Raw genomic sequence first — 52,649 nt, 5'->3', positions numbered from 1 at the left:
TATTGAGAGAGGCGCGAAGGTCTTCTTTACAAATTAAGGTTACTGGCTTCCTGAGATAAGTTCATAATGAACAAAGACAATGAATAGTGATATTAATATTACTGCAGGATGTGACATTTCCATAATTATCATCAAAGTCCGTTATTCAGACAGATATTCTCACGAGCAACCACAGCCAGAATCATGTTGATGTGTGTGTGAAGAGCAGTGTGATTGGCCGGCGAGATTCAGATTCCGACACTGTGGTAGAAGGTTGCTGATGATGTCAGAGGAACCTGGTTCGAACCACATGGTGGCGTCATTCATCTTGTAGTAGCGACCTTCTTGGAAGAAGTAGACGAAGCCGTCGGCGAACGAACAAGCTTGCTGCTTCGATACCGCTCCATAGTGCCACGGGTACATTGCCGAACATAAAATATTCGTAATGCGAGCCCGTCGTAGTAAGCTGTTGGTTTTGCTAAACTTGTAGGCTCCCTGTTCGTGCAGACATTGGAATGGAAAATAAGAATGAATATATTGAATATGTAATTACCTTGGGCCTGATTAAATCATGAACTTCGATTTAAATTGTTATGGTCAGGTAGGAAGTGCCTATACAACATCGATTAAATGATTATTAGATTATAATGTAGTATTCACAAAGATGAAAATGGTAGTAATCAAAATATCAGTAATAAAGACTGACGACATCTAGTTTATCAATTTCATAATACAGAACATTACACGTGGGTCAAGAGGAAAACCATGGGCAATAACATCTTGTCTAAGCACATAAGTATTCGAACCGGGACCTCTGTTCGAAAGTAAAAGAGTTTAGAATCTTATCCATCACTCCACAGTTCTCCAACCTTTGTGCCCCCAGACTGTCAGAGTCGTAAAGGCGTTCTCTCTCTGGTTCCACGTAATCAAATCCCAGTGACCAAGTGTTTTAGTTAAACCCGTTGAGGACGGACTGATTTTGCCACAAAACGCATTTCCTATAGACACTGTCTTGCCCGAGTATACTCGGGACTCGTCCCCAATCATGATAAAGCTATGCAACATTAAGTTTTTAACTGAACTTTTAGCGATAACAGGAGTAGGCAGTCAATTGAAATATCATTCACCTTTGAAGAAGTATCTATCGCCATTTCCTGACTGGTAGGCGGCATCGATGTTGCAAGGAAGACCGACCCATCTTCGGTTAGTCGGGAAAGGCGGCTGGTTATGATTGGCGACCGTCTGGCGATACACGAAGCAGTCCTGCCAACAAAATCGGAAGTCAAATACTATAACTAACATATGTGCATTTGGCGCCAAGAATACATATTCAATTCCATATTCAATTAGCTTAATGATATTCTGTGTTCAAATCATGCACCATAAAACGAAATAGGCATGGTCTATAATCCTGATGAAAAGATAACACTAAAAATGGCTACAATACAATGAAGGTAAGATAAGTTAAGTAGGCGTATCCGCACAAACACAGTGATACAGGCACACGCAAATGCACATACTAGGTGTTACAAAAAAAAATCCCACTTTTGATGCTTAATTTAAAAACTATACATCAGATAACACTGTCATTGATATGAGTAATAGCTGAATAGTGCACAATTTAGTTCAAGGTGATTTGAATATGAGAGCATGAATAAGTTTCATTAAATCCATGATTAATTTTAAAGAAAAGTTCCAGATTTTGGTCAAATTTGAACCATCTGTACAAAACTTAACTTTACATTGGAACCAATGATGTGTATGTGAGGGTGTGCTTACAATGACCCTGAACAATAGGCATAAATACCACAAATAAGCCAGTTCGTAATTATCTCATGTACACATTGGTACAAATGACCTTCCTTTTTTCTCAGTTGGTTAGGCACTTGATTCGTTTTCAAAGCGGCATAATGCATAAGCTTGCCTGACGTAACAATCTATGGAATTCATGTTCAAACAAAGAATTAACTTGCGTTTTGATCAGGTGATCAGAATATTCCATCAGTTGACAATTTAGCAGGCATCCATTTCATTGTTTTGTATTGAATGCAATAACAGCCTATTTCCTTTTATATTGCGAAATACCATGCTCATGCGCAAAGTGGTCTATACCACCTTTTCAGAGCTCTGCAGACTAGGCTTCTGGTCTCTTGCTCAAAAGCACATGAATGCTTTACTAATGATTCACGATGGATTGCCTTGGGCACTATAATCTGAAAACATGGTAGACGGTACTAGTAAAATGCGTGCACGTGAAAAAGTAAGCACGTGTTCTCATGTGCTTGCATACACTGCATTTCCGAATAAATAAAGACTAGCTGTGATAGTGGAATTTCTCATGCATATGTGATAGAGCATTCAAACCCTGGCCATTGTTCAGGACCATTGTCTGGGTGTTAACCACACACTCCTATACACACCAGCTGACCCATGTGCAAAATTAAAGTTTCGGACAGAGGGTTGAAAACAGAGCAAAATCTGAAACTTAGCTTAAAAATAAATCTTGGATCTAATAAAACTGATTTATGCTTTCATGTTTAGATTACCTCCGACAAAACTGTACACTATTCAGCTATTGCTCGTATCAATGAAACCAAAAACATTGAAAAAGGAACCAAAAAAAAAATACAATCAAGTCCGGGAGAGATAGAAAATAACGGAAAGAAAAGACCTCACGTACACACACACACACACACCAACACGAATACACACACACACACACACACACACACACACACACACACACTTTCACCTCCACACCAGTACACCGGCAACCACCCAAACCAGCACACGCACATATACATGCACGCACAATCATGCACACACACACACACATGCACACATACCTACACACAAACACACCCATGCTTACAAAACAGTGTCTAAGTCTGTGGGGTTTTTTTTTTACTCAAATTGTATTTTGTATGTGATGCAGGGCCCCTTGGCAGAGCAGTTCCGAGTGAGCTGAAAGAGCTACCCTGCTAAAAGAAAACTAAATAAACTAATAAATGAATAAATGAATAAATAAATAAAATAGATAAATAAATGAAATAAATAAATAAGTAAAATGAAAATAAATACATAAGTAGATAAATAAATAGATGAATAAATAAATAAATAAATAAATATCTAGGTTTGTATATTGATAAGTCACTAGACTGGAGCCATCATATTGAACATTTGGGTAACTACATATCCTTTGTGTAACTACATAGCCTGTACATGAGCTCCTGACGCTTGTACGTGAGCTCTTCGTTGATGAAGATTGATGTTCCCTTCAGCTTCGATCTGATACACTTTTTCACGTGCGTTGTACGTGGAAAACTTGATGATGCTTTTCTCCTTCACCGCCCCGTTGGGTACGGTATCTTTGTATCTCGGCATGATTCTGTGGCTGCCGTCGATGTCAACGGGGGAAAGGCTGATGCCCAGACGATCATGGACGATGTCGCTCACCAATGTGTCTGTGTTTTCTCCTTGATCGTCCTTTATGCCATGGAACCTCAAACAGTTTCGACGACTGTATTGCTCCTGATCATCTATGTTTCTGCTGATGTCTGACAAGTCTTTCCTGAGTTGACTCACTTGCTTTCCTAGTTCTCTCACTTTGCTGTCATTTTGCTGAGCGTCCATCTTGATTGCTTCGTACACTTGTTGCGTCACACGTTCGTTGAGTAGGCCTACCTCCCCAACGGGTCGCGCTTGCTTCTTACCAGATTTTTTTAAACCATATTTTTCCTGGTGTTAACAATTTCGGAAAGCTTTCAAAAGTAGTCGAAATGTCACAAAAACGATTTTCAGCAGAGTCTGTCAATACTTTTCTGAATACGCAGGTTCGGCTTTAGTAGGGAATATATGTCCATCCGTACTCATTCAAAACTACAAATTTTATTCAGAGTACGAAATGACGTCAAGTTTTGTCACATATGCACCTTGGAAGCTCTACTCTAAAAATGGTTTCTAGTCTTCTGATTTCGCATTCGCGAATGATGGTGACACTTCAAAACATGTTACTGTTGAGACGTTATCCGATTTCTATAAGTTGTTATCATCGTAATTTGTTACTACAGGGAAGTGCTATACAGTTGTTGAATTGCATGATGACAAACAAGTAAACTTAGCTATTCAAGGCAAAAGAGAATTAAAAAAAATCGATTTGACTAAATGTCTTAAATGAAAGATCAGTAATTATCAATGACAACGTCGACTTCCTATAGTATAGTGAAAATGGACATGAACAATAATGATAAAGATGATAGTAATGATAAGAAGAAAAGCGGAAGTACAAGAAATTAAGAAGGGAATACAAAGGCACAAATTGAACGACTTTATGTAGCAAATATTGCGAACGGGAGAAGCTGCTAAAGAACACATTGTTATGACGACTGTCTAGCTGACCTGCTAAGATGGGGTGTGGAGTCATTCAGATTTCAAATAACTACACCATCCAAACCATTCTTTTCCTTCCGCTTATTGTCGATTCATTCATCTCTTCAAGGACATGCCTCGCCGAACGGACACAATAAGTTTTTTTTTTGTACCTTCTGATGTATGCTGTCGATTTCTGAATGGCATTCTACATCATAGTCCAATGTTAAGAAGTCATTATATGTAAGTATGAATCAGACAAATCGCTTGACTTGGCATTGATGAAAAAATCATAGTGTATAGACATTGTGGTATAGAGTTTGTCAGGTATGAAAGGATTCTAACAGCATTCCTCTCTTCTGCGAGACCTGCCCCTCATTAAAGGTAAGCATAGGACACAGGTTCAAACCTTGACAATGTAGACCAGGTCCTTGTCAATAAGCTGTAAAGTATCGTTAGTTTTTCGTAATACATTCACCTATTGACTTCCAGTCAAAGAAAAATGCTTTGTTATGACGACTGTTTGGCTGATCTGCTGAGAGGGGGTGTGGAGTCATTCAGGTTTCAAATAACTACACCATCCATACCACTCTTTTACCATCTGCTTATTGTTTCTCTATCTCTTCAAGGACATGCCTCGCCGAACGGATACAATGATTTTTTTTTTGCACCCTCTGATGCTGCCGATGTCTGAAAGAAATTATCCATTATAGTCCAATGTTAAGAAGCCATTATGTAAACATGAATCAGACAAATCGCTTGACTTGGCATTGATGAAAGAATCATAGTGTAGACATTGTGGTATAGAGCGTGGCAGCCGTGGCAGGTATGAAACGATTCTAATAGCATTCCTCTCTTCTGCGAGACCTGCATGCCCTGTATACGCATAGGACACTGATTCAAACCTTGGCAATGTAGACCAGGTCCTTGTCAATAAGCTGTAAAGTATCGTTAGTTTTTCGTAATACATTCACCTATTGACTTCCAGTCAAAGAAAAATGCTACTAATACTGCAACTCCTATCACGAAAGGGCCTGTCGTGGGATTGTAGCATGCAGGCCAGTCTGTCTGCAGTGAAACTCTTTCCGACTCATTACTTTTTCATCTCTTGAATATTGTTGGATATTTTTTAATGATATCTCGTCATGTGATGGAGTCAATCACATTCGCTGCAGTAGTGGGTACTAGTATTGCTGAATAAGAGTTGTTGCAAGAAAAGTCATTTCAAAAGAGAGAAGACGATCACTTCCCGCAGCATTTCGGGCAACACTGATACATCCACACCTATATATAGGTGTCTGTATGGTCTTCACATTGCTATTGATGATTGAAATGTCAATGCTGTGACTTGACATTTTCTTGTTTTAATCATTTTAGTCTCCAGTGGTGTTTTTTTTTTCTCAGTTTCATAGTGCAGCCAAAAGTTTTACTTTAAACAAGAGAGGCCTTATCTACGCACATATCATGTTAGTTCTGCTTCGAGAGCGTAACACGGCCCACAAAAAAAAAAGTTAAAGAAAAATATTAATTACCGACCGGTTCTCTAGTGCCATTTGAATCTTATTGTTGCCCTATTGCAGCCATATCATAACAGATATCATTGCGATATATATTGAGTTTGATATACATTAGCATTCAAGTTGATATGTAAAATGAAACAGGTGTTACGGTCAAGTTCACACAAATGAATACAAGGCGGTCTCAGTGAATTGAAATGAACAAATCTTCCGGGTTTTTATTAGGAAATTATTTAACAATCAGTCTCCAACCGGGATCACAGAATTGTTGTTCAACACATTACAGTGAAATCAACCATAACAATGAAAGATAGACGGGATCGTTTCAACTAAGAAAACATAAGTTCAGATTGTATAATACCTGGCCAGGGTTTCACCCTAAGAGAGTCAACGTCGGGGCCCAACACATCGGCGACGTGGCGGGGAGGCGACGTCAGACGCTATCACGTGGAGGACACGTCAATACACGGGACGTCGTCGGGTCAGCGGGCGACGCTATCTCAGCACAGTTTGCAGCGCTGTGACTGTGCCAGACAGAAGGGCGTTGGCCGCTGGGTGCGCGTGGTCCCTCACAGCGTCTCGGCGCCCTGTATCGACCTCGGCGCGGCTCCTACTAGTCACCGTGCAGCAACCACAGGTGGGCGTTGGCTCAAAACCATCTGGTGGTTCACCTGGAAATCGACGAAAACTTAATGTCGCCGTCGTCGTCGAAAGAAAACGGGCTAGAGGGAAATAGGCATATCCTGGTTTATCTCGCCTCTTAGCACCTAAAATTCACTTAGCAGAGCACGTTCCTTGGGGAAAGCAATTCCTCCCAAGATTGTAGACAAGAACGCCGAGAAAGTGATAACGGTCCTCTCTAACCGGAGTCCGATAGTCGACTGACGCGACCAATGTATTTTTAACATGAACATTATTACATACATGGAAAATTCCGTCAGGCACGCCCAGCTTAATATATTCATAACATTAAACTCAACCTGGGCGAAGTGTGTAAGGCTGTGTAAAGGAGATTACGTAACCGGTGGTGTTTACAAACATTCGCGATCATGCACGTGTGATCGCACACACATGATCCTAAAACCTGAAACTATATTCTAAAAATGATTACATGGGCAAATTCGTAACACCCCCACCCCTAAGAGAGAAAATATTACTCTGAAGTAATATTTTCGTTATATATCAAAACACGTTACAAATTTCAACTTCATCATCCTGCATAATTTGTAACAAATAACAAACATCGGCTATTTCTGAACTTCTTAGGGTATCCACTCACTATATAAGGCAACTGCTCACAGAATGGCTCAAATGCACACTAAATACACATTATTTAACCAGTTCAGATTATAATAACACGGGAACATTATCGCATGTGTTTCACAACATCATCTCTTCGCTTTGCTGTAAGTTTGGCATTCTGTCTGTATTGTGACAGACCTGTATTATAATCTTCTTTCATGTTTGCACATAATGTTTTCATACAAATACCGGTAACAGTTTGGGGGGGGGGGTAATTACTGTAAACGTTTCCTGTCAAAAGGAAATACCATACTATTTCGAAAGGAGCCATTTTATGTCTCCTTTACAAAATACTCTCGTTGATATCATGTCCTGTCAAAAAAAACAACTTTTGAACATTGTCTTTCTATTCTTTCAGATTCATTTCAACCCCTCCAGCTATAGAGATATAACACAGCCTAATATCTCTTATGGTTTCAACTGTCGTATGCAATCTTACAAAAGAGAGAAGCTAACATCTCGTCTTAAGACGTTATACAAAATCTAGAAAGAACACTCCCTACTTACTTTTCGGGTAAACAAAACTACACCCTCGACAGTGCATCTGGGATAATGTTAGCTCTGCCAGAGATGTGGGATATTTTGAGTGAGAAAGGTTGCAAGAGGAGACTCCACCGAAAAAGCCTGCCATTCTTGCTCTTGAACTTCTCCAGAAAGGAGAGTGGGTTGTGGTCTGTGTACACCTGTATATCGCCACCACCACTCCCTGTGTACACACTAAAGTGCTGTAGGGCTAGTACGAGGCCAAGTGTTTCTTTTTCTACTGTGGAATACTTCTGCTGATGCCCATTTAGCTTCCTAGAAAAGTAACTCACGGGTCTATCCACCTGATTTCCATCACTCTGAAACAAGACGGCCCCTACACCTACGTCACTAGCGTCCACGGCTAACTTGAATGGTTTCCCAAAGTCGGGGGCAACCAGCACTGGGTCACGTGTCAAAATAGCCTTCAAACTTTCAAACGCAGTTTGACAGTCAGAGGACCAAACGAACTTCGTTCCTTTCTTTAGCAGGTTCGTCAGAGGGGCAGCTATTGTACTGAAATTGTGTACAAATCTGCGATAGAACCCGCACATGCCTAGAAAGCGCAGTATCTCTCGTTTCGTTCTTGGCGGGGGAAAGGCCAGTATGGCCTCGATTTTTGCTTCCCGCGGGGAGACATGACCTTGACCTACTACGTGACCTAGATATGTGACCTGAGCCTTCGTGAACTCACTTTTCTGGAGGTTAATGACCAGATTGGCTTCTGACAATTTATCAAAAAGCGCCCTCAGCTGTCTGATGTGGGACTCCCAGGTGTCGCTATAGACTACCACGTCGTCTATGTATACAACACAACCGTCAACATCCCGTGTCACATCATTCATTAACCGTTGAAAGGTGGCTGGGGCGTTTTTAAGCCCAAATGGCATCACCTTACTCTGAAAAAGTCCGTCTGGTGTCACAAATGCCGACATCTCTCGCGCTTCGTCAGACAGGGGCACCTGCCAGTACCCCTTGAGTAGATCAATTTTCGTCACAAATTTCGCATTCCCTATTTGGTCTATGCAGTCCTCAAGTCGGGGCAGTGGGTACGAGTCAGTTTTGGTCACCTTGTTTACTTTACGGTAATCGATGCAAAATCGGTTACTACCATCAGGCTTGGGTACCATGACTATGGGAGAACTCCATGCACTGTTACTGGGTTCAATAATGTCATCATCGAGCATTTTTCTGACCTCTTCTCGAACCTGATGTCTCTTTTCTGGGCTCAACCTATAAGGGTGTTGTTTAATTGGGTCGGCACCCTCAACGTTAACATGGTGAGTAACTAAAGTCGTCCTACCTGGTTTGTCAGTACAGATCTGTGGGTATTCTCTAAGGAGATTGCCTATCTCACGACTTTGTTCCTCCGTAAGGTGACCTAGTTTCGACTGCAAGTTTTCTAGCACCAGTGAATTCGACAACTTTGGGGTCAAGGGTTCAGTGATAGGAGGTGTCATGTCTTCTGGTTCTGAATCTCCCATTCCCGGACAAGCCCCCACTTTGTTACGGTCAAGTTCACACAAATGAATACAAGGCGGTCTCAGTGAATTGAAATGAACAAATCTTCCGGGTTTTTATTAGGAAATTATTTAACAATCAGTCTCCAACCGGGATCACAGAATTGTTGTTCAACACATTACAGTGAAATCAACCATAACAATGAAAGATAGACGGTATCGTTTCAACTAAGAAAACATAAGTTCAGATTGTATAATACCTGGCCAGGGTTTCACCCTAAGAGAGTCAACGTCGGGGCCCAACACATCGGCGACGTGGCGGGGAGGCGACGTCAGACGCTATCACGTGGAGGACACGTCAATACACGGGACGTCGTCGGGTTAGCGGGCGACGCTATCTCAGCACAGTTTGCAGCGCTGTGACTGTGCCAGACAGAAGGGCGTTGGCCGCTGGGTGCGCGTGGTCCCTCACAGCGTCTCGGCGCCCTGTATCGACCTCGGCGCGGCTCCCACTAGTCACCGTGCAGCAACCACAGGTGGGCGTTGGCTCAAAACCATCTGGTGGTTCACCTGGAAATCGACGAAAACTTAATGTCGCCGTCGTCGTCGAAAGAAAACGGGCTAGAGGGAAATAGGCATATCCTGGTTTATCTCGCCTCTTAGCACCTAAAATTCACTTAGCAGAGCACGTTCCTTGGGGAAAGCAATTCCCCTCAAGATTGTAGACAAGAACGCCGAGAAAGTGATAACGGTCCTCTCTAACCGGAGTCCGATAGTCGACTGACGCGACCAATGTATTTTTAACATGAACATTATTACATACATGGAAAATTCCGTCAGGCACGCCCAGCTTAATATATTCATAACATTAAACTCAACCTGGGCGAAGTGTGTAAGGCTGTGTAAAGGAGATTACGTAACCGGTGGTGTTTACAAACATTCGCGATCATGCACGTGTGATCGCACACACATGATCCTAAAACCTGAAACTATATTCTAAAAATGATTACATGGGCAAATTCGTAACACAGGATTTAGATAGATTTGATTTTAAAGAAAAGAGAAACGACGCTCCAAACTGTGCTGTAGTTCTGATTGAGCAACAGTTGTTTGCACAAAAATTAAAAAAACAAAGTCCCTAGGTTTAACCCTATGAAGACAAAAAAAAGTAAATTATTATGTAGACGAGATATATATTCATTCTGTATCGGGTACTCTCAACAAGTTAAGTTTATAGTGGCAGTCACTCCAACATTTGTTTGTGTGAATGTTAACGAGAGAAATGTTAAGAAAAAACGAGATTATAGTTGATTTTTTTTTTAGTTGTATTATGTTGACATTGAGACAAGAAAATAGTCCATGGAGGGCTAAAAATTCCCCCCCCCCCCCAAAAAAAAGGACTTATATAGAGGAAGGTTGCCGATATATACTTTTGGGTATTGACTACCAACACATGTTTCATAGACACGGTGCACACACACACTCACAACACACACACACATGCACACAATGGACGACGTACGATGAATGATCGCAATAGCTCGATCGCTCAAGAGTTAATAAAGAAAACAAGTTTGATTGCTTGCATTTATTCTGCTACTCAAATTAAAACAGAGCAAAATTATGTTGTTATAAAGAGTTGCAAAAAACAAAGCATGATGATATAATGCTGATAATATATATTATGTCCAATGTAATGAACAGTTCTTCTTCGCAGCAGATCACACTTAGGTGGGTTTAGTTGAGTCCATGCTTGCTCAGCCTGTCAAGAAGAGGCTAAAACGGGCCATTTTTTATTTTCTTGAGTGGCCTATAGATAAGAAAAAATTATGTCGTCCAGGTATAGGTTATAGGACTGACTTGAAGTTTTGATTGCCCACGCAAATGGTCGTGAGCCGCTAAAATGTCGCCACTCAAAAGGCATGCATCTATAGCAGACTTTAGTTACGCTCTCGAGGTTTTGCTTAACAGTAGCAAATATTAAGGGACGTTGGTCATTGACTAAAAAATTGTTTTAAAAAAAGCTTTAAATTCTAGCAAATTCAACCCTAGCAATGATTGCTTTTGCTATGAGAAGCACTCTCTGTAAAAAATATTAAAAAAAGGAACTCCAATAGTTTATTAATCAATGTAACAATTGTATACAACCGCATTATTTTGCAAACAGTAGCAAATTAAAAATACACAACCTACTAATAAACATGTCTAACTCTCGTTCAAAAGGAACTATTAGCAAAGCAAAAAATTATACAAATTTAGATGGATTAACGCTAAAACTTATATTGGCGTACAATAGTCCAAACCGTACTTCAGTTTGCAAAAAGGCACGTAGCTCCTGTTATGACCGATAATTATTTACGTCGGGTAGCAATTCTAATGACTACGCGACGTATTCTATTCATGTTTTTGACGGGCTCCTGCTTCCATAGACATGGAAGGATAGTTTTAAACAATACGTACATGTCGTACATATACTTATGCATAAATGTGTTTGTACGTGTTGGTGGTGTACAGTAAGTGGTGGTATCAACCTAGGTCCTACTTATAGTCGATCTTGGGTTTGCCTTTCTGCAATCGAAATTTCGCTACATCAGTGAGCAACTCGAACGCCGGAGGGAGGTGGCTTTAAACATTTGAAGTTTGTTATTTCAACAACTAGCGAAGCTGCGATCGAGCACCGGAATTATGGAGGTAGAATGATTGAGCTTATTTTCACATTCGTATTGCAGATTTGTATTTTTAGAAAGTGTCTATGTCTTGTTCATTATCAATAATTTTCGGAGGTGGTTGGAACGTGTGATAACTTGTTGGCTTCTGGGAAAGTTACTGGGAAAGATTTCGTCTCCTAAATTGATCAAATCAATTTAGAATATGATATTTTACGATTAAAGTTGTTCACGAATTGTAGGTCCTATATTGTATGCAGCAAATAAAAGTTGCAAGCTATTCTAGTAGTGCTAAACACCTCCTTTACTCATGTTGCAGAATATAAGGATAGTCAAATGTGGCTAAACATGAGCTAAAGAAACAGGTAATTATTACAGTAATTTCAAGAGTCTTTCTTTCTTTCTTTCTTTCTTTCTTTCTTTTTTTCTTTCTTTCTGTTAGAGCATCTTTATACTGCCGGCCAGTATTCTTACAACTAAGGAATTTATTTCTGATTCATCTCACAAACTGGCGCCATGGTTTAGATAATTTAAGGTACTTTTACTAATTTCATTGATCGAAATGCTGAACTGAACGCACAAGATGCAATTTTGAAAGACAGACTGTGCGATAACGAGGGTTTTGCTAAATGGAATGAACCTTCTCTCTAATGGAGTGACAAAAGTGCGAAATTGGCCGTGAAAACCTATATTGGGAGTATTAACAAACATTCTGAAGAACTGCGATTACTTTTAAATTATCCCATCATGCAAAAATTATCGGCAGTACAGGTCTAACTGAAGCCTGGCTTTCCCTTGACTCAAGTCTTCTAGTCGCTCTCGACGGATATGATCTTGTAGTTAACAACAGACATATAGGTGGGGGCGTTGCCTTACATGTTTCATAAACTTATGATCATGTAGTTCGCGATGAGCTTAACAGCATGATTGATTCGTTTGAATCTCTTTTCACTGAAATTACAGTTTCTGGCAGCAAAAATGTAATCAAAGGTGTAGTATACAGACCTCCGAGCGAGAACATTAAATCATTCTTAGATTATCTCTTGTATTTGGTTAAAAACCCACTTTTTATTAATAAAAATTGTTTCATATGAGTGATTTTCATATACACTTACTAAAACAAAATAATATGTCACAAGATATTTTAGAAATGTTTCTATCTGCTTTTTTATTGCCCTTAATATCTGAACCCACACGTGTAGCCAATGAATCTGCTTCCCTTACTGATGATATATATATATATATATATATATATATATATATATATATATATATTAATATTTTTCCTCCTCCCGATTCCCTTATATTGCTCTCGGTTATTACAGACCATTTCCCCCATCTTGACTAGTTTCTCTTTAAATGATGAAACAAATCATGCGCACACAAATTATAGTATAGAAATAATCTTCCAAATATATTTGAAACAATGTTTCGAAGAAATCAAATCAATCCATTCACAGTTATCCAACAAGGCCTAAATGAATTCCATTTGCCATTTTTGAGAACTTTGCTGGGTCAGAACACCTTCATTTTCGATTGGACAAAGTGTTGGAACTCACCTCATAACAATATATTAAATAACAGCTAAAATTTTGAATTCTTTTAAGAATAAATTAAAATTATTTTTATTGAAATCTTATAATATACAACCGAATTAGGATCGTTTCATCATCTCTATCAAGACAGTCATCATTTCTTTTAACATTAAACGATTATAAGATACATGTATTTTTCTTATTAGAGAAAAATAATCTCAAACACAAGTGCTCCTCAGATGTTCCTGTTATTGTACCGTATATACCATTGTGTCTATATTCTCTCCTTTTATATCCGCTTTTCTGCATTCTTACCGGTATATGTAAACAATTCTTTGCAATATATTCAATCCAGGTTGTATTTTATCATTACTGTTACTTCATGGATGCCATTTTGCTTGTGTCCACGATAGCACGTGTTGCAGCTTTATTTGGTTCCCCCCCTTTTTTTTTTCCTTCCTCATTAATTTTGGTCTCGTGTCAGTTGACATTGCTTCCTTTGATTTTGTTTTATGATTGTTTCTGGTTTCATTGATTCATTATTAATTCTCTCATGTATTTTCTGAGGGTCCCATAATGTACAAGCTTTGCTTTTTAGTGGGACCGTCCATTTTCATTCCCATCCTTATCTAATTTGTATTTTGCATATGAAGATAAGAAATACAATTATGTTTTCTTCATTTTGTTTGTCGTTATCACATGTATTTTGTTAATTTACGTTTTTGCAATTATTACAAATATGTTCTGCTTATACATTGTATATAATTTTCTCTGTTTATTTGATGGAAATGAAAATAAATTTGAACTTTGAACTTTGGGTCATCAAATGATAAGTTAAATTCCTGTTATAGTTTACTAAACCTGGTCTGAAAATTCCTGAGCTGGACAAACTAAAATCAACGCATTCACCATTGTATGTGGGGAGTCTCTTTCATTCAGTAATTAATTACTTTCCACAAATTATATTCATGACAAAAAGGCCTACACTACGCAAGTATGTTTATTGGTTTAGTCCTGGACCATCGCAGCGTGCTCAGATCTCATTTTATTTTCGAATCCTAGAGTCGAAAATTATTATTATTAACATTATTATTATCATTATCATTATTTCTTGAAAGAATATATTCTCGAAATTTATTAAAATGATATCCTTTTCATTGGCAATTGGTTAAATATAATCTACATCTAAATATTGCTTCCTTACTTAAACCATTTTTAAGTCCATAAAACACTCAAAAACTTGCATCAAATTACACTACTTACAACATCAAAATGCAAACAGTTCTCATCCCCTCCCAGCCCACGAGTTTGACATTACAACACGGGGCTTAATGTGTCGGTCTCGTCGGCCTTGTCTTGCTTTGATAGAGTCGAACGCATGGGCAGTATGACTCGTGGGTTGTATCAGTCATGGGCTGTATATGACTCGTGGGCTGTTTGATTTCTCCATGTTCCCCATGTGTAAAACAACCAATGCACTTTTGCTTTTGCATTTTTGGGCCCAGATAACGCTCGAATCGCCACATGGATATGCTGCACTCGGTCCTGCAGACCTCGTGCTTGTACCATCTGTCACATATCGTGCATCACTTGGACCACCCGTGCATTATCTCAGGGAAATGACTATAATTATCATCCTTATCCTCATCATGCTTATGATGATGGTCCCCTAGCTGTATTGATTTTCTCTTTTTTCCACATTCGACTACAGTATGCATTATAAGGTTGATTCTAATTTACATGTATACTAGGGACGATGTTGCTATGAAATTCACAATTCCTGTGTTAATTTGTATGATTTTACCCTTTTGGGCATAAATACTATGTATCAATTTGTATCGATTTGTCTGTGTACTCGGAGAAACATAATGCAGAAATAAATGCAGAAACGGTAGATTAGGATCTACTGTGTCCACATAATGATTCATGGCCGCACGTATTGATGAGCGGTAACTGAGGTTATAGGCCTACGTTCTTCTTCTTTCGTTTAAGTAGTAGATCTAGTTGTAGTTGGTACTGTTTGTTTGTTTGCTTTTATTTCTGCATTCAATCAGATGCAATTTGAATGCAAACTTCAAAAAGTACAAAGACAAAGAATAACAAGTGCAGTGAAATAAATCGATAACAGTACATAAATAGATTCACATAGGTGATTGCATTGAGCAACGTAGATACACAGAAACATAAAATAAAATATACAGTATTTTTCAGTAAACAACAGAGATAATTGAATGCAGGAGACCACCAGTAACAGATGGTACTGTTAGTGTACCCTGACGCTGTGTACGTGAGCCAGTTGAACAGGACAACTTTTGGGGCATCCTTCGGATCAGATAGGTCGATCAGTCATGCTATCAGGGGTAAAGTGTTGAGCACGTAAAGATGACTTGGTCCGCGTCTGCTCAGCCGCATCACAGACGTATACTGGCGATTCCCGTAGTCCCCAAAGACCCCAACCGTACGTGTTGGCATTGAATCTTCCAACCCCTGTGCGTAGACGATTGAGCGTTAACAAAACCTTCCGTGGTAACTTGGAGCCAGTTTGAGCTTTGACGCCAGGGGGAACAGTGAATTGCTGTGGGTGTGTCGTCCTTTCCCCATCTCTTTTCCCAGTCTTGCGTTATTGAGCTGAAAACTGCGGTAGTTGCTCTAGGGCAGCTGTATGACGAGAGAAAGGGTGATGTGATCTGTGAGGCGTTGACGATCTTTGGCTTCTGTCACTATTTTGTGTAGTGGATGAGTGTCATCAGTGAGGGACTTCTGCGTAAGCTTGCCCATAAGATTCTCCTGGCGTAGCGTAAGGATAGGTTGCAAAATCCCTGCTAGGACTGGCGGAGACATCCAGAGGGTGTCATTAAGTGGACAGTCCAACTTTTTTTTTTGCATGGGTATACTCAAGCCATGCTCGCGCAGCATATATCGCCAGTGCTGAACACCAGAGCTAGTGCTTCTGTCCGGAGAATTGATGCTGATGCACCCCATGATAAACCGTGCCCAGGCGACGTAACAGGTTGTTCCGGCCGGACACTTTCCCACGTAGAGCTACAAGGTGATGTTTTCAGGTCAACTGTCTGTCAAGTTTTACTCCAAGATCTGTTGGGTGAAGGTTGCATGGAAGAGGCTTCCCACTGTGTGAAGAATAGTCAGTTGCCGGTCTGCTTCTTAGGTGTTCATGTAAAAAGCAGTTGTAGTAAATTTTGCAGCACTCGCCTTTTGAATTGAGTCCTAGCTTCTATAGATAGTCTGCAATAAGCTCCATGTTAGCAGTATGCACATTTTTTCTTCGCTCAGGTCCTTGTCCTTATACACAGTAAGTCTAGGGTATCTACATGCCCATACCGTCTTGAAGCAAGACGTACGTGGTGGGCACTTTTGTGGATATTGAACAGCGTGGAAAACAAAACCGAGCCCACAGGCACCCCCAGACGACTTAGATGACTAGTGTGTCCATCGCTGGTCTTGGTTATGAAGCTGCGATTTACAAGCTCGAATTTCCTATGTTTTCTCAGATTTTTCATGGTCTTGTTTATCAAAGTGCGATTTGCAAGCTCGAATTTCCTATATTTTCTCAGATTCTTCATGGTCTTGGTTATAAAGCTGCGATTTGCAAGCTCAAATTTCCTATATTTTCTCAGATTTTTCATGAAAAGAAGGATAATGTTTCAAGTCAATTTTCCAAATGGGCATCACCATGGACAATTAGTAACTTCAGATTTCCCAGTACCCTCCACATTTTGATATTCTACCTGCGATACCAACCTCACATTGTTAAGTTGAGTGCAGTCGCTCATTGGTTTAACCGTTTTGAAGGTTTAGATTTGTTATTGAATTGTAATTTTTCAAGTGTATAATATTACGTCCATTTTTGTTAAAAACATGCCTCCGTTTTATATTGAAATGATGTGCGCCTGGGACAAAGAGGTATTGGAAAAGAAGCCCCCTGTAGAAAAGAACGTTTTGTGGCACAACCAAAATGTCGTTTTCAAAAAGAAGCCTCTGTTTTACAAAGAATGGTTTGAGAGTGGTATTATCCGGTTAGAAGACATCTTATTGGCATGGAGATACAAAACGGTGGAAAAACTCATGTCATTACTGAAATTTAGAAATAGTAATTAAGAAGGGCATTTTTTTTTTATTATTCGAAACTGAGGGAGGCTATACCAAAAATCTGGTTGACGCAAACATCTATTGACAGAGAGCAGAATATTTCATCAATATGTACCCCACATTTAGAAATTGGAAAAAAAAATGTAAAGAGACTATGTGATGTAACATCGAAGTATTTTTGTAATCAATTGATCAAGCAAGATGGAGCATATACCAGGTGAGGTTTTATTTTTTTTCTGGAAAAGCGTATTGGGGATGAAGATAATTTGGAATTATTCTTTTGTACGTAATTTGTAAAGTAAAAGATAATAAGTTGAAGGAATTCAATTTATAGTCTTATATGATTTATTACCAGTGAAGATGAATTTGATCAAGTGGAAAATAAGTGCCAATTTTAAGTGTGATGTTTGTCAGTAAATGTTAGATGAGGGTATAGCACATGCTTTTATTCCAATTAAACTGAATGGGAGTTTCTGGAATTATATTTCTTGGTTAATTCAGCAAGTTTTTCATATTTCTGTGGACATTAATGTTGCATTTTTGTTAAAGAGCAATGAAGAAGAGAAAGTAGATGATTTTATGAATAAGCTTTTTGGTGTATTCATCAATTTATAGTCTTGCGTAATTACAAAGGTGTTGATTATATAGAGAACGTAGATTGCGATGTATGTTTCTATCAGAATTACGGAAAAGACTTGAAGTTAACAAAACACGTTGTGGCAGACCTTTGTTTAATCTTCTAAATGATTTATTTGATTATGTTTGAATTTCTCTCTAATTTATGTATGTAAATGAAAGTTGAGTGCAGTTATTTCAAATGTACCCTCATTAACCAATTTGGCTGCCCACAGAGAAAGATATGTTATGAATGGACAAACTTGAATTAAAATTGACGAATACCTTTGCTCATAGTGCTCTAATTGTTAAATCGCTTACACATATTCTTTAATTCACCTGGAAATCCGCTATTCTTTCCATAGCTCACCTGAACCAAAGGCTCAGGGAATGTATTGCTATCAGTAAATATCGCCTGGCGTCTGTATACTTGCAGTTGCTTGTCGTCCGTAAAATCGCATGTAGTGTAGGAGTGTATAGGTACTTACTTATTTCGTAGTCCAATGTAAGTACCCTATGATGACACGAGTATATGATTTGTGCGTGTGTGTTTGTGATTTATTCCTCCGCCCCCCCCCCCCCCAGAAATGTTCAGGAAACGTTTTTGATAACCCAGAACTAGTCTCCAAACTGGGGGCCCTGGCCAAGCGGTCATCAGAATATGAAAAATGGCTTTTACATCAGCTCAAGTCCGGAGAATGCAAGAAGGTTCTCGATGTAGCTTGTGGAAGAGGGTAGGTATCAGGAGTACGTGTACTCTTGATCGTTGTCTTTCATATTTTGCGTTACCACGATTCGTTAGAGCCATGTAGGCATAACAGTCATGCTTATCTAAAAATTGTGAAGTTGAATAATTTCAAAGAGAATTGATTAAAGATTAAAGACTTTTTTTTACTGGTGGTTAAGTCCTTTCTTCTCAAAGGGTTGTAGGCCTTTGACTTTTATTACTGACAATTACAGATTTACCGGATGATTCATACAATTATTATATGAACCGAAGGACCAGGCCCTAGATTATCAGCATCTTGTCTATGTACGTTCCCACACTCCATTTCTTTCCCTTTTCATCTCCAGGGAGGGTTACGCATCTTGAATGAATGCATATTTTCAGGCTTTGGGTACTCTTCTTTGTTCAGTTCGTGTTTATGTGTCATTCTTTTGGTCTCCACAGAATAAGTGAGTGTATTGTTCACAGAGAGTGTATTGTCACATTCTTATTACATGGGCAATAATATGTTTTGACTTAACTAATACCCCCATTCCACAGAGACTTTTTTTTCTCATCGGTCGTTTGTCGGAAGCAAAGTTCGTTGCTTCCGGCCATTACTATAGTTGTGGTGTGGCACGAGGATCGATTTAAGGCCCTCCTCCTTTTTGAATATTTATAAATGATTTGCTGTTATCAACTCAATACTTAGGCTATAGTTTATTTGCTATTTATTTGCTATTTATAGTTTAATGCTCATAAAGGTCACTAGTTCGAATCATGCCAGAGGCTTTTATCTTTAGACATTTTTTTTGTCCAACCAAAGATGTCCGTCTTTGCTAAAGTATGTTAATAGGACCTGGATATATGAACATTGCGTTGCGTTGTTTTGTTTTCAGGAATGATTAGTATTACAAAATACTTTAGTTTGAAAAATATTCCTAACGGAAAGATTCCATAAAGGCCAAGGTGGCGAAAGTCAATGATCATTGACACTATGTCCTAAACAAGCAATAAATATACTAATGCCTTCATTTTGATGATTAATACGATACGTACGCAGGGTGGATTCCATTATTCTTCTCAACCACGGAATGGATGTTGTGAGCTGCGACGACGCAGAAGCAATGCTAGCTCATGCCAGAAAGGAACGAGCTCGCATGAAAGACGATTTGCGGTTCAACCGATGGGGTAAAGTGGGAAAGCCCTGTACGAGCTATTAATACTTAAGCCGCCTTCCTGGTTTTGCCACAAGATCCAGAAACTATATAGACGAGAATTGCGTTAAAGATTGTAACAGAATGTCAGCGTTGTTAACGCAACTTTAGGAAGCCAAAGGCTCGAGGGAGATACTGTAATCATACATGTCCGTCATGCGCCATACTCGTGCGCATTTTTTGACTTCTTGATAACAACTGGAAGGATTTTGACTGAATTTAGCAGGAATATCATTTATAAGGTAATTTGATCTAACTTTGCTCAAATGGGAGTTCCTCCCAGAGGCCCCGAAGACCCAACAGGCCCCAAATCAAGATATCTTTAAAACATCTCACTCTCTAAACCAGCGGATGCAGGAAATTTTAGCACTATGCGTAAGTATTTCATTCCATTTATTTCATTTCCAACAACATTTTCATACACAAAATAACACAACATCAATACAATGTGATAACAAAGAAAAATACGTGAAGTTGAGAATACTACGCATCACAAAAGCAAAATAAACAATGAAAATTGAATTAAAATTAAAGTTGCAGGAAATGGAGGAGACATGCTAAAAAGCTAAGCTTGTATTTTGCAGTCTCCTCGTGGACAAAAAGACTAAATAACATCAAAACGCAATAAGCTAGACATAATATAAAAGGTGTACAACACATACAGACCTATACATACAAACAAACAGAAAGACAAACAAACACAAAAAGTAACCTCTCTTGTAAAGAGAAAGAAACAGAGAGAAAAACAAAATACAGTGAAGGAAAAGAGGAATAGAATTTTGAAAGAAGAAACAGAAAGAGACAAGTGGACAGGAAAAGGCGAGAAAGGAGAAGAGATGAAGGGTCTATACCAGCACACGCGAGGCACATGGTGCGATGGATCACCGAGGTATATGTAGCCCTACATAATGTATGAAAGGAATAGAAAAAAGAAAAGAATGAGTATAACGAATATAAAAGAAAGCTCAAAATTGTGGCTAATTAAAATATAACTCATTCAACTATATAAGAATTTATGAACAACTTCTTCAGTTTGACTGTGAATGTGTTTAAACTTAAAACTTGTTTCATACTATTATCGAGAGAGTTCCAAAATTTGGGGCCAGTAAAAGAAAATATAGATTTAGCAAACATAGTCCTAGTTCATGGCAAATGAAATGAGTTGGATTGCCGGGTAGGATAAAAATGAACAGATCTATTTTCAGTGAACATGGACTCAAACACAAATGGGAGAGAATTATTGGTAAGTTTGTACATTAATTGTCCTAAATGTAAAAAATACAAATCGTTAACTTTTAAGATTTTGCTTTCATGAAATAACTCATCAGGATATGACTTCTCCACGATTCATTGCAAATAATACGAAGAGCTTTTTTCTGTAACAAAAGTAGTCTTTCCAAATGAGAAGAATGTGTGTTTCCCCAGGCGAGTATACCATAATTCAAATAAGGTAAAATCAAAGATGAATATAACGTTAAAAGAACGTTTTTGGGTAAACAAAATTCAACTTTATTTATAACACCTATATTTCTTGAAATAATACGGCTTATGGAATCAATATGTAAATTCCAAGTGAGTTTACGGTCAATAATCAAACCTAAGAATTTGATTGAAGAAACTTCTTCGATAACTGTGTCATTCAGATATACATTCCTACGTAGATTTTCCAAAGAGTTACTAAAAATCATACATTTAGTTTTTTTAATATTTACGGACAATTTATTTGCTCTTATCCATTGAAGTAATTTATCCAATATCTTCGACTATCAGTTAAAATTTGTTCCGAGCGGATCCAGGGGGTCCCTCCGGGCGGGGTGGGGGGGGGGGGGGGTGAGGGCGATGGAGGGAACCAGATTGGGTCTTAACTTTTACATTTTACTTTTTTTTTTAAATATGACTAGGATAAGATGGGGGCCATACCGAGGAAGGAAAGGGAGGACCCCAGAACCCCAAATGAGAGAATCCGAAAAAAAAAAGTAAATGAATATAGAAACTTCTTCTCTAGAACCTGAATGATAGATCAAAGTTTGCAGGTTTGTGGTTTGGGTAGGAGCATTGATGTCTATGTGCTTCCAATTTTTGTTACGGGAGGGGGAGGGCTTACAATACTACTAAAGGCTTCTGTTAACAAGTGAGTAGCAATTACAATTTTTTAACCCACATCTAGTCCATCTCGCTATAACAAGTAAAAGTAGCATATTTCATGGCGAATATCCACATTTCAGACGCAATAATCTTCAAAATATCGATCACGGTGTCACTTCACAGATATTCGCCGTGCAAACTGGTTCACCTTACAGGAAGACCTTCCTGGTTACGGTAACTTCGACGCTGTGCTCTGTCCCGGTAACTCGATTTTCTGTGAGACTGACACGATTCCCAAGTTGCCCCTGTACCGTCAGTGCGTGACTAACTTCATGAGCATGCTAAAGCCGGGCGGATTACTGCTGATAGACCATAGGAACATGGACTCAATTCTTGACCGCGGCCTTGCGGTGAACAAAAATGTTTATTTTGAGGTAACAGAATCACATTCGTTATCGTAGAGCCTACTGTCAGTACAGTTGCTCTCATCATTACATCAACACTGTCTGCACCTGCACACCCTATATATATATATATATATATATATATATATATATATACAATTGAAAGAAATTGGACTGAGGCGGGACGTTGCTCTCGATCTTAGTCTCCCTTTTATTTGTCAAGCTTTCGACCCGTCATTAGGCCTTCCTCAGGATCTGCGTGGGACTCGTATCGTTATCGTGCATCACAGCACCGTGTGCTCATCTTCTGTATGTTGGGCTATATTTGGTCCTGTCTGGTCATGGCCACTGTCAGCACACACTCATATATACACATCATTGGTTCCTGTACAAAGTTCAATTTTTGTACGGAGGGTTAAAATTTGACCAAAATCTGAAACCTTACTTCAAAATCAATCTTAGATTTAATGAAACTGATTTATGCTTTCACATTCAAATTACCTCCACAAAATTGTACACTATTCAGCTATTACTGATATCAATGACAGTTTTATCGGAGGAATAGTTTTTGAACTATTAATGATCAAAAGTGGAAAATGTTTTTTGAAACACCTAGTATATATAATATATGATAACGTTTACACAAGAAGATGACTAAAGGTTCGTCAGTATTATCATTTCAACGCCTCTCGGTTATGCTATACCGACGGCTTCACGCTCCCTGCGTTCTTCGAGCAAATACTGTTTGTTTCGTTTTTATTTTTCAGGAAGAACGAAAGAGGAATAATCATTCCCTTGAGAGGCATTCAGTCTAGAATTTGGCTTGACTGAGCATATACCCATTTGCTAATTAAGTCTGTTTAGTGTCAATTACATAATGATTGAATCATATTCAAGCGGAACGATGAAGTGGGTGTCAATTCACTTGGTCATATCCCTGTTCTTAAAAACTCTTCATTTTTAAGGTATGCATTCTTCTTTATTAAGACATTGATCGAATTTATGACTCACTGATACAGTGTATGCACTTTATTACATTGCAGATTAACACCGTGAAAAGCCTGACTGCAAATGTCGTCGAAAAAGATGGTTCACCGTCTTTTGTGGAGATGACGGTCGATATGATCGTTAGCACCCAGGACGGTCCCATGGGCGAAAATGATGGAAAAGTAGTTCCGTACGTACTTTCATTGAAAAGAAAGTATAATTATGAATATAAGAAATGCCTTTCAAAATGCAAGTATATAGCAATGAAACAAAGTTTACGGCCTGGTAGAAAAGACCAATCGCCGACTACCGTGTATTATACCACCTGTGAAATCACTGGTAGCCAATAGGTTGTCACAAGTTGTAAAAAGGTTTTTGTTTAGAAGTTGGCAACATTTTTTACTGGTTGTCAGTGGTTGTCGGCGACCAGTTCACGGTGTAGGTGGTGAAAAAGGTCGGTAACCGGTTGCCGACTGCAGGTCACTAACCTCTTTAGTATGGTCTTTGGGAATATTTTCCCTTTGTATGAAGATGTTTGGTAGGTCTATGGAACCAGTTGCGGACTAAAAGTCGACCCCATGAAGCCGACCGATTAAAAATTGAATGTCGACCAGATTATAAGATGATTACTACGAAAGACTGTTTTTTTCCTAGAGTGTCTGCGCCCACGTGCCAAGTACTGTCCATATCTACTGCAATCCACATTCATTCATGCGTCGTTTCCCGACCACACAATTAAAGCTTTCCAGGCAGAGGCCGCGGAGAATGTGTGTGTGTGTGTGTGTGTGTGTGTGTGTGTGTGTGTGTGTGTGTGTGTGTGTGTGTGTGTGTGGAGGGAGTGTGGGTTGTGGGCCGATCCCTGAGGAGATTGTCAAGGGTCAATGAATGGTTCAAAGCTCCATCCCCACTCTTTTCTTGTTTCGACTGGAAGAATCTCTAGGCTGAACCCCCTGCAGAGCCATAGGTTTTTTTTTTGTATTTTTTAAATGGATTTTACCCGTTTTTTTCAGGGTTTTGAAGTGTTGGGGCTACAGCCTCCCCCCCCCCCCCCTTCCGCTGCATTAGTTTCATTTTACGTTTTGAGTGATTCATGTTTTACAAGCCCTGCTTTTCAGTGGACCACTTCTTTTTATCCCATCGTTGCACCTGCTTTTCTGTCAACCTGGCAAAGTAGAGCATATGCATTACTGTTCTTGGTTATTTTACTTAATTGCATATATTATTATTGTATCATATATGTCTACGTTAGGATACACACTGTATTGTGTATTTCTTACAAATTGATAAAACAGTACGCCTATGGTTTAAGAAATGTATATGCTTTGTTTACTGTTTCACTCATTTGTTGGATGAAAATAAATGACAACTGAATTGAAGTACATATCATGTGACGATAAAGATAGGCACTGACATGCAAAAACCAACACGTTTCGCACACACTTTATGAAAACAAATGTATTTTCGAAAGTTATAACGATGTAATTTTAAGTTGAGATGCTTAAAAAGATGTTAAAGATAACATTGACATTACGGAATAGGAGAAGAGAAAGCGATAGAAATGCAGTTGTACAACTTATTCTCTATATAATGCGTTACTTGAATTGCATGCTAAAGGTTTGAGATGCAAGAGAAAATAGTTTTAAACTAGATATTTTTGGATGATATGAAGTCAAATACACGGCAAGGCTATCATCATTGAGACCAAATCACTACTAATTATAAACTCAAGACTCATCAAAGAAAGAGAAATAAAAAACCCGAATTCCAGCCTTTGCTTAATATATTTGTGCTTTTTTGTGCTTGTATAATTTTGTGTTTGTGCTCCCGCTTGGTAACCAAGTTTGATGTGTGTTTGTATTACCTGTTAAAAGATTTTTCTTTTTTGAGAGAGAGAGAGAGAGAGAGAGAGATAGAGAATATTTCTGGCCATGAGGTCAAAGGTCAGACGTCAAGTGAAAGTGTTCAAATTCCATATTTTCCTCATATCTCAGAAATGGTTCAAGATACATTCATGGAACTTAGTGAATATGCATGTACTGATTGGCAGTGATTGTCTTGGATACCTTAGGGTCAAAGGTCAAGGTCAACCGAAACTTTCATTATTTCGATAGTATGCAGTGTCTGCGGGTTTTTTTATTGTTCTTGTTTTGTATGAGCCTGCATGTTATCTTGATTATGTAATATTACATTTTCATGTTTTTGTCATACTGCAGAAGTGTATTTTTCATTTTTGTAAAATCATTTGTAATTCAGCCTCTGGCTGCCATCAATGATTTGTTGAATAAAGATACCATTATTACTACTGCTAATAATAATTTCTGTAAGTGTTTCAGGCAAGACCCTTGGCAGAGCAGTTCGGAGTTATCTGAAAGGGATACCCTTCTAAAAGGAAACGGAATACATGAATACATAAATCAATCAATAAATCAATCAACAGCATATTGTGTGTCTGCTGGAAACTCCGGGCATGTAGGCCTATACACAATTCCCTAATTATACGTAACACAGCAGCATGTACACATTGTATTTTTGGGCCTTTCTCATGATTACCGATCCCGGCTTCGAGCTGCCAGAACTTTTGTGCATATGTGTGTGTGTGTGTGTGTGTGTGTGTGTGTGTGTGTTTGTGTTTTTGTGTCCGTATACTTTAGAAATGCTGCTGCTACCTTTCAACAACACGCACGAACACGTCACATTTAAAAACGCCTGAAATATGAAAACGAGAACCCAGATTTCTACTTAAATATCTTTAATGACATCACATCAATTATGCAAATGAAATGCATCAAACTCCTGATTCTTCATCCTCCATGAGAAACCTTATCATTGTTATTAACACAACAATATTAGGTTTGCTTTACTGTATTAGTATCAAACAAAGTTTATCCATGCTTAATATCCATCGCATTGAATATTTTAGCACTTTTTAGCAACAATGTTCTGCAAATTATTTTACCTTTCTTTGTGGTAGTTCAATGCAATAACATATACAGTTACGTTGATGTTGCAAAAACAAAATGCTACAAGTGTATCAATCATGTATCACAACATGTGACTTATTAGCATTCAGATGGATGCACACATTCGTCCTGTTTTATATGTATATAAACTGGACGAGATATAAGTACCTTTAGGCATACATCAGAGGAAAACACTTATACTCGTCATCATTTCAAAGTCCTTCCTATATTGATTTGATTTTTCATTGACAGAGACGTAAAACGTCTTCTTTACAAATTGAGTCTACTGCCTTCCTAATGCACAAAGATGATATGAGATCAATTGCTGCAAGACGCAAAAGTCCGTTATTCAGACTGGAATTCTCACGAACAACCACAGCCAGAATCATGCTGATGTGTGTGCGAAGAGCAGTCTGATTGGCTGTTGAGATTCAGATTCCGACACTGAGGCAGAAGGTTGCTGATGACGTCAGAGGAACCTGGTTCGAACGACATGGTGGCGTCGTTCATCCTGTAGTAGCGACCTTCTTGGAAGAAGTAGACGAAGCCGTCGGCGAACAAGCTTGCTGCTTCGACGCCGCTCCGTAGTGCCACGGGTACATTTTCGAACATATTCGTAATGCGAGCCCGTCGTAGTAAGCTGTTGGTATTGCTAAACTTGTAGGCAAAACTCCCTGTTCATGCAGACATTGGAAAGGGAAAATACGAATGAATTAATATTGAATATAGTAAATTACATTGGGCCTGATTAAATCATGAACTTTGATTCAAATTGATACAATTAGGTAGGAAGTGCCTGTACAACATTGATTAAATGATATTCCCATTATAACGCAGTATTCACAAAGATAAAGATGGTATTGAGCAAAATATCAGTAATAAAGTCAGACGAAACTACCATAAATTGAGTTTATCAATTTTGATACATATCATTATACGTGGGTCTGGACTCTAGAGGAACACCATCCAAGGAAGAACTTATCCAAGCACGTAAGCTTATCCAAGCACCTCAGTTTGAAAGTCTAGTCTTATCCACCATTCCACAGTTCTCCAAAAGTCGTGCCCTAAGAGTCGTAAGAGTATTTTTGGTTCCACGTAGATTCCAGTGACCAGAATGAAAAAGACTTTTTAAACTTGTATGTGATTGGTTATTTGTCAGGGGAACCGTACGATAATGTGAGAAGAGCAGTACACTAAAACGCAGCTCACCTTTGAAGAAGTATTTTTCGCCATTTCCTGACTGGTAGGCGGCATCGATGTTGCAAGGAAGACCGACCCATCTTCGGTTAGTCGGGAAAGGCGGCTGGTTATGATTGGCGATCGTCTGACGATACACGAAACAATCCTGTTAACGAGATTAGAAGGCACTACGAGAATTAATATCAGGTAGCGGGAATCTGGCGGCAAGAACACCTATTCAATGGCATTAAGTTTAATAATGCTTTTTATTCAAATTACGCACCATAAAACAAATTAGGAATGGCCTTGATATAATCATGATAAAAGATATAACATTAGACCTGGTTATCGATACAGAGCAAGTTATGAGATCTTACATCGACGTATCCGCACAAACACACACACACACACACACACACACACACATACATAAAGCCACCAGCAAACACATGTATATGCATACATTCTCTTCAAGTTACTTCACAGTTACACATAATGTGGATTAGCATATGTAGGTTTACCACAAAGCAAATCAAAATATTGCTCACATTTCTTTTTTTTTTAATTGTTGGAAACGCGCAAAACGAAGCCGTCAAGAGTAGTGCAGCAATAATAATTTATGGTTGCAACTGCTCACAAATACAACAGAGTCAAGCAACTTACGGTGAAGAAATATGAGAAGATGCCATCTTGGAAGCTAGCGTCAAGAGCTGAGGGGAAATTGGTGCCAAATCTGGCGTCGACTCTTCCCCACGTTGCAGTCGATTCGTCGAGTCGCCAGTAGTAGGGTCCTAGTAAAGGAAACAGACACAAAACAAAATGGTTCATCAGATTATAGAACACTTTCTCGTCACAAATCTCCAAGTTTACTGGAAGTCAGATTTGATAAAAGTGAAATTGACACATGTACCGCTTTGTATCAAGTATTTATATGGAAACAAATCAACTATCGAATTGAACTATTGACACACTTGGTATTAGCAGGAAAAAAAAAAAAACTCGTACCACTGTACCGGCATGCACTGCTTGATCATGACACTCGTTAGATCAGGCAAGGTCATGACAAGATTACTAGTGAAGAAGATACAAGCATATAAAATCATGACAAGTTTACTCAAAGAGGGCGTGCTTTTATACTCACCGCTGATGGCAAAGACTCGGCCCCTGACATCTCGAATGACAGATTGAAAAGAACCGCTGCAAGCTGTCCTGGGAGGGGGCGGGCTAGTGGGTGGTTGGCGTGTCGTGGTGGTCGATACCGTGGTCGTCGGTTGACGGGTTGTGGTGGTTGTTGGTCGCTTAGTGGCTGGTACCGTGTTCGTCGGTCGACGGGTTGTCGTGGTTGTTGTTCGTCCAGACCCAGTGTTCGCTGATGATTAAACAGAAAGAAGAAGAATGTAAGCACCGTAGGAATGCATGGCCACAACTAAGCACTAATAGATTAACAGCCAGAAAAAAGGTAAGAACAAAAATCTTCTTTACTTGATACTGATAAACTCGTTTGCCTTGTGCAAGGGTCCATAGGTTGATTTGTGTATTCATACATACTATCATTCATACATACGGGGTAAAAAGATTTAGATTAAGATACTCACGTCCATACAGACTTTGAATTCCGAGGATGTCATCCCGATCGAGACGAAAATTGGGCTGGTAACCACGATAGTAGGGGTACATGAGGGCAGACGACACGTCCGAATGATACAAACCAAGACTGTGTCCAAACTCGTGGGCGGCAACTTGAAACAGGTTGGTACCTGATTGATAGAGAAAACATCAGTTAACACTTGAGGATTTGAAGGTAGAAGAGCAAATTGCATCAATGTACTTTTGAGGTTATGTCTTAAAGTCTTCACCGGAATAAACAAGGGAGTACGAAGATAAAACTTAAGCTTGGCCAAAAAGCCGCTCAGAGAAAACAAGTGAGTTCATATTATTGAAAAAAAAACATTCATCACGACATTTTACTTGCTGGGTGACTCACCTGAGTATGTATTCATAGTCCATGTCTCAGACTCGTCGAAATGGGCGTCTCCGTTTCGGGGAAGGAAGGCGTGAGCGAGTACACCACCAGGACCGTCAAACCGGATACCATCGCCGTGCTCGTAGCTGCCGAACAAGATCTGGATATCGACTGAACCAGGACCGATGACTTCCTGGAAGCTTAAGCCTGACACATCTTCCCAGACCTGTGAAACAAACAACGATTCAGTCGATTTTAAACAGACGTGCACACATTCGACACTGAAATGATATCGTACAAACTCACTCAGTAACTGTTTCTTGATTACGTGATACTTTATCAAGACACAATAAGGGACCAAGGAGGAGTGATTTTTGCTTTGTTGTTTCACAAGCATGAAAGGGCGATTTAAATACACAGTCTGACTTTAAATGGCGTCTACGAGATCATTAATCATCGTAAGCTTGAAAAACGTATCGCACATGTTAGCAGACCATTTTCATCTAAATTAAAGAAACTGAAGTTTTGAGAAAGTTTATTCCGATTTGAGGTCGAAAAGTGAAATGGAAGAACGTGCTAATGCCCAAACGTAATGACATCGTCTTACCTGGAAAGCTCGTCTGATCTCGCTCTTCACCTGGGATGACGATGGGATATCGGCGGTGAGGGCGCCAAAGCGGTATGTCACACGACTGTTGAGCCACTTGGTTCTAGCAGCCACAAAGGGAAGCACGTCAGGCACTCCGCAACGAGTTGTGTTCAGAATCTCGACGGTTGCATTGTCAAGAATACCTGTCAACGACAAAGAAGAAAAAAAGATGAAGTAAAAAGTTTTAATACCAACTTATTGTGTACAGCGCACGGCGTTTAAAGAGTAATGACACCTGCATACATGTAGGTGGAATATAAAATGAGGAGATGATGTACATTTTCGGGGGGGGGGGGGGGGGGGGGGGACTCCAGACAGATGGGTCATTATTTTTAGTTTTGTACAGATACTTCGAAATCGAATCCTTTTTGCACTAATTCTAAGGTACAAACACTTTCCCTTGTCCCCAGAACGAATGTGCGATATAATATAAAAACGAAAAATGTGTAAACTCTCTTTGGATTAAAACAAAAAGGAAGAAAAAATGTGTGTGGCTTGGTTTTCCAAGTGCCAACTGTAATATACCAAAAGCCATCCTTGTTTAAGACGAGATAATAGTGAGTGACCTCACCTGTTTGAGGAATACTAGCGTTCCTCTGGAAGTCCATTAGAACCTTAGTCAGATTGACTTCGGTATTTGGGTTGAAGGAGGAGCCTGGTGGCAGATAGCCGAACTGCTCAAGTTGACCCTTTGTGGAGAGAAGGAAACAAGAAAATGACAGAACAATGAAAACAGATCATCTAAAATTGTGTGTACTCTAGCTTCGATTACTCTTAACATGTACATTGATGGATTGTGGGTTGATTGCCCATTTGCAACCTCTATTCTTTGATAGTAATGTCATGATATCGACAGTATATCCTGATAACCAAGACTTAAGAAAACGACACTTGATTAACATTCTCATGGAATGATAATATAGGTTTTCAGGACAAATGTCATTGCCTTGTCATATACAGTTACAATTAAGAATCATGAATTTTAGTCAAATGAGCACAGGAAATGAATCATCATCATTCAAAATCGTTTTTCGTCGTTCAAATGTAATTATGTCGCAGCAGATTTCGCATTTGTGCATTCTGATGCATGATTGCGCTTACTAAGTACGTTTTCGGCAATGGTTATTCAACTTCGTCTCAACCTGTCTCCAGCTCATTTCCAAGATTCAAATTCGCATAAATACAGGGAAACAAGCTCTTAAAAGGGACATCCAGAATAAACCAGTACGATATCCATTTTCAAAGTACATGACTTTGATATTGATATTTCCCTAACAACGACTATGAAAGCTCTAAACGAGATGGACCAAAGTCTTTCGATCGCTTAATCAAACATACGAATTAGAATGTACATAAAATGAAAAGGGATAACAACTTTACGAAGTCTATGATTCCATACAAAGGAGTTCAGTATAACTAGCTACGTTGGTTTTTGAACGCATTATAGGAGTTGACTCTACATGTATATAAATCAATGGATCATCATTCAAAATCAAGCTTTTGTAGCAAGTTGTGAGGCTTACTTTGAGTTTCGTCACTTCTGACAGTTCGATGCCATCTTCAACAACTACCATGGGTGATCCGGATGGCTGTGCCGTCGTCGTGAGAAAATCTTGGATGTCAACGTCGCTCTGGATTGAATCAGTTGAAGCTTTCGCCACGGTAATTGATGTCAACAACCTACACAGGGTAAGCAAGGTGATCAGAAAGACTGGTTTGTCCATCGTGGATGTGAAGCTCCTAATGTGTTGATTCGATAAGGACTGCTAATTATTCTCTAAAGTTTCCCTTGGTTAGAATGTGATTAGAACCCTCCTTCTCGGTCCCATTTATATTAGGTCTCTCCGAGAGTGGCGACATAAAGAAAACTCTGCTCTTCGCTGATTGGCTAGCCAATCAGCAGGTGCCCTCTGAGAAGCGAGCGTGTATTGGACGTTCAGTGTCGCTTTGGTTTAATACAAAAGAAGGGCAGCCAGGCCTTGCAGTATTGTTGCTGCTGCTGTATCCGGGTTATGCTTTCAATTTGTCTATGAGTGTTAAGGTGTAGGTGTATTAAGGGATTAGATAACTGACACCTAGCTCACCTGAAACCATCTTCTATTCTTCCTCCCTTCTCTTACTAAGTAGCATTAAATCATCCAATTTCGAATGTGTTTCTGTCTGGATTTTTCATGTACACACGTCTCCATGTCAACGATAAACAGATCAGCCCGTATTTTCGTTACTCATACATGGCGATAGAGTTAAAATTGTGACAAAACTCGATAACATTTTTCAGTATAGGTATATTGCACAACTTCTCAAATTTTGAATCTCCCGTTTATTTCCCAAGAAAATATTTCCGGGGAAATGGCTTAATTACAACAAATAAAAAACACCCTCACACGTACAATTATTGCGGAAGAAGAAAAGGAAATAATTTGAATCGATTGAATGTTGCCAAACGAAATTGGGTGCTCTATAAACGCATAACAGAGTGATCTATTGCACACTGTCAATATGTTTATATACAAGTTAATAGACAGGTAGTTGCTTGATAAAAGATTTTTGAGACGAAATTCTCCAAGAGCTATACGTGTATATCACTACAGATCACATTAGATCACAGTGCTAGGAAGCAGACAGCTTCCAAATAGTAATTCTTCGAGACTATATTCATGACTTCCAGAATTGAATATTAAGAACTTCTAGAGATGAATGTTTTTATTTTGAGTAAGTGATAGCTGCAAAATAATGATTTACAATTCTTTCATGAGTAAAAATCAGAATAGTTAAGTATCTGATTTCCTCGTGATAAACAAGTCATGTTGTTTCATTTAGTTTAATACATTCTTTCATACTTGCATGTTATTGTCTTCAACTAATCGTGGTAGAAACTGTAACAGTAATTGCAATCATGATTCAACACTGCGTGTGGGTGGTATGCGATGCACAGCTTCGTAATAGCATCGTATGACATTTTGTAGTCAAAACTATCACCATCATAAAATATCAGTATCAGTCATGTCGGTAGTTGTTCCCTGATTTGACCATTTCCTGTTATTTTTCACCTCATATAAAATAATTCTATATGCCAACCTCAAAGAGCAAAAGGTTTACATGTTTGGAACAAACAAACAAACAAACAAAAGAGTTATTTGTTGTCGTTGTTGTTATAGTTCTGTTGTTTCCCACATTTGGGTTCGACAGCCGTTTCAGCAACGTATAACCGTTTTAAATAGAGTCCAACCATCACGTGAAAGAGAATACATTCTCGTTATACGTAGCATCAGCACTTGAGACAAAGTTTGAAGACGAAATAAGAAGTACAGATGAAAGAAAGAAAAAGGAAGAGAATACGGGCCATGCTGTTTTAATGTATGTCTCTAACACAGGACTGTATGGTCGGTGAGTCGAACGCTAATTGCTCTATCACTTTGATGAAATAGACATCACACAGAAGTTATGGGTCAGTTGTCAACTGGGCATGGTCCAAGTTACGTGATGAAATTATCGTCATCAAGAACCAGTTCTCATTCTCATAATCTACGGAGCTATAATGATGAACTACTTTGAAAGTTCCCTCTTTGAGAACAAGGGATACGCCAGGTGACAGGGCATTCATAAAACATGTGCATCAAACAGATAAGTAAACGGCAAATTCACCATTGTAAGGTGAACATTAAGATGACCCAGGGCCGAGGAGGTCCTGCTAGATCGTGGCTGTTTTCGCCTGGCAACTGAAGTATACTTTTGATCAACTGTGAAATTTATCCCAGTTGCCCACCATTTTTTTGTCATAGAATGTCATATTTTTATGAAGCTGTGTACTTATCTTGGATATTTCGACAGAAGTAGCAGAAGGCGTAAGTCTGAGTGGCATAATTCGCGTGATCATGGTACAACTAATAAGGAGTTGCCCGTTAACTGCCAAATATTTTCTTTCAGCATTAATGAAGAGCTCTTCCAGGTGTGGTCCTTAATTTCGATTAATTATTCCTACCTGTAAAGCCTTGCTGTGGATTATACAAGGGGGGGGGGGGTGGGGGTAACGTGGAATATAGGCCATTCACCCTTCAGAATGTCTAAGCTGACTTAGTGGTATATGAAGACGTGTCCGTTGATTGGATCCCGGTGTATTGTCTGTGTTGAACAATTGGGATTCCTTTCATATGCCTTTGGACAGTACTGCGTTCATGTCCTAAACAACTGACAGTTTAAGGAGCATTGTGAGGCAATTAACCATGTCTGATTAGGGTAATCAACAGCAAACTATTTGGCTAGCCATTGTCTATCATCTGCCCAGGTGTGGCATGCTGGTATACAATTAGTTTTGTATGTAGCGCGTATTGCAGACATGTCTTAATCAATCAACACAAGCTAATGAACCCCGAAAGAAGAGTTCTTTCCAATGGGTGATATCAAGTTCCTGCTTCTCCATTTTTGTTGCGAGAATTGGCAAACTTTTCAAACTACCCTGTACAGCATAATATATCCACATTGCAGACAGGACGCAGGCGATTCCTGGGCTCTGTGTTATTCGTACACAATATGAACACTAACTCATTGGTCTTATTGTAATGCACTTTTTCCGGTGCAAGCAGCAAAAGAGTCATAACTACCCTTGCCTGACATATTGTTAGTTTGTGTGTTTGCTTGCTTGTTTGTTTGTTTGTTTGTTTGTTTGTTTGTTTGTTTGTTTGTTTGTTTGTTTGTTTGTTTTACAAGATATAAGACCAGCAAGTACGGAGAGGGTTCACAACCAGGCGCGTATTGTTTTCATCAATTTTACGTTTTGGTATCAATTTTGATTTAATTCATCAATGAACAAACAATTCAAAAAAATACAAAATGTGTAGTTTCAATTTAAAAATGACACAAAAGAAATAATGATACCAATGTGAAACGTTACACATAATATCGAGTACAACAGATCTGGAAGTGTGATACAATCATTTCATCATTGTGTTCACTTTATCGTTCCATCCCGCTACGCTCATACTTTATGGTGATGGGTGGGGATTGCATTGATTTTACTTGCTATCGCGCATTACCACAATGGCATCAAGAAATAAGATTACAACACCAAATAGCTGTTTCTCAAAAAGCGATGAAGGTGAAAGAAGTTTTAACTCGAATATACAAATAAATGTCAGCTCAAACAATCAAACCGGAACAGCGCACATGAAAAAGGAAAAGGCACAACAAAAATCAAAACGACACCTAATAACGCATCATATTCGCCTACAGATCGATGCACACTGTTACAAAGAACGATTGGTGCACTTTGCAAGCTTGTCATGTCACACAGGAAGCATAGACACGACTTGTAGTGCAGCAGTGTATCATCGGTAACGCTATTGTAGCTTACACGACTTAGAGCAAAATATCTAGTAAGACAATGCATATACTGCATCGCTCCACAGACGACGTAATTATTAACTTCAGAACATAACCTCTCTGCGGAGATGCTAGGAAAATCACCTCTGTGAAATCCGAATGGGACCAGAAGGATGTCACTTCGCGTCTTTAATTTTTTTTTTGCTTGTTTTTGTTTCTTTTATTTGTAAATGAATTGCATGAAAAGATTTTTTTCCATGCTTCGGAACCGATACTTTTCAAACAAAAACAAATTAAGTGCTTGAGGTGATGGGGGTAAGGAATCTTATGCCTTGTGATCATACGATACTTCCTGGCTTTCTTCGCCTCACAATCAACGCAATTGAGTCAATTTCGTGATGATCTCTCTGTATATGTTTTTCATTTTACCCGGCAGTTCTCAGGCTACAGCGGACTACTGAGTATTAATAAAACAGATTGATAGAAATAACACATAATTATACAAACAGACAATTAAACACAAACACACTCAAAACACACACACACACATACGCAGTATTATATTTCGTTACATAACTTTCCTCTCATACCATAGGACGTAGACATGTACATTCTTTCAAAGTACCATACTCTTAATCATTGAGAATGGCATAACATGCAATTTATAAAGTTTGAACATGCCATTTAATCTTACACCCTCTAAAGTGGGAATATGTTTCCCACTTTTAGCTCCCTGTTTTATATGAGCTTTCTAATTAATCATACTAGCTGGGCCCAGTGGCTGGGCCTATATGATATAGTACAATTTTATGTCTCTGCACTACTTATAAATGCTACATGGAATCAATATGTTCAATTAACCCGAGAAACTCGATACTCTCAGGGAGGTGGAAAGAGATCTCTTTCCATATCCCAGTATTCCTAATTGATGTCTTGCGCGTGTACTTCGTTGCTTCATTGCCTCGACCAGTGAAAGTTTCCCCTCTTCTGTTTGCGCCTCAACGCAACCATACTTGCCCCATTGACTTATGTGATAAATCAAGCCCCAAGTCCTACACCCCCACTACGAGCAGCTAGCTGCTGCAGTATCAGCAGTGTCGAGCCGCTTCGCCCGCGCCCGGCAGTTAACGGCTTGATGATGCTTCATAGACGGCCTTGCCCTTGGGCCGGGATAGACGTGCCCTACACCAAAGTCTGAGACAGAGTCGATCCGTGGTAAGCCTTCCATATCGCTATAGCTGAAGAATTGTGTACAAATAACAATAATCAGGTAATATGCATCCTAGACGGAAAAATCAGTGGCGCTAGTGTACGTACTTTCTCAACTTTTTTTACACTTGTCTTGTCGGAATAATTTATGTCGATCGCAGAGCTAACGTCAGACAGTAGACTCTAACATCATCAGTTTGCTCATGCTTTTGCCCTTGGTCAATACGCAGCCAGAAGTACGTGTGAATATGATGATCCACGACCCGGGTCCATGACTCGGTACTCACACAGGACGTAGGACGATGTTGTGTTTGTCGAGGCGACTAGGATCTAGCTCTTTATCGTGCAATGAATTTTGCTTGTAGCAATAGCATTTTATATTGTCATATTGCCATATTGAGTACGGTATGTATGCCTGTACATCAAATGCTAATGCCTGTAGGAAAATTGAAATGCTGTTCATTCTCTGGCTCTGGATAGTGGAAGTCACTTCTTATTTTTGGTAGCTAGTGATACTGTAAACAAAATTTAATTTAGTTCTTTTTCAGTGTATGTTTCTGTTATCATTTCCATAGTAATGCAGAACTCTGCTGTTGTTGTGCCTCCAGACTGGGGAAGGAGAACGGAGAGGGCCAAAGAGAGGATCGATGAATTGGCCCAGGATCTGGACAAGCTCAGCCAGGAGATCTGGTCTCATCCTGAGCTGTGCTATGAGGAGCACCATGCCCACCAGGTCCTCACAGATCTCCTGGAGAGGGAAGGATTTGAGGTAACATTACTTAACAAGTCCTGAATTCAGTGATGTAACAATTTAATCCCTTTTTCAGGCCATGGCTTGGACAATCTAGGAACATTCCCCTTGGACTCGGTGGAAGCAAGGAGATGCAAGTTTGATTGATCCCTGATCCAGTTCAACTATAGAGGGCCATGGACTGATAAAGAAGGGTTTCTTTTTTTTTTGTGGGGAGGGGGAGGAGGGAGGTTGTTTCTTACTGTAGCACATGTAAGCAGAGGCTTGTGTAACATCACCATTTTATCCTAAGAGTAAGAAATGTGATACATGTGTACATATGAATGCAATGAAAGTCAGCAAATGGTCTAACCACCTGTTCATTTGCGTATGCACGATAGTAGTAGTTTACTTACAGGGATATTTTTATAATGTTTTGTGTAAGAAAGGTATGGACAAAGTGGAGTCACCAAGAGATAAAAGACAATCTGTGTGTTTTCATATCATATTCTACTCAGAACTATTTGTGTGACAATCGTGTCTTGTCTGAGATCAGCTTAGGCTTGTATGATATGTGCATCCTGCGTTCTACATGAAAAAAAAAGAAAAAAACCAACACAAAAACATTATTGCTCACACTTTAGTTCATTGGATGACTTGTTGGTGAGTGACAAGGGGAGATACGGGCATGAAAATCATAATACCAGCTTGTTTTCAAACACTGTTCCCATGTGAAATTTGATATGGCCATTCTTTTCATTCAGGTCACCAGACACTATATTCTTGAGACCGCTTTCAGAGCGACCTACGGCAGGGACGGCGGCGCTCACGTCTGCGTGATCTGCGAATATGATGCGCTTCCCCAGATCGGCCACGCCTGTGGACACAATCTCATCGCAGAGTGTGGAGCGGGGGCAGGGTTGGGGATTAAAGCAGCAATGGAGATGGATGAGCTACCAGTAGGAAGGGTAAATGTCTTGTTTTATGTGCATCAAGAATGTACACCAATATAGGTGAATGTGCCATGCATTTTTTCAAGGCAACCGATGTGCTGCCTTTCTGTGCATCACTCATTCTGTACTACCAGAAACGATGTCAGACTTTGTTCTCATTAGTCCAACTAGATATGAGTGGGAATTATTTTCAGTGATGCCAAATTCAGATAGCAACTAGGCATGATCACTCAAGGGAGCGAAGTGACCAAGCAGGGGAGGTTGTGAGCTTATTAAGCATTTTTAATTTGTAAAGCATTTTTTGTAGTGAATGTTAATAATAACATTTTGATCTATTCTTCTTCTTTTTAAAGTCCCAAAATATCATTGTGTGTGTGTGTGTGTGTGTGTGTGTGTGTGTGTGTGTGTGGTTTGAAATCCATTTTTTTTTTTGGGGGGGGGGATGGAGGTGTGAGAGATGTGAGAAAAAGCTTGTCAGGTGTGTGAGAATAAGAAAGACCCCTGAGATGTTAGACTTATGCCTAATGTCTGAGACTTGGTAGGTTTGCATTTTTCATCTTCATTAAAATCAGAGAATGACTCCCACATTGTCTGCATCAATGAGTTTCCAAATTCAGAGCACAATTCATTCTTGATATTTTGGGAAGTGGCATCATGCTCATGGTATACAAGCTGTCTTCTGTACCAAAACGTTCAACTGAAATGAGCAGAATGGCTCATATGCCGTGAAAAGATGTCTGATTAAAGGTTTGCAAACGAGGATCCCTACTGTACCTTTCAAGTAACAAAGTACCAGAAGTCAACCTGACTGGAATTTGAAGGGTTCTTGTTTCTGTTACATCATACAGGTGACTGTGATAGGAACTCCTGCTGAAGAAGGTGGAGGGGGCAAGAAACACCTCATTGCCGGCGGAGCTTTCAAGGAGATGGACATCGCAATGATGGCTCACCCATACGCTCACAACGTCTCGAGGCCAACAGCGTTGTCAATGCAGGTGTGAGTATCTCACAACTCCTCCCATCACCCCATCCCATCCCATCCCCTACAGAAAAGAAAAAAATCATGCATCATATTGCTGCTTGCTGATATCTGTTATTAAATATAAATTACATCAAGGGAAGTAAATACCTTATGAGTCATGTTTTGCCCATTTCTTTTTGTGGTGTAGATTTTTTTTCTTTGTGTTGCTTGCCCCACAAAGTATTCATACCTTTGTTCTAATCCTTGAGCTTCTTATCTCCTTACCCCCCAAGTTATTGTATGAAACCAACTGAAACTGCTCCAGTTATCAGTGGTATCACTTTAAATTGTCAATCTGACATTTAACATGCACCATCTATGGTGATTAATTGCCAAATAATGAGATTTATCACAATCATGGTATTATCATGAAATTTGTGTGTTTGTCTTTGATTAATGTATTATTCAAATAAAAGGAGACAGACGTACTCATCTAACAACTGTTTCAGTATTTCTACTTGTGCCGCATGTGCATGAAAGTCCTCTGGTTATGCTGAATGAATGTTCTGTAAAGCGCATGAATGTGCAATAGGTTTTGTCAAAATGTTACAAGAGATTTTCCTGTACATACCTTTCAATGCCATTCCCTCAGAATGACGATACATTTTACGGGTCATGCAGCCCACGCTTCAGCCACCCCCTGGCAGGGCGTCAATGCACTCGATGCGGCCGTCATGTGCTACACTAGCATCTCTGTCATGAGGCAACAGTTCAAACCAAATTGGAGGGTGCATGGTATGTGACATCACAGCTTCCCAATAGTCTTGCTTCCAGTCATTTTTGTTTTCTTTTGCCCCCAACCATATTACCGAGAACCACATGTACCATTTTGAAGTGATGACTGAAATACGTCATTTGACCGTCCAACTGGCAGAGTCATCCTATCAGAAACAAAATACATTGTTGACCTGGCAGGCACAGATGTGGACCTTTAAACATCCTATATCCATTGCCTCTGAACAGTGGTAATGCCCCATGAAGTGGATACATTGTAGACTCAGAACCTGTAGGCAGTGGGTTGAAGGACAAGCTTGACACAAATGACTAAAATAGTATAACAAGCACCATCATCTCACAAAGACAAAGTCAAAGTCTGCCAAAATATATTCGTGTGTTTTATAAGGAGTTATGCAATAAGTTTCTTCTTTCATATTGAACTGTGGATGCATATACCAGTAGAGGTGGGCTGTTTTTTTTTGTGTGTGTGTGTATGTGTGTGTTTTGTTTTGTTTTGTTTTGTTTTGTTTTTGAGGGGGGAGGGGGTTGTATTCATATTTCTTAAATAAATACAGAGGTAGATATGATAAAATCCAGACTGATGCTGGAGATGATTACGCTTTTTATTTGAATTCAAAAAGGTAGTTTGAATTTAGCTCATGGATCATGCAAAGTTTATTGGCTTTAATGTGCGTGACAGATCATGTGTGCCCAGAGACATTCTTCATAACATTTCACCTTCTGGTACAAATCAAGCTACTTTGCAATAATTTTGTATTATTTAGATATGGAAACAAATAAATTAGATCAAATGAAATAATGAACACAAGCTGATATAGATGTGTTTTGTATGTGCATGGATTTGATTTAAACTACATGTTTGTACTCATGTGAATTCAGGCCATAATGTCTAAATGCACTGGTACTGTTATTAGTCATTTGTTTAATTTCTCCAATGTGGTACAGCCATCTTCACAAAGGGCGGAGTCCAACCCAACATCATCCCTGAAGAGGCGGAGCTGCTGTACTATCTCAGGACACCTGACGAGGAACAGATGCAAGTGCTCAAGAAGAAGGTAGAGGAGTGTGCCAGAGGGGCTGCCATGGCAACAGGATGCGCCGTAAGAGAACAAAAATCTTGTGTCAAAATGATGTCAACAGATATTGACAGACATGTATCTTTCCCAACCACAAGTGCAGTTAGCACCCACTCTGTGATATGCACAGTTCATGTACTGTATACCTCAATTGCATTATATTCATAATGAAGATAATGATATACGTAATGATTCCTGTCCAAAATTACTTGTCATCTCATCAGGTTACAAGATCAAGGTTTAGTGAAAGCTTTCTGAGCATTTGTAAGAAGAGATGAGCTAGTCCAAGAGTATTAGTTTTAACCTGGACATTTTTGGTAACAAGCTGATTTTTTCAGGATAAGTCCAGAAAAATGTCTAGAATAACATACTAAAAGTCCTCATAAATCCTCCTTGAGCGTTTTCCGCAATCCAAGATGGCGTCCAAAATGGCCGCCATTTCCAGAAATTCTTGTAACTTTTCAACCAGAGAACCCAAATACAAAATTTAAATGTCCAAATATATGTTTTAAAGCATGAAGAACTCAATAAAATACATATCAAGAGATGTTGATGCACGCAAGTACCGAAATCCAAGATGGCGTCCAAAATGGCCGCCATTTTCTGAAATTCTTATAACTTTTCAGCCAGGTAGCCTAAATACAAAATTTAAATGTCTACATATATGTTCTGAAGGATGAAGAACTCAATAAAGTACGTATTAAGAGTTGTTGAAGCTCACAAGTACCGTAATCCAAGATGGCGTCCAAAATGGCCGCCATTTCCTGATTTTTTTTTTCATAATTTTGCAAGTAGATGTCAACTGTACACACTTGGAATGTCGAAATTTGAAGCATGAAGAACTCATTGAAACACATATCAAGAGATTTTGATGCATGCACGCAAGTACCGTAATCCAAGATGGCGTCCAAAATGGCTGCCATTTTCTGAAATTCTTATAACTTTTCAGCCAGGTAGCCTAAATACAAAATTTAAATGTCTACATATATGTTCTGAAGGATGAAGAACTCAATAAAGTACGTATTAAGAGTTGTTGAAGCTCACAAGTACCGTAATCCAAGATGGCGTCCAAAATGGCCGCCATTTCCTGATTTTTTTTTTTCATAATTTTGCAAGTAGATGTCAACTGTACACACTTGGAATGTCGAAATATACGTTTTGAGTCTCAAGGAACCAAATACTTATTCAGAGATTTTGAAACACAAATAAAGCACTTGAGCACTTCCAGAAATCCAAAGTGGTGTCCAAAATGGCTGCCATTTCCTGTTTTTCTCATAACCCTGCAACTACGTAATTGCGATACGCACTTAAATGTATAAATATATATTTTAAGACATAAGGAACCCAACGAAATACTTATTTAGAGATCATGAAGCACATAAGTACAAATAAAATCACGTGAGTTCTTCCCGAAAACCAAATGTTGCCCAAAATGGCCGCCATTTGTTCATCAAAATTTGCTGTTTTTAGCCTGTTTCAAGAGACAAAGAAATTCAACATAATGTTCGAGATTCAACAACTCAGAAGGTCCAGTGGAATCTTTCCTGTAAATGTGCACAAAATGGGTATAGGTTGGGTTGGATGCATCCCCCCCCCCCCCCCTCCTCCTTGGGGAAGGTGGTGGCCTGTACAATCATTATTTTCCAAATATTCAACCTGAAGTATTTGCACTTTGTCATTCATAAAAATGCTAAATGTCCCTCGCTCGGCCCCTTTTTATAGACTTTGTACACTTTTGAGATTAACAAATTTCCGAATCTGTCATCAAAAAGTGTGCACTAGATCTTTCACTTACAAAATGCAAATGTTAGTTCCCTCATATTGAAGGGTAATTTGCCCTAACTCTTCAACCGCTCACTTCCCCCAATATATATTAAATTTCCCTTTTGATTAACAATTCCTAAATATTCCATCAAATGTGTGTAAATGATATAATTATTTCATTTCTATTCAAGTGTAAAAGCTCCTTCTTTTCTATGGGGGATGGGGATAATGAGACTATTATTATCTACTCTTCGAGAATGGATAATTTTCTCCATATAACACCAAGGGTGCATTAGGCCGTTTAATGACGATCATCGAAATGCAAAACTCCCTCCAGTCGAAAGTGACCCCCCCCCCCCCCCCCATCATCTACTAGCTCATTGCCTTGAATAAACTAGTCTTTATTCTACTTACACTTTTTATTAGAAACAAAAATCTAGTGTTTCATCAACAGAGCGCACCATAAAACTCGTAACCTGAAAAAAACAACAAATCTCCATTTTGTGGGAAAGTGCATCACCTCATACGCCTCCCCCGCATATTTCCATAAGTATTAATTTCTTACTTTTAGGACAAAAACAAATCTCAGATATTTCACCAAAGAGTGCGCTAAATCTCTGAATTTCAAATTGGAAAATTCAAAAATTTCTGAGGTATGGGAAGGAGTATTCTCCTTTCACACTTCTCCCTCCCCGACACTTTCCTGAATATATATTTTTCCTCACGTTTTCAAATAGAAAACAAATATCGGGTATTTCATCAAATGGATGCAACAGCTCTGTGAAAATACGAAATTTTCCCTCGTGTGGGAGCAGGCAACCCTGTAACCGCGCACTTCCATGATTGTATATCTTTTTTTTCCTTTTTTGATGGAAACAAAAATCTAATATTTCACCAATAGGGTGCATCAGGATGTCTGAATATCAGGTCTGAAAATGCAAAATCTCCCTCATGTTGGGGGGGGGGGAGGGGGAGGGGACCCCCCCCCCCCCCCCCACACACACACATCCTTCCATAATCATATTGCCCATTTCCCTGAATACTACTTTATATCCAATTTCCTACTCTTTGATGGAAATAATTCAATATCTTACCAAACGCTTGCACTATGTATTTCACTTTCGAGTAAAAAAAAGAAAGAAAAAAGGTCCCTCGTATGGTGGAGGAGTATCCCCCCTCCATGCACAAATAACTTTACTTTTCAAAGAATTGTTTTTATTTCTCAAGTGATAACTGACAGTTTCAACTGGAACTCACCTCATGGTAGACATCAAATGCATTGGTAATAAAAAGGGGCTAGCACTAAATTTTCATTTCATGTGCTTAAGGTGACGAAAATAGACCATGTTGTAAACGGATATTGCCTTCTAGTATAGGCTTTATGTTTAGCAACAAATCTGTTGGTGAAATATTTCTCTCGTAACAAGGACACACTCCTTGACGTTAACATGCAAATGCTTTTATTTGTATACTTTACACATAAGAACTATATTTTAAATAAAAAGTTTCTTATAAAATATATTGACATTTATTTACATAATTGTGAGATAAAATTGGTTGCACCCCATTTTCCATATAAGGAAGAGCTCGAGCGTTAAAATCAGCACATTCGTGCGTCTAAATATCTTAATATCTATTTTATTGAGTTATTCATGTTTCGAAACGTGTAAAGACACTTAAACTGTGTATTGGGTTCTCTAGTTGAAAGGTTATAAAAATTTCAGGATATGGCGGCCATTTTGGTTGCCATATTGGATTACGGTACTTGTGTGCGTCAACATCTCTTAATATGTATTTTATTGAGTTCTTCATCCTTCAAAACATATATCTAGACACTTAAATTTTGTATTTAGGTTACCTGGCTAAAAAGCTATAACAATTTCAGAAAATGGCAGCCATTTTGGACGCCATCTTGGATTTCGGTACTTGCGTGCATCAAAATCTCTTGATATGTGTTTCAATGAGTTCTTCATGCTTCAAAACATATATTTAGACATATAAATTTCGTATTTGGGTTACCTGACTGAAAAGCTATAAGAATTTCAAAAAATGGCGGCCATTTTGGACGCCATCTTGGATTTCGGTACTTGCGTGCATCAACATCTCTTTATATGTGTTTTATTGAGTTCTTCATGCTTCAAAACATATATTTAGACATTTTAATTTTGTATTTGGGTTCTCTGGTTGAAAAGTTATAAGAAATTCTGGAAATGGCGGCCATTTTGGACGCCATCTTGGATTGCGGAAAACGCTCAAGGAGGATTTATGAGGACTTTTAGTATGTTATTCTAGACATTTTTCTGGACCTATCCTGAAAAAATCAGCTTGTTACCAAAAATGTCCAGGTTTAGGCCTTTTTTGACCTAATGCTCTTGGACTAAGCTGTAAGCACACACCAATGTACCTGTATGTGGTATTAACGTATCAGGGCAGTTACTCTCCCCCCCCCCCCCCCCCCACCCCTGGCTAAATACTGGTTAGTGGCAAGGTTTGAGCTTGGGCTTGGGTTAGGGTTAGGATTAGGTTCAGAATTAGGATTAGGGTTAGGGTTAGGGAAAGGTCTGAGGTAATTACACAGGGGGTAACTGCCCTAGAACCAGTATTCCAATTACTTTTCATCTTAATCCTACCAACATGAGACTATTTTGTCAAGTAAGGTACTTGAATAATGAATTATGTTATCAATGTGGATTCTAGACTGTATTCTGATGTACATATACATGCAAAAAATTAATTTGTGTGTAGCCATACTTTACTAGGTTAGATTCAACATGATGAATCACATTATGTTTTCGTATGAAATATCTAATAAGGAATGATAAGTAAATCTAAGACAAGATGCATCAACACAGAACTTCTTTATATGTATTCTTTTTTTCTAATTAATGCTTCATTGTTCACACTGATCTTGAACCTTTCCAAGTATATCAATGTCAATAGTACACCAACTACAAATGGTTCGCTCTGTGGCATGGCATGGTTTGCTCAGGCATGCTGCGGACGACATCACTTGGTGGTCCAACATGGCACACTTCCTGGCATGGTTTGCTATGTTATCTTCCATTTTAGGAGCATTCACTCTCAATTGAAGACATCCTGTAGGTCGCTGTGGTTTGGTCAGGCAACTTTTAAACTTTGGACTGAATACACCATTATTTACCATTATCTATGCAGGAAAAATGCACATATGGATGCAGCTATGCCAATGTGATCCACAATGGTGTCATTGCTTCGACATACGAGCGGCACGCAGAAAACCTCGGCTGCACCTGCCCAGAGGAGGTGCGGCGGGAGCAGGGCGGGTCAACGGACATGGGAAACGTTTCCTATGTCCTACCCAGCATCCATCCCAAGTTTGGCATCCCCACGGACTCAGCCACCCACAACCCTGGCTTCACCAAGTGGGCAGGTCAGTGGTAAAATGTTGACAGATTCCGGGCTTACACATAGAACAGCACAATGAGCGCTCACGTTCAAGTTGACGCATCAACAGATGCAAGTTTTGCACATTAGGCCCCCTTTCATAAAGATTGATCGTAAAATTGATCGTAAAATTGATCTTATGATTAATGAAATTCAATGCTTAGTCTGCTGTTAAATCTATGTTTTATGAAGCATAAGTATCTTCATGAAATAGACTTACGATCAGTATTGATCTTACGCTCGATTCACCAAGTTATGCTTGATGAATAGAGTGTAAGGTTAATTGTAACTCTTTATGAAACAAGCCCCTGATGTATTAATAGGCAATTATCGTACAGGCCCCCTTTCATTTCTTAACCCATTCCTTACGGGAACCTGGTATACCAGGTTCCAGTGGCATCAACTGATATACAGGAACCTGGAATACCATGTTCCCAAAATGTAGACAGGAGTGCCTGCATTGGTGGCCTAGGTTCATGTAAATTTGTGTTATGTTGCCCCCCCCCCCCCCCCCCAAAAAAAAAAGAAAAAAAAGAATGGCTTTAATAGAAAGATTAGAGTTTCTTCTATGAAGCTATTTTCTTTCTGTATGAAAGCAGAGTGTATGGCAGTATTATTTGACTTTTCTTCAATATAGTGTGCGCTTGTTTTGCTGTAATGCTCATATAAAGATGTACATAGTGATCAAGGTTGAGTTTAGCAGAGACTCCAACTCTCCCGTTTTCGACGGGAGATCTCCCGCCGAAAACCCATTTTTGCAAAATCTCCCGTTCTCCCGTTTGCGATTTAATTTCTCCCGCCCTGGCTCTTTGTCTCCCATTGGAAAGGATTCCTTATGCTTATTTCTATCGTGTGTTGAAAAAATAAGCCTTAGATAGCACAAGAGAGCATCTAGAACCCTAGGAACTTCGCGCTTCGCACACATCAAGTTGGAGTCTCCCGTTTGCTAGGGGTTTCAGGCGGGAGAATCTCCAGATCTGAAGGTGCTTTGGGTTGGAGTCTCTGCTTTAGTAGATATTTGATTTTGCTGACCCCATTCAACAAAATTGTTCGTGAGCCCATCAGTGCACGATCTATTCATAACTTTCGCTCGATCTATATCCGATCAATGTCAACATGTAGTTGACTGTGGAAAGGGGTTACATGTACCACTTGGCTGCCTTCCGACAGGTGGATTAGCAACCTGTCTGTTCTCTGTCAACCAGCAAAAAGAATATCGTTTGGGGGTATTGAAGGTGCTTGGAGAATTGTGTGAGGAATTGGTTAATAACCCTTTAACCACTCTCCACTCTTATTTCTAATAACTTTTAAAAGGGTGGTGCAACTACTCTGAAAGTTAGTTTTAGTCATGAATAGACTGAGTGATTGTGGAGTGCAGAATTTCAGCCTAATCTGATAATCCCTTCGCTGTGGTTACTGTAGAGTTCTACATCCTGCTCTTTGTCCTATTCATAGCACAGAGCACAGCTTGATGAGTTTAGCACTTGAATAGACCCTTAACTTTATAACTTCTTTTCTCACTGCACACTTTTCCAGAGTGTGTGCTTTCTTTCCATTATTTAGATAAGTCAGAAGATTACACAGCATGTATAGAGAAATACATCATTTTAGAGTTTAAAGTCTGCTCTCAGAGAATATACCCTAAGCTAAACTAAGAATCCATGTCTTGTGACCTTTTGGTGTTTTTGTGATGCAGGGTCATATTATAATAATGACTATTGAGACCTGTTTGCACATACTGCCAATGCCTTTCAAAGGTCATTCCTGGGAAGTTGAAGATGGCAGGAACCAGTTGAAATAGTTATGTAAGCATCATATCAAAAAATAGTCGGTCTTCTTCGTTTGCAAATGCCTGTATGATAGCATGATTATATTCTGAAATGTGTTAGCAAAGCAGATTATGTATAGAATATCTCCTCTAGATGTCTTTCCAGAATATGGTATAAAGAAAAACTTTCCATTACTATTTATGTTTAAAGTGATTGGAAACCCCGTGATTTTAAAGTTTAATATGGCATGATCACTTAAGTGATGCTGATTTATATGGTCCTTCAAAGCTTGTACAGGGAAATTCCTTTCGTGTTAATGGTTATAAGTTTCTACACACAATTGATTTCTGGAATCCTTTTTTTTTTCTGGCTGTGCAGTAATTACAATATTTTCAATTGTTTTCATGTGATATTTATCATATTTTGGTATGTGTATATTGTCTTTTACACATATTATGTACTACTATATATGCCATATATTTTGCAAGATTTTTATTTTCAAGAATTTGGCAAGTCAGATGCTCTTTGGGAATTGAACAACACAAAAATAAAATATTACCTCTGATCGTGACATAAATGTGACACGATGTGTATGTTTCTTCATTCATAATTTTACTTTGTGCTTGTGAATTTATTCACTCACTAAGATGTTGGGAAGTCCCAGTTTGCGAAATATAAATGTTTCTAGATTTGGTGTAAACAGTATGCTGATAGCCGTTTAGAATGGCAGTTTATTCATGAGAATCAATGAATACTGGACTGAACGATTAAATACATGAATCAGTGTATAAATGAAGAAATTATCACTTTAAAGAATGAGTGAATACATTAAAAAGGAAGTAAATAAATAAATTGATTGAATTGATAAATAGAAAAATGAGAAAATGAGTGAATAAAAGAATTAAAAAAGAATTACTTACACCTTCAAAATTGTAACATGGTATTATGGGAACAGTAATGGTTGTAGAATGCTGCTGATATTTCTCTCTTGTAGGCATGCCAGAGGCCCAGCTCCCAACCCTGATTCAGGCCAAGGCCCTGGCCCTCACTGCCCTGGACCTGATGGACCCAAGTTTGGACCTGCTACAGAGGGCCAAGGCAGAGTTTGAGGAGATTGTCGGGGGTCTTGTGCCCCCTGATGACCACTTGTGACCATGACATGGGTACAGCTCCAGAAGGGAGAGGACGTACTGTGACACGTGTGTGAGAATGTGAATGTGTTTGTGTTTGTGTTTGTGTATGCGTTTGTGTATGTGTACATGTATGTGTGTATCTGTGAGTTCATGCTGATGCTGGTAGTAGAGCTGGTGTATGTGTCATTGTGTGTATGGTGTTTGTATTTGTGTGTGTGTGTGTGTGTGTGTGTGTATGTGTGTACAATCATTGCCAGCATGCCAGTGTAAGTGTGTGTTCTGTGTGTTAGTGAGTGTTTTGAAAGATGCCTATAAATGTTTAAATCAGATTTTGTGCCACAGTTGGAATACAGGGCACTCCCTCCTGTTACAATGAATAGGGGTATAATGAAAGTTTGTTACTATGAAGTGAAAATTCAGGTCCCAAAATTATTATCACTAGATATGTTGCAAAATTTCCTTCAATTACGACAAAATTTTGATAAACCAGTAACGTAAGAAAACTGCTGGTCTTAAGGACTTCGTTGTAATGGGAGTTGCCTGTATATTCATGTACAATCAGTTTGTGAAAACACAACAAAATAATGTTGATGTCTTGATCACTGCAAAGACTCGGTATGCTGCGCATCATGCCAGAATTTATATTAATTGAGGTCAGGTGTATTGAAGCAGCAGCATTGAGGTTAAGTGCCAAGAGATTTGGTACCTCTTAGGAAATCTTTTCACATCAAGTATTTCATGGACAGATACGGAATAAACGTAGGAGCCTGGACTGGTCCAGATCTGGTAAAGACCTCAATGTTGAAGTGATATGTTTTACATGATGTCTAAAGGAAAGCACTGAATGCACAGAAATCAAGCAACCACAGGAGCAATGGTTTAAAAGTCCCCTACAGAGAACTAGGAAATGAGTATAGAGTGCCTAGCCTCGGGCCCAACCCCCACAGGCAGGGGACTCAAATTTGACGGTTCGTCATCTCATCCACTTAGCCATGACAGCTCCTGCTGTATAACTTATATGTGATTAGACATTTAGCAGTTGTCAGTGAGCATGAGTGAACAGGTTCACTATTCAATCTGATAAGAGGGTTTACTTTGTTGTTACAGTAAAGCCACAATTTTTTGTGTGCATCTTAATTACACAAATTTCGCAAGAGCTAAGATTCGCAGAATTAAAATGCATGCAAAAGTTCTTGTCTACACTCTGTGCATTGAATCAGAATGCCTGTGTCAATTCATGAAAATTTCATGCTGTGAATAAGGTTGCTGGCTCCAATTGTAAAAAATTTCATGCCATCAGTATTTCTTGTTTTACAGTAGACTGAAATTGATATCAACTTGTGGCTCATGGGAACTAAGTGTGGCATGCCATGCATGAACACTTTGGGGGCTTATCATGTTGCAGGGGCACTGGATGAAGTGCATGACATTCAAATTATGGAGGGGATAAAATGTTTTCCACGTTCTGTGGATTGTGATTTAATCCTTTGTTCTCTGAGTGCCCACTGACACCGAAAACCCAAGAGCATTGTACACATTGCCTAAAGTCCCTGGTACAGAAGTATAATATGGTTAAACAAAGAGGGTATTTTGAAGCTTGCAATATTTAAAGGTGCATAGTCCCGGTAGTGTAAAGGGCGCTGTCGATGATACTGCCGATCACCGTTAGCATTGATACGAAGATTACCGAAGTTGAGCTGTCATCAAGAGTAAAGTGCGTAGGTGTTGCTGAGTAACGTTGCCTTCGTTGTCTTCTCTGCGCATCACGCAGTCTGTAGTCATGCCAGGGTGTGTACATATGTGCTTGTTATTATGATATCACAAAAGAAGTTTGCTAAAGCTGTCATCCCCCTCAGCCGAATCATGAGCCGAACTGTGATCCGACCACTAACTACAGTGAATCAGACTTCTTCGGACTCAGGGAAGTGGGCCACAGCGTAAGCGCTAAAGAGGAGTCGATAGCGTAGGTCCCTATAGGAAACTTGCGCCATGCGCCCGCGTATGCATTTGACTAAAACACCGGGACCATGCACCTTTGATATTTTGTTTCAGCTTCACATTGAAGTGACATACAGGGACGCATCCAGGAATTACATAGAGGAAGCGCCTTTATAACTGCTGAAGCCTTATTGTTTGACATGTATGTCATCCCACAGGTCATTATGTGATATTATTGACTCTACAAATGTATTCCTGAACACTTTTGTATCATTATAAAGTCACACATGAGATGTACACTGAGTAAATTAACAATAACATTGTCTGCTTTATGTTCCATGTAAAGATGCATTAAATTGTTGTGCAAGAAAAATGCATTTGCTGTGATATTGTAACCAGGACTCATTCCTCTGCTGAAACATTCAATTAGCACTGCTGTGAAAGTTGTCTGCTTAAATTGTAATTTCGTTCTTGTCATCTCTTTGCCCCAAATACCTAAGGTTCTTACTGTTGTACTGTTTTAAGAATTCTAAAAGAAAATTAAATATGTGTCTTCTGCAGAATGTGCTGCTATATGACAGTAGTTTCATTTGTTTAGTAATCTGACATGAGAGTCACTCAGATGCCATACTTTAGTTTAGACCCACCGTCACCCGTCCTGGGACTGATCAATATTTTTCAAAACTTCTTAGGCCCGACTATTTACTATATTCTGCAATGCTGAATGTATGCACTGAAAATGAGAACATTTCATGTCATTAATGTTTCTGCTCATGAACTACAGCGCATGTGTATTGAATTGCAATATGTCTGTCATTTTGAATTTGTTGTGTTTCAGTTGTTGCATTTTTTTTTTCTAATGAATCCTGAGGTACCTGGTAATATGATTGATTGTGGTTCAGGACAGTCTTAGCGGGGGTGTATACATATTAATTTGGTGCAATAATGATGCTTACCCTAAGAGCATACTGGTTCACTGTATACAACACTGTCCTAATCACTCGGAATGGAAAGTTGTACACTGTATGTGAAACTAATCTGTGTGTGGACAGAATCAAGTTTTGAATGGTACAGGTACCATCGCATGGACATAACAGTGGCATCTGTGATGCAATACACTGTCCTTTGGTCTTGTTTGATTGTAGAAAAGTTATGAATAGTATTTTTATTACCTTTGTGTATTCTACCATTATTTTGCTCTTCATTTTATTTTTTTCTTTCAATGAGTGACAGATCTCTTCGATGCATCCCGAAGCTTTGAAATTAATGAAAGGTTGCCATCATCATAGATATTCCAGTGTTATGGGCTTTAGTCATGAAATGCCTATAGTATGGGGGTAGTGGTTATTGAAGAG

At 39.1% G+C, this 52,649-nt stretch overlaps 3 protein-coding genes across 3 annotated transcripts; 2 read left to right on the top strand and 1 right to left on the bottom strand.

Annotated features, from left to right (window-relative positions):
• Positions 1-17,657: 17,657 nt before the first annotated feature.
• On the top strand, positions 17,658-24,410 carry LOC139739993 (glycine N-methyltransferase-like). Its single transcript, XM_071650589.1, has 6 exons — positions 17,658-17,673; positions 18,667-18,805; positions 19,841-19,968; positions 22,263-22,513; positions 23,527-23,652; positions 24,402-24,410. Exons 1-6 carry the CDS (start codon positions 17,658-17,660, stop codon positions 24,408-24,410), a joined length of 669 nt encoding a protein of 222 aa, XP_071506690.1.
• Positions 24,411-26,793: 2,383 nt separating this feature from the next.
• On the bottom strand, positions 26,794-36,768 carry LOC139739992 (hatching enzyme-like). Its single transcript, XM_071650588.1, has 10 exons — positions 36,608-36,768; positions 31,745-31,901; positions 30,793-30,910; positions 30,180-30,364; positions 29,594-29,798; positions 29,205-29,366; positions 28,751-28,978; positions 28,273-28,400; positions 27,640-27,775; positions 26,794-27,104 (listed from the first exon to the last, which is right to left on the bottom strand). Exons 1-10 carry the CDS (start codon positions 36,766-36,768, stop codon positions 26,794-26,796), a joined length of 1,791 nt encoding a protein of 596 aa, XP_071506689.1.
• LOC139740009 (xaa-Arg dipeptidase-like) lies at positions 36,700-49,425 on the top strand. The gene is made up of 8 exons (XM_071650605.1): positions 36,700-36,755; positions 37,325-37,518; positions 38,244-38,447; positions 39,281-39,429; positions 40,046-40,188; positions 41,137-41,291; positions 46,206-46,440; positions 49,218-49,425. The coding sequence occupies exons 2-8, from the start codon at positions 37,327-37,329 to the stop codon at positions 49,373-49,375; spliced, it is 1,236 nt and encodes a 411-aa protein (XP_071506706.1). The 5' UTR covers positions 36,700-36,755; positions 37,325-37,326; the 3' UTR covers positions 49,376-49,425.
• The last annotated feature ends 3,224 nt before the right edge of the window (positions 49,426-52,649 follow it).

The sequence above is a fragment of the Diadema antillarum genome, unplaced genomic scaffold (assembly GCF_040938485.1).
Source record: "Diadema antillarum isolate AM-2024a unplaced genomic scaffold, OU_Dant_1.0 seq00000824_RagTag, whole genome shotgun sequence".
Taxonomy (NCBI): domain Eukaryota; kingdom Metazoa; phylum Echinodermata; class Echinoidea; order Diadematoida; family Diadematidae; genus Diadema; species Diadema antillarum.
Note: the sequence above shows the minus strand (reverse complement) of the source record. Positions and strands in the feature narration are given on the sequence as shown.

Excerpts from the sequence above, each read along its gene's own strand:
- LOC139739993 (XM_071650589.1), top strand. Across the intron at positions 18,806-19,840 it reads GATGTAGCTTGTGGAAGAGG|GGTGGATTCCATTATTCTTC; the intron begins GTAGGTATCAGG and ends ATACGTACGCAG. Across the intron at positions 19,969-22,262 it reads TTTGCGGTTCAACCGATGGG|ATATTCGCCGTGCAAACTGG; the intron begins GTAAAGTGGGAA and ends GTCACTTCACAG.
- LOC139739992 (XM_071650588.1), bottom strand. The coding sequence starts at position 36,768 with ATGGAAGGCTTACCACGGATCGACTCTGTCTCAGACTTTGGTGTAGGG. Across the intron at positions 28,401-28,750 it reads CCGAGTCTTTGCCATCAGCG|GACCCTACTACTGGCGACTC; the intron begins GTGAGTATAAAA and ends TTCCTTTACTAG. Across the intron at positions 27,105-27,639 it reads CGAAAAATACTTCTTCAAAG|GGAGTTTTGCCTACAAGTTT; the intron begins GTGAGCTGCGTT and ends CTGCATGAACAG.
- LOC139740009 (XM_071650605.1), top strand. The coding sequence starts at position 37,327 with ATGCAGAACTCTGCTGTTGTTGTGCCTCCAGACTGGGGAAGGAGAACG. Across the intron at positions 37,519-38,243 it reads TGGAGAGGGAAGGATTTGAG|GTCACCAGACACTATATTCT; the intron begins GTAACATTACTT and ends CTTTTCATTCAG. Across the intron at positions 46,441-49,217 it reads TGGCTTCACCAAGTGGGCAG|GCATGCCAGAGGCCCAGCTC; the intron begins GTCAGTGGTAAA and ends TCTCTCTTGTAG.